This window comes from Watersipora subatra, unplaced genomic scaffold (genome assembly GCF_963576615.1).
Source record: "Watersipora subatra unplaced genomic scaffold, tzWatSuba1.1 SCAFFOLD_39, whole genome shotgun sequence".
NCBI lineage: Eukaryota > Metazoa > Bryozoa > Gymnolaemata > Cheilostomatida > Watersiporidae > Watersipora > Watersipora subatra.
The window spans coordinates 148,372-220,460 of record NW_027045297.1 but is presented as its reverse complement, the minus strand read 5'-3'; positions in this window follow the sequence as shown (position 1 = coordinate 220,460).

The window sequence follows — 72,089 nt, the reverse complement described above, 5'->3', positions numbered from 1 at the left end:
ACTATGTTTAGTTTGTGCACTTTTACTTAACTTGTAGGTGCTAATTCAAATATTATTGGTTCAGATATAGTGAAAGTGTTAAGCTCTTGTAAGTAATGCTGATATTTACCAGTACAAGTTACTTCTTTATTCTATAAGTCAAACAATCATCTATTGTACCTGATATATTGTTAGGTTCTATGGTATCTTATCTATTATGAAGCTTTATGGTACCTGATATATTGTAAGGCTCTGTAGTACCTGATGTATCGTAAGGTTTTTGGTACTTGATCAATTGTAAGGCTCTATGGTACCTGATCATTTGCAAAGTCCTATAGTAACTGAGCTATTGTCAGGTTCGCCCTTCACTCAGTTAGAGTACAGCAAATGGTGTATCGATAACTAACCATTATATTTAGAAGGTTGAAGTAGAGTAATAAAACTATGATGGTAAAATCTTATTGGTAAAGACAGTGACGGCTGTATTTGTACTTTAATACTTTTTTTGTGCTACGCTAGGTAACTCTATGTTTACACATAGAGTTTGCTAGCGTAGCACAAAAATACAGCTCAAGTTGATAGGCTATTACTTACTGCTGTGACAAAACATCTAATACTAGTAGTTAGTAACACAAGAGATCTGTTATATTTTTTTTCAGGTGGTAAACTGATGAGCTGCTATACACTGTTGCACTATGGAACTGTCACATTTCCCTGTTTTCTTTAGTGCTCGCCGTGGAGGAATGTCAGTTATACCTAAACTTTCATGCCAAGTTCTATACCTGCACCATCTACAGTTATCGCCACACGATAGGTTGTGACAATTTTGAAGGCAGTTCTGATCAGCAAGAGTGTAAATTCATGAATTGCGAAATAATGATTAGGCTTGAGGTACGTTTCTAAAGTTGTTCCATTTTTCCTGACTAGAGGTAATTTTTATTTTGCGTGTAAATTTTAAAAAGTCACTAGCATTGATAGAAAGCTATGTATTTTCTCTATTTTAAAGTTTTATGGTACCGGACCGATTGTAAAGTTTTATGATATCTGATATATTATCAGGTTCAATGGTATCTGATATATTGTAAGGTTCTCTGGTATCTATTCTATTTGGGTGTAGTGGATTGAAGGTTGCAAATTCGAATCCTACGCATTGTAATATTTTTCCCAACTTTTAATTGTGGCTTCAGACAGAAAAAAGGACACTACACTTATGATAGCATAGAATGCGCATGTTGCATATTATTCATTGAGTATGCTCACTTTATTATTCACTGAAAAAGAAACTGTTTAATTGCTTCACATCTGGTTGAAGTTGAGAATACTTTTGAAACTAGTTGACATATGATTGGTTTTTATGACATGGTTATTTTTTTTTTAATTCAGAGTAGCAGAGGACATCCGGAACCTTATGCTTCTGCATGCCTTTGACAGCGAGGACAAGCTGTTATCAACCTTAATGAGGTCACACGCTTACCATACCAGTTACCATACACCCGCTTACTGTCATACCAGTAACACCTACTGGTAAAAAGCTCAACTTCCCACAAGATCTGATAAATCCAACAAGTCAGCTCGCTGTTCTCTACTGCAAAGGTACCAGCCAACCTGACAATGTAGAATTGACACCACAAGACAGTTTTAAAACAGTTGTTTTCAAATACACAAGACTGTTAAATTTGCTTTCCATATTATTCTATTCTGACTATGTTTAGTTTGTGCACTTTTACTTAACTTGTAGGTGCTAATTCAAATATTATTGGTTCAGATATAGTGAAAGTGTTAAGCTCTTGTAAGTAATGCTGATATTTACCAGTACAAGTTACTTCTTTATTCTATAAGTTGAACAATCATCTATTGTACCTGATATATTGTTGGGTTCTATGGTATCTTATCTATTATGAAGCTTTATGGTATCTGATATATTGTAAGGCTCTGTGGTACTATTTTCTCGATTGTAAGGTTCTATGGTACCTGATCAATTGTAAAGTTTAATGATATCTGATATATTATAAGGTTCAATGGTATCTGATATATTGTAAGGTTCTATGGTAGCTAATCTGTTTCGGTGTAGCGGATTTAAGGTTGCAAATTCGAATCCTACGCAATGTAATGTTTTTCTAAACCTGTAATTGTGGTTTCAGACAGACAAAAGGACACGACTTTTATGATAGCATAGAATGCAGATGTTGCATATTATTCATTGAGTATGCTCACTAAGTTATTCACTGAAAAAGAAACTGTTCAATTGCTTCACATCTGGTTAAAGTTGAGAATTCTTTTGAAACTAGTTAACATATGATTGGTTTTTATGACATGGTTATTTTTTCTTTAATTCAGAGTAGCAGAGGACATTTGGAACCTTATGCTTTTGCATGCCTTTGACAGCGAGGACAAGCTGTTATCAACCTTAATGAGGTCACACGCTTACCATACCAGTTACCATACACCCGCTTACTGTCATACCAGTAACACCTACTGGTAAAAAGCTCAACTTCCCACAAGATCTGATAAATCCAAAAAGTCAGCTCGCTGTTCTCTACTGCAAAGGTACCAGTCAACCTGACAATGTAGAATTGACATCACAAGATAGTTTTAAAACAGTTGTTTTCAAATAAACATGAGTGTTGAATTTGCTTGTCATATTATTCTATTTTGACTATGTTTAGTTTGTGCACTTTTACTTAACTTGTAGGTGCTAATTCAAATATTATTGGTTCAGATATAGTGAAAGTGTTAAGCTCTTGTAAGTAATGCTGATATTTACCAGTACAAGTTACTTCTTTATTCTATAAGTCAAACAATCATCTATTGTACCTGATATATTGTTAGGTTCTATGGTATCTTATCTATTATGAAGCTTTATGGTACCTGATATATTGTAAGGCTCTGTAGTACCTGATGTATCGTAAGGTTTTTGGTACTTGATCAATTGTAAGGCTCTATGGTACCTGATCATTTGCAAAGTTCTATAGTAACTGAGCTATTGTCAGGTTCGCCCTTCACTCAGTTAGAGTACAGCAAATAGTGTATCGATAACTAACCATTATATTTAGAAGGTTTAAGTAGAGTAATAAAACTATGATGGTAAAATCTTATTGGTAAAGACAGTGACGGCTGTATTTGTACTTTAATACTTTTTTTGTGCTACGCTAGGTAACTCTATGTTTACACATAGAGTTTGCTAGCGTAGCACAAAAATACAGCTCAAGTTGATAGGCTATTACTTACTGCTGTGACAAAACATCTAATACTGGTAGTTAGTAACACAAGAGATCTGTTATATTTTTTTCAGGTGGTAAACTGATGAGCTGCTATACACTGTTGCACTATGGAACTGTCACACTTCCCTGTTTTCTTTAGTGCTCGCCGTGGAGGAATGTCAGTTATACCTAAACTTTCATGCCAAGTTCTATACCTGCACCATCTACAGTTATCGCCACACGATAGGTTGTGACAATTTTGAAGGCAGTTCTGATCAGCAAGAGTGTAAATTCATGAATTGCGAAATAATGATTAGGCTTGAGGTACGTTTCTAAAGTTTTTCCATTTTTCCTGACTAAAGGTGATTTTTATTTTGCGTGTAAACATATAAAAGTGACTAGCATTGATAGAAAGCTATGTATTTTCTCTATTGTAAGGTGCTATGGTACCTGATCAATTGCAAAGTTCTATGGTAATTGAGCTATTGTCAGGTTTGCCCTACATACAGTTAGAGTACAGCAAATGTTGTATCGATAACTAACCATCAGATTTGGAAGGTTGAAGTAGAGTAATAAAACTATGATGGTAAAATCTTATTGGTAAAGACAGTGACGGCGGTATTTATACTTTAATACATTTTTTGTCCTACGCTAGGTAACTCTATGTTTACACATAGAATTACCTAGCGTAGCACAAAAATACAGTTCAAGTTGATATTATTTACTGCTGTGACAAAACCTCTTTTACTAGTAGTTAGTAACACAAGAGATCTGTTATATTTTTTGAGGTGGTAAACTGATGAGCTGCTATACACTGTTGCACTATGGAACTGTCACATTTCCCTGTTTTCTTTAGTGCTCGCCGAGGAGGAATGTCAGTTATACCTAAACTTTCATGCCAAGTTCTATACCTGCACCATCTACAGTTATCGCCACCTGATAGATTGTGACAATTTTGCAGGCAGTTCCGATCAGCAAGAGTATAAATTCATGAATTGCGAAATAATGATTCAGCTTGAGGTACGTTCCTAGAGTTGTTCCATTTTTCCTGACTAAAAGTAATTTTTATTTTGCGTGTAAATTTTAATAAGTGGCTAGCATTGATAGAAAGATATGTATTTTCTCTATTTTAAAGTTTTATGGTACCTGATCAATTGCAAAGTTCTATGGTAAATGAGCTAATGTCAGGTTTGCCCTACATACAGTTAGAGTACAGCAAATGTTGTATCGATAACTAACCATTAGATTTGGAAGGTTGAAGTAGAGTAATAAAACTATGATGGTAAAATCTTGTTGGTAAAGACAGTGACGGCGGTATTTATACTTTAATACATTTTTTGTGCTACGCTAGGTAACTCTATGTTTACACATAGAATTACCTAGCGTAGCACAAAAATACAGTTCAAGTTGATATTATTTACTGCTGTGACAAAACCTATTTTACTAGTAGTTAGTAACACAAGAGATCTGTTATATTTTTTTGAGGTAGTAAACTGATGAGCCGCTATACACTGTTGCACTATGGAACTGTCACATTTCCCTGTTTTCTTTAGTGCTCGCCGAGGAGGAATGTCAGTTATACCTAAACTTTCATGCCAAGTTCTATACCTGCACCATCTGCAGTTGTAGCCACATCTATTGTGGCTCTTCTACAATCTTTATTTGAGGCTTTGGTAACACCATTAACCTGTTCGGGTTATCTTCGCGAAGTTTGTATATTGTATGCCTGCGAAAAGTAGTCATTCCATGCCCTCAATCATTCACGCTTTTTGTCAGTTGCTCCTGGTCGTGAGTATTTGGGTACGTAGGGTTTATATGATGGTGGTGCACTGCTTAAGTCTTCTAATGATAATTCGATTTCTAAGTCTTCCGGTGGTGCGGATGGGTCATCATCGAACTATTTTTCAGATTCGTCTTCTCGTTCGGGCATGTCGGTTAGTTCCAGTGCCGTCTCCACATGTAAAGCGTTTACCGTTGCACTCTTCCTTGCTCAGTACACAAAGCATCCTTTTGTGATTCCTCCGATGACTGTCGATAAAACCATTAATGTAAGAATGATGTTGCAAGCGAACGTCCAGAGCTCATAACCTGAGGTTACGTGTCCTCCAAATAAAAAGCTGAATAGTGAAGGGCCAAATAGTTTCTCTCTGCTCTCTACGGTGTTGTAATGTAGGGTGTTATGGCGGTTCGTGACGATTCCCATAGCCTTTAGTACTCTTTTCTGTCTGTCTAAGGTAGATAGGATTTCATTCAGTTCTCCGTATTCGTCTGTGTTTGACCGTCTTAACATATGTGCTCTGCTAAATATTGTTTCTTGTATTTGTAGGGGCTGGCTGCAGAGGTTGATGTACGGAATGCTCAAGTCGGTGGCTTCCTTAATTGGCGAAATCGTCCCGTTCGGAAAGTATTCAGAGATGTTACCTTCCAGCATCATCAATGTGCCTCTTTTGTCTTGCAATTGACTGTATAGGTGTCTGGGTGTATCACATTGTCTTTTGGATTGAAATATCCAATTTTTTCTGTACCGGCTGTTTTGATCATCATCGGAATAAATTCTGTGCAGTTATTCTTTTCCATTGGCAGTATTTCGTATTGACTGTAGTTAAGTATAGTACAATGGTAAACTTGGAGGAAACCCGGACCTGTTGTAGCAATAACATTTGGGTTTCCCAGTAAATATCTTGCGCTGAGTGTCGCGTGTTCTCCTATTAGCATGGTAACTATCTGTAAAATCTCAGCTAGATTGTAGGAGGCGTAGAAGTAAGCTGACCAAAATAGTTTTTGAGTCATCTTAGTTTGCTGGTAGGCAAGTGACTGTAGCATTGTATTGAAGAAGGCAGCGTTTTGACCCACTGCTGATACTCTTGCCTTTATCGTATCGTTAATTGTGACATTCGTCAATGGTGTGAGAAATTTCACTATAAGGCCTTGGTCCGAAAGCGAAACATTAGAGTTGTTACAGCCTTTATGTGAATTCAGTCTCGAGTTATAAAATGTCAGAGCTAAATCTTGTTTATTGGAGACAAAATGTGCGTCGAAAAATTATTCTTTTTCGTTGAACCATGGCGGGTATTCACATGTTTCAACTATGTCCAGGTCCCACATAAGCATTGATCTGTCGTTTAATTCACAAGAGCCGTTGTTGTAATTGCAGTAAATGACGTCTCCGGTTGTACTTTAAAATTTGTCAGATCCGTGTCTCTTGTATAGGTAAGTTGCCACATAACTGCATTGCTTAGCGCTGAAGGTTTTCTGTTGGCAGCACCATACATACATGGCGTTGGTTGGTTCATTCGTAATATACATTCCATCTCCTCTATGTAAAAATCCAGCTTAGCACTTCTTATGTATTACCATGTCAGTGCATTCTTCTAAGGTTACTTTCTGGGTTCTGCTTGAGGTTGTCCTGGTATTAATGTCTCTGAAAAATTAAATTTGTGTCGTGACATGTGCGGTGAACTTCGTGCACCGGTAGGCGATAGTCTTTTGCTTGATCATATTCTTCTTGTAGGTAGTAACGTTAAATTTCTGGGGTGCCATGTCTGATTGTTTGCTGGTGTCCGTTGAGCATTCGTATTCTTGTTCTACTCAAAATGTTTGTGGAGAATCATTTTCTCCTGTGCCGCAAATCATGGGGTTGTTTGGTTGTCCTTTTGATGCTGTCGCCCCGGTAATGCGTAAGGCTAAGCATAGAAGGCTAAATTGGAAGTAGCTGGCAAGGTTGAATAGGCCGAGCCGTCCTCCGGTGAATCTTATGCGTTTAGGTCGTCGGTCTACTATTTAGATCTAATGTGGCATTTATGTTTGCAACCACAACTTTGACCTTCACAAAAGACATGTGTAGATAAACCGTTCATAGTGGAATCACTGCAATGAAAACTCGGTGAATATTTATATTTTGCTGAGAAATCATTAGCTGTCAATATATTGAAAAAGGGAGGCAACTCTATTATTGAATGCAACCAGAGTATAGTCTAAGAAGAGACAACTCTATTACTTAGCGCATGCATTTGATTCACTTTCTGTGAACTCAATGTTCATCTGAGGTTGATAGAGAATCGGGTTTTAAGATGAAACGGTCCTAATGCTTAAACTATAAATGGGACCTCTTATTCAACTCACAGTGAAAATAAATCAAGGGAAGATAATTCTTTTGCTCAATACACCCAGGTCCTTGTGTTCATGTGAAATCACAATTTTTACTATTGAATACAGTATTGACTCTATAAGATTCTGATGCATATTAAGGCTACAAGCTAACTTCAAATCATTTTATTTTACGTTGTTAAAGTTTTTTGAATTATTTAGTTGAAGTGCCTCAGAACTGTCTGCTTCGATAGCATTCATTGGACTGCCTTATATATATACTTCACTTTATATATGTTCAGCTACACAGTTGTATAAGCATACGACATACTGACTTATATAAAATTTATTAGCTCAACATTTTGGCAAATTTGATCTGTTGGAAAACTAGGGTAAACTACATGTATGTTCACATGATGAATAGATGAGCTCTGGTTCACTTGAAAACTGTTTTGTCGAATGATATTAAAACTTCATTGGTTTTCCTAGCTAGTGGTTTATACATCTGTAGGTTTATTGTCTATACGGTTTGTATTATGTTTGAGGTACAATTCTTTATTAAAATCGGTCGGATCATGATATTCCACGATTATAGGCTGCAATGTCAAGTTTTATGGTAATCCGTCATGTTAAAAGTATCCATGAAGTTACGGGTAGTCATGATGTTTTATTAAAGTGTTTTAGGTTAGAATACCTTTTCATAAAACGTTTTTACCTGTCCACCAGAACAGACACACACACACACAGCTAAAGTTCTACTGACAGTGGTCTTTTATACCGTAAAACAACTCCATGTATACGGTCTACTAAAACTGTTTGCCCTGATTGTACTATTTTTATACGTGTCGAAAGCATTCCTGCATGTCAATGATAGGGTGAAAACAATGGAAATCTGCGGTGTGTTTTGCAGCTAGTCCCTATTGTATCAGACTCAAACCACTCCAATCGGAGATGTCCTGTTGTTATACAGAGAACTAACAATAAAATTGAAAATGTTAGGCAAACTGAAAATCTTCAAATTGGCTGTATTGAAAAAAAATATGGTAATCTGCTAGTTGAAAACATTTTGTGAAAAAATGGTACATCACAAATTCTAATTGATCGTTAATTAAGCAATATCAGTTGACTGCTATAATAATTACATAACTAGGACAATTCTAACTTTCGAACATGTATGCATTATATATACATCTTGCTACTTTTACTTTATTTCATCACCAAATTCAATGCTTTAAAAAAGTATATCATAATAATCATCACGCAAGTGATATTATTTATTAACAAGCAGTATTGCTATTGTCGGACAAAAAATTGATGAAAAACTTTGCAATTAGGCTATCTCAGCATTTGGATAGTTTCTTTACAGAAGTTTTCCTCCCTTTATTTTAATAAACAACCTATACATACAGGTTTTTGCTTTAACCTTATAAAAATATTTTGATATCATAATCTTATTAATAATCTGGCTGAGTTTTGTAATGGTTAGTTTAACATATATCTATGCAGTATCAGAAATTACAATTCTATTGAAAAGGCAACTCTAAATACAAACATGCAGTCAGACATATTTGTATGTCTGACGGAATTCTCTGTCTTGTCACAAGCATCTCATCTACAACTTGTTCCATATGTGCAAACACATTATCAATTGATGGGTCAAAAGACTGTATTTCCGCACTAGAAAATTACTGCATGGATGCCCAACATTAGTTCAAATCATGTGAACCTTGCTGGAGTTGCCTGCCCACAAAGAGTTTCCTAAAGATGGAAACTGGCGGTTTTGTATTGAATTCCACCAATCGAATTCCGTCACAGAATAAGACTGTCATCCATTGCCGCGAACAGATGAAAGTCTTGATGCATTGGCCGGGAGTAAGATATACAATTATCAAACCAAAGGGTTATATTCAGGGCATTTAGTTTGCAAAAGGACTAATCATAGTTTCTAAACGACGCAGCGATCTTCACGAACGCTGACGGAAAGACCGCTCAGGCATTGGATAAACAATTGGTCGAAGACAGCGTAACTGAAACGATGTTTCGATAAAAGCAAAAAGGCCTATGTAAAAAGGTCGGTGCTATCTATAAAAATAGACTTTCGGACAAATTGGCTAGTGGTCGTGCATTAACCCTTTGTGACGACACCAGTGTTCGTTCTAATCGCAGCACGTTAAAAGGGCAACAAATGCAAATGTCTTTAGATAGGTTTATCTTAAAACGGCCGGCTAGTCGTGAAAGTGAAACAAAGGAAAAACTAGCTAACTAGCGAGAAACCTCAAACTATAAACGCCGAAGAAATTTCAATTACGAAAAATGAAAGTTTGCTTTTAGGTTTGCTTTTAAGTTTGTCTTTGAAGGCTTTGATAAAACTCAAATTTATCAAAGTCAACTGTTGTAACAAAGAATAACACGTATATCGCCCTCTCTGGCAAATGCTAGCGTTAGCTGCTACTGTATGTATTTAATTTTACATTTTAATTAATCACATTTCCTCTTGCCTTGTTTTTTTATTTGTTACTTTTTGAAAGCATGTGGTAAGTTAGGACAATAACCAACATGTTTTTTCTGTTACAATATCTTGTTTTGAGTGTTTTATTAGCATTTTTAAAGTATAGAAACCAATTATTGCATATTTAATTGTTCTATATGTAAATAGATTGCACCAACATGCGAGTAAATTGACATACGAGCTTAGTCTCGGAACGCATTAAGCGCGTATGTCGAAGTATGACTGCACCTCAAATTGAAAACTAGCTGCTAGACAGATTTAGTAAACATAGCCAAGTTCCAAATTTTTTCAAATCGCCGCTGGGGCTTTGAAATACATGTAAGCCCATTGCTAATGCATCACACGTCTTTGCCAAATTTTTCAACCTTGTCGCAAGTTATTCGGAATTTGGCATGGCATCATCATTGAAAAAATCTCTTGCAGTTCTATACGTTGAAAAAACTCATAACTTACCACCACAAATTGTTGGTTCACTAAAGGCTTTCACATCGATGAACATTCATGAAAATCTCTGAATGCGGCAAAAAATAAATTTCATACAAACATAAATTTCTCAGCTAAATATAAACCTAAACAAGTGGTATACGCATGTGAAGGTCTTACTCTATTGCTAACTGCTTTCACGGATTAATTTATTTGCGAATGTGTTCATCCGCGAATAATTTAGTCCGCGAATATGCTTGAAAAGACCATTTTCGCGAAATTCAATTCCACGAATAATTTCATCCTGTAGGGTAAAATATAGTTTTATATTCCTAGTAGAGCGAGGCACTAACCAGTGCATCAACTATTGATATATTAACAATGAGTCACTGTTTGACTTCCAGCAGTTTAAGAATGGCTAGGAAAAGATGTGACGGCGTGATGGCATGCCACCTGTTCATTAACCAGTTCTAAGGCTACTGATACTCGAGAGATGCCATCGAGAATATAACATTTATTATGAGATGAATGGCTATTATTAATGCTCAAATCATTATAGATCGAGAGGGAGCTAATTTTGTCCAAGTATTATCTTTGTATGTTATATATCCATATGTTGACAAAATAGATAACATCACTAAATTATATAAATGCAATTATATTACTGCAATTTGAAAGCTCGATGCTTTCAACAAAAAATTATCTCGTACGGTATGCATTCATAAATTGACAAGCAAAAGGTCGATACAGTGGGTGATTGACCAAAATATAGATGACCTCGCTAGATCATGAAAATGCAATTAGATTGCCAGTTAGAAAGATCAACCCTATCAACAAATATTATCTTCATACTGTATAGATTCATGAGTTGATTGATAAAAAGTCAATATATTATATGATCAATAAAATATAGCCATGGGTTGACCTCAGTAGATTATGTGGACTGATTTTGATTGATGAAACTCGAGGAATGCTCATGGAAGAACTATCGATGAAAGATCGACCCACAAAAGACATGTGTAGATAACCTGTTCATAGTGGAATCACTGCAATGAAAACTCGGTGAATATTCATATTTTGCTGAGAAATCATTAGCTGTCAGTATATTGAATAAAGAGAGGCAACTCTATTATTGAATGCAACCAGAGTATAGTCTAAGAAGAGACAACTCTATTACTTAGCGCATGCATTTGATTCACTTTCTGGGAACTCAATGTTCATCTGAGGTTGATAGAGAATCGGGCTATAAGATAAAACGGTCCTAATGCTTAAACTATAAATGGGACCTCTTATTCAACTCACAGTGAAAATAAATCAAGGGGAGATAATTCTTTTGCTCAATACACCCAGGGCCTTGTGTTCATGTGGAATCACAATTTTTACTATTGAATACAGTATTGACTCTATAAGATTCTGATGCATATTAAGGCTACAAGCTAACTTCAAATAATTTTATTTTACCTTGTTAAAGTTTTTTGAATTATTTAGTTGAAGTGCCTCAGAACCATCTGCTTCGATAGCATTCATTGGACTGCTTTATATATATACTTCACTTTATACATGTTCACTTACACAGTTGTATAAGCATACGACATACTGACTTATATGAAATTTATTAGCTCAACATTTTGGCAAATTTGATCTGTTGGAAAACTAGGGTAAACTACATGTATGTTCACATGATGAATAGATTAGCTCTGGTTCACTTGAAAACTGTTTTGTCGAATGATATTAAAACTTCATTGGTTTTCCTAGCTAGTGGTTTATACATCTGTAGGTTTATTGTCTATACGGTTTGTATTATGTTTGAGGTACAATTCCTTATTAAAATCGGTCGGATCATGATATTCCACGATTATAGGCTGCAATGTGAAGTTTTATGGTAATCCGTCATGTTAAAAGTATCCATGAAGTTACGGGTAGTCATGATGTTTTATTAAAGTGTTTTAGGTTAGAATACCTTTTCATAAAACGTTTTTACCTGTCCACCAGAACAGACACACACACACACAGCTAAAGTTCTACTGACAGTGGTCTTTTATACCGTAAAACAACTCCATGTATACGGTCTACTAAAACTGTTTGCCCTGATTGTACTATTTTTATACGTGTCGAAAGCATTCCTGCATGTCAATGATAGGGTGAAAACAATGGAAATCTGCGGTGTGTTTTGCAGCTAGTCCCTATTGTATCAGACTCAAACCACTCCAATCGGAGATGTCCTGTTGTTATACAGAGAACTAACAATAAAATTGAAAATGTTAGGCAAACTGAAAATCTTCAAATTGGCTGTATTGAAAAAAAATTTCTTTGTTGTCAAATTTTATGGTAATCTGCTAGTTGAATACATTTTGTGAAAAAATGGTACATCACAAATTCTAATTGATCGTTAATTAAGCAATATCAGTTGACTGCTATAATAATTACATAACTAGGACAATTCTAACTTTCGAACATGTATGCATTATATATACATCTTGCTACTTTTACTTTATTTCATCACCAAATTCAATGCTTTAAAAAAGTATATCATAATAATCATCACGCAAGTGATATTATTTATTAACAAGCAGTATTGCTATTGTCGGACAAAAAATTGATGAAAAACTTTGCAATTAGGCTATCTCAGCATTTGGATAGTTTCTTTACAGAAGTTTTCCTCCCTTTATTTTAATAAACAACCTATACATACAGGTTTTTGCTTTAACCTTATAAAAATATTTTGATATCATAATCTTATTAATAATCTGGCTGAGTTTTGTAATGGTTAGTTTAACATATATCTATGCAGTATCAGAAATTACAATTCTATTGAAAAGGCAACTCTAAATACAAACATGCAGTCAGACATATTTGTATGTCTGACGGAATTCTCTGTCTTGTCACAAGCATCTCATCTACAACTTGTTCCATATGTGCAAACACATTATCAATTGATGGGTCAAAAGACTGTATTTCCGCACTAGAAAATTACTGCATGGATGCCTAACATTAGTTCAAATCATGTGAACCTTGCTGGAGTTGCCTGCCCACAAAGAGTTTCCTAAAGATGGAAACTGGCGGTTTTGTATTGAATTCCACCAATCGAATTCCGTCACAGAATAAGACTGTCATCCATTGCCGCGAATAGATGAAAGTCTTGATGCATTGGCCGGGAGTAAGATATACAATTATCAAACCGAAGGGTTATATTCAGGGCATTTAGTTTGCAAAAGGACTAATCATAGTTTCTAAACGACGCAGCGATCTTCACGAACGCTGACGGAAAGACCGCTCAGGCATTGGATAAACAATTGGTCGAAGACAGCGTAACTGAAACGATGTTTCGATAAAAGCAAAAAGGCCTATGTAAAAAGGTCGGTGCTATCTATAAAAATAGACTTTCGGACAAATTGGCTAGTGGTCGTGCATTAACCCTTTGTGACGACACCAGTGTTCGTTCTAATCGCAGCACGTTAAAAGGGCAACAAATGCAAATGTCTTTAGATAGGTTTATCTTAAAACGGCCGGCTAGTCGTGAAAGTGAAACAAAGGAAAAACTAGCTAACTAGCGAGAAACCTCAAACTATAAACGCCGAAGAAATTTCAATTACGAAAAATGAAAGTTTGCTTTTAGGTTTGCTTTTAAGTTTGTCTTTGAAGGCTTTGATAAAACCCAAATTTATCAAAGTCAACTGTTGTAACAAAGAATAACACGTATATCGCCCTCTCTGGCAAATGCTAGCGTTAGCTGCTACTGTATGTATTTAATTTTACATTTTAATTAATCACATTTCCTCTTGCCTTGTTTTTTTATTTGTTACTTTTTGAAAACATGTGGTAAGTTAGGACAATAACCAACATGTTTTTTCTGTTACAATATCTTGTTTTGAGTGTTTTATTAGCATTTTTAAAGTATAGAAACCAATTATTGCATATTTAATTGTTCTATATGTAAATAGATTGCACCAACATGCGAGTAAATTGACATACGAGCTCAGTCTCGGAACGCATTAAGCGCGTATGTCGAAGTATGACTGCACCTCAAATTGAAAACTAGCTGCTAGACAGAGTTAGTAAACATAGCCAAGTTCCAAATTTTTTCAAATCGCCGCTGGGGCTTTGAAATACATGTAAGCCCATTGCTAATGCATCACACGTCTTTGCCAAATTTTTCAACCTTGTCGCAAGTTATTCGGAATTTGGCATGGCATCATCATTGAAAAAATCTCTTGCAGTTCTATACGTTGAAAAAACTCATAACTTACCACCACAAATTGTTGGTTCACTAAAGGCTTTCACATCGATGAACATTCATGAAAATCTCTGAATGCGGCAAAAAATAAATTTCATACAAACATAAATTTCTCAGCTAAATATAAACCTAAACAAGTGGTATACGCATGTGAAGGTCTTACTCTATTGCTAACTGCTTTCACGGATTAATTTATTTGCGAATGTGTTCATCCGCGAATAATTTAGTCCGCGAATATGCTTGAAAAGACCATTTTCGCGAAATTCAATTCCACGAATAATTTCATCCTGTAGGGTAAAATATAGTTTTATATTCCTAGTAGAGCGAGGCACTAACCAGTGCATCAACTATTGATATATTAACAATGAGTCACTGTTTGACTTCCAGCAGTTTAAGAATGGCTAGGAAAAGATGTGACGGCGTGATGGCATGCCACCTGTTCATTAACCAGTTCTAAGGCTACTGATACTCGAGAGATGCCATCGAGAATGATAACATTTATTATGAGATGAATGGCTATTATTAATGCTCAAATCATTATAGATCAAGAGGGAGCTAATTTTGTCCAAGTATTATCTTTGTATGTTATATATCCATATGTTGACAAAATAGATAACATCACTAAATTATATAAATGCAATTATATTACTGCAATTTGAAAGCTCGATGCTTTCAACAAAAAATTATCTCGTACGGTATGCATTCATAAATTGACAAGCAAAAGGTCGATACAGTGGGTGATTGACCAAAATATAGATGACCTCGCTAGATCATGAAAATGCAATTAGATTGCCAGTTAGAAAGATCAACCCTATCAACAAATATTATCTTCATACTGTATAGATTCATGAGTTGATTGATAAAAAGTCAATATATTATATGATCAATAAAATATAGCCATGGGTTGACCTCAGTAGATTATGTGGACTGATTTTGATTGATGAAACTCGAGGAATGCTCATGGAAGAACTATCGATGAAAGATCGACCCACAAAAGACATGTGTAGATAACCTGTTCATAGTGGAATCACTGCAATGAAAACTCGGTGAATATTCATATTTTGCTGAGAAATCATTAGCTGTCAGTATATTGAATAAAGAGAGGCAACTCTATTATTGAATGCAACCAGAGTATAGTCTAAGAAGAGACAACTCTATTACTTAGCGCATGCATTTGATTCACTTTCTGGGAACTCAATGTTCATCTGAGGTTGATAGAGAATCGGGCTATAAGATAAAACGGTCCTAATGCTTAAACTATAAATGGGACCTCTTATTCAACTCACAGTGAAAATAAATCAAGGGGAGATAATTCTTTTGCTCAATACACCCAGGGCCTTGTGTTCATGTGGAATCACAATTTTTACTATTGAATACAGTATTGACTCTATAAGATTCTGATGCATATTAAGGCTACAAGCTAACTTCAAATCATTTTATTTTACCTTGTTAAAGTTTTTTGAATTATTTAGTTGAAGTGCCTCAGAACCATCTGCTTCGATAGCATTCATTGGACTGCTTTATATATATACTTCACTTTATACATGTTCACTTACACAGTTGTATAAGCATACGACATACTGACTTATATGAAATTTATTAGCTCAACATTTTGGCAAATTTGATCTGTTGGAAAACTAGGGTAAACTACATGTATGTTCACATGATGAATAGATGAGCTCTGGTTCACTTGAAAACTGTTTTGTCGAATGATATTAAAACTTCATTGGTTTTCCTAGCTAGTGGTTTATACATCTGTAGGTTTATTGTCTATACGGTTTGTATTATGTTTGAGGTACAATTCCTTATTAAAATCGGTCGGATCATGATATTCCACGATTATAGGCTGCAATGTGAAGTTTTATGGTAATCCGTCATGTTAAAAGTATCCATGAAGTTACGGGTAGTCATGATGTTTTATTAAAGTGTTTTAGGTTAGAATACCTTTTCATAAAACGTTTTTACCTGTCCACCAGAACAGACACACACACACACAGCTAAAGTTCTACTGACAGTGGTCTTTTATACCGTAAAACAACTCCATGTATACGGTCTACTAAAACTGTTTGCCCTGATTGTACTATTTTTATACGTGTCGAAAGCATTCCTGCATGTCAATGATAGGGTGAAAACAATGGAAATCTGCGGTGTGTTTTGCAGCTAATCCCTATTGTATCAGACTCAAACCACTCCAATCGGAGATGTCCTGTTGTTATACAGAGAACTAACAATAAAATTGAAAATGTTAGGCAAACTGAAAATCTTCAAATTGGCTGTATTGAAAAAAAATTTCTTTGTTGTCAAATTTTATGGTAATCTGCTAGTTGAATACATTTTGTGAAAAAATGGTACATCACAAATTCTAATTGATCGTTAATTAAGCAATATCAGTTGACTGCTATAATAATTACATAACTAGGACAATTCTAACTTTCGAACATGTATGCATTATACATACGTCTTGCTACTTTTACTTTTTTTATCACCAAATTCAATGCTTTAAAAAATATATTATAATAATCATCACGCAAGTGATATTATTTATTAACAAGCAGTATTGCTATTGTCGGAAAGAAAATTGATGACAAACTTTGCAATTAGGCTATCTTAGCAACTGGATAGTTTCTTTACAGAAGTTGTCCTCCCTTTATTTTAATAAACAACCTATACATACAGGTTTTTACTTTAACGTTATAAAAATATTTTGATATAAAATTCTTATTAATAATCTGGCGGAGTTTTGTAATGGTTAGTTTAACATATATCTATGCAATATCAGAATTTACAATTTTATTGAAAAGGCAACTCCAAATACAAACATGCAGTCAGACATATTTGTATGTCTGACGGCATTCTCTGCTTTGTCACAAGCATCTCATCTACAACTTGTTCCATATGTGCAAACACATTATCAATTGATGGGTAAAAAGACTGTATTTCCGCACTAAAAATTACTGCATGGATGTCTAACATTAGTTCAAGTCGTGTGAACAACCTTGCTGGAGTTGCCTGCCCGCGGACAAGCAACTCAAACAACAAGGTTCACAAAATTCCTTTCATGATTTGAACTTGTCTAATATGTATTATCCCCTTGGTTACCAATCAGTTTTATGGAGCTTTCCTACAGTGGCATTCGGACATATCCATAAAAAAATCAGATTTTAAACAAGGAATTAAATGCCAAGTGGGTACCAGCTTTATTTCTAGCGAAATAAAGAAATATGAATAAAAACATTAACTAATGGTTTAAGTAAAAAAATTTTATACATTTGGCTAACACCAAACCCTGAGATGAAATGCAAGATGAAAAATAAAATCTAGTAGAATAATAGCTTTTTAGATTGCCATTTAAAATACTAATAAATTCTAACTGCAAATCACCTTATTCAAAGTGCATTTTAGGAAAGATACATGTACCAGCTGCTTAATAATAAACTCAGAGTTAGTAAGTGCCTCTCGTAGTTGAAGTGAATGGATTATGTTACGGAAGGATAAGAATGTTTGTAAGCTAAGAAAGATTCTGTCTTGATGCTGATAGCTTATAGAAGATTTTAGCTTCACAAGTGTTGCGTTCCGTTGCTCTTCAACTTGAGTGTTGATAGTTTTTAGATGGTCGTATGCATTTATATTATATCCACCACAGCATCCTGAAATCAGAATTAGTCAAGCATGATCAGCAATACAGATGCGTCTCTCAATGACGCAAATATTGTAATATAGCAAAAAATGTAATATAACAATATTACTAAATACTGTTATACTATTTATGATGACTATATTTATACGCCACTTACCAGTATGGTTGTGCCAGTAAAATCTATCTACCAGAAACTTTGTCTCTCTGAAGAAGCCCGGATTTCGATTGAGAGCACACCTGGGTAATGCGCAAGCATTGTTGTAGATGACAATCTTAGGTGCTAAAAATAAAAGAAATGTTCAAAACATGGCATGGCTTCATTATGAAAAAGTTGAATATCAATATAAAAAGACAACATGCAGGTGTATACTAATGTTAGATGTTTTGAACCATATGCTTGGTATATATTACTGAATTTAAACTGTCGAAAGAGTTAGGGAAAGCAAATTAAAAAGATACTATAGAATATTCAGTTGAATTATCTGCAAAGAGGTGTTCTGAATATATTTCTCCATTCCAATCATCTACAAGTGCATTGCATACAAATATCATAAAGTGCAGAATAAAGTGTGAATGTGAATTCTACTTTGATAGCCTCAAATAAATAAGCACAAATGAATGCAAATGACAAAAAAATTGAAAAAAGATTTTTGCAAACTTCATAATAGCGAATGCTACTTAGTCATTATAATTTCTGCTAAAATAATTCACTTTGCACATGGAATTCATAAAAAGGAATTTTAATACTTTTTCAAAACATCATTTAGCATAATCATTACCACACTGCAGGTTTGTCCCAGGGGCTACACCCGATTAGCCAGGTAGGATGTTAAATGATCTCAACAGCATGAAGAATGTCTTCACCTATGTCTTCAACTGCTATTTGCCCGATCACTTCTTTTTAGATGGCGCAACTACATGTATGTTCAGGTTGGCAGAGATATCACTGTTTACTTGAAAATACCTTTTTCTGTTTTTACATAATGGTTATTATTTGCTCCTAGTTTTTATTAGACCTCATCCTATATTACAAACGTCTAACAAAGTTGAAAAATGTAAAATGCTAAAACATGCTTGAAATGCTCCAATTGAGCTAATTAGCTTATTGTGAGAATATTACAAACGTCTGACAAAAGTGAAAAATGTAAATTTCCAATTTCAACCAAACATGCTAGAAATGCTCAAATTGCGCAAATAAGCCTACTGCAAGAATTTTACAAACGTCTGACAAAACTGAAAAATGTAAATTTCCAATTTCAACCAAACATGCTAGAAATGCTCCAATTGAGCTAATTAGCTTATTGTGAGAATATTACAAACATCTGACAAAACTGAAAAATGTAAATTTCCAATTTCAACCAAACATGCTAGAAATGCTCCAATTGAGCTAATTAGCTTATTGTGAGAATATTGCAATTGTCTGACAAAAGTGAAAAATGTAAATTTCCAATTTCAACCAAACATGCTAGAAATGCTCCAATTGAGCTAATTAGCTTATTGTGAGAATATTGCAATTGTCTGACAAAAGTGAAAAATGTAAAATTCCAATTTCAACGAAACATGCTAGAAATGTTCCAATTGAGCTAATTAGCTTATTGTGAGAATATTACAAATGTCTGACAAAACAGAAAAATGTAAATTTCCAATTTCAACCAAACATGCTAGAAATGCTCCAATTGAGCTAATTAGCTTATTGTGAGAATATTACAAACGTCTGACAACACTGAAAATTGTAAATTTCCAATTTCAACCAAACATGCTAGAAATGCTCAAATTGCGCAAATAAGCCTACTGTAAGAATTTTACAAACGTCTGACAAAACTGAAAAATGTAAATTTCCAATTTCAACCAAACATGCTAGAAATGCTCCAATTGAGCTAATTAGCTTATTGTGAGAATATTGCAATTGTCTGACAAAACTGAAAAATGTAAATTTCCAATTTCAACCAAACATGCTAGAAATGCTCCAATTGAGCTAATTAGCTTATTGTGAGAATATTGCAATTGTCTGACAACACTGAAAAATGTAAATTTCTAATTTCAACCAAAAATGCTAGAAATGCTCCAAATGAGCTAATTAGCTTAATGAGAGAATATTGCAATTGTCTGACAAAAGTGAAAAATGTAAACTTCCAATTTCAACCAAACATGCTAGAAATGCTCCAATTGAGCTAATTAGCTTATTGTGAGAATATTGCAATTGTCTGACAAAACTGAAAAATGTAAATTTCCAATTTCAACCAAACATGCTAGAAATGCTCCAATTGAGCTAATTAGCTTATTGTGAGAATATTGCAATTGTCTGACAAAAGTGAAAAATGTAAATTTCCAATTTCAACCAAACATGCTAGAAATGCTCCAATTGAGCTAATTAGCTTATTGTGAGAATATTACAAACGTCCGACAAAACTGAAAAATGTAAATTTCCAATTTCAACCAAACATGCTAGAAATGCTCCAATTGAGCTAATTAGCTTATTGTGAGAATATTACAAACGTCTGACAGCACTGAAAAATGTAAATTTCCAATTTCAACCAAACATGCTAGAAATGCTCCAATTGAGCTAAATAGCTTATTGTGAGAATATTACAAACGTCTGACAAAACTGAAAAATGTAAATTTCCAATTTCAACCAAACATGCTAGAATTGCTCCAATTGAGCTAACTAGCTTATTGAGAGAATATTACAAACGTCTGACAAAACTGAAAAATGGGAAATTCCAATGTCAACCAAACGTGCTAGAAATGCTCCAATTGAGCTAATTAGCTTATTGTGAGAATATTGCAATTGTCTGACAAAAGTGAAAAATGTAAATTTCCAATTTCAACCAAACATGCTAGAAATGCTCCAATTGAGCTAATTAGCTTATTGTGAGAATATTAGAAACGTCTGACAACACTGAAAAATGTAAATTTCCAATTTCAACCAAACATGCTAGAAATGCTCCAATTGAGCTAATTAGCTTATTATGGGAATATTAAAAACGTCTGACAAAAGTGAAAAATGTAAATTTCCAATTTCAACCAAACATGCTAGAAATGCTCCAATTGAGCTAATTAGCTTATTGTGGGAATATTACAAACGTCTGACAAAGGTGAAAAATGTAAATTTCCAATTTCAACCAAACATGGTAGAAATGCTCCAATTGAGCTAATTAGCTTATTGAGAGAATATTGCAATTGTTTGACAAAAGTGAAAAATGTAAGTTTCCAATTTCAACCAAACGTGCGAGAAATGCTCCAATTGAGCTAATTAGCTTAATGTGAGAATATTACAAACGTCTGACAAAAGTGAAAAATGTAAATTTCCAATTTCAACCAAACATGGTAGAAATGCTCCAATTGAGCTAATTAGCTTATTGAGAGAATATTGCAATTGTTTGACAAAAGTGAAAAATGTAAGTTTCCAATTTCAACCAAACATGCTAGAAATGCTCCAATTGAGCTAATTAGCTTATTGTGAGAATATTGCAATTGTCTGACAAAAGTCAAAAATGTAATTTTCCAATTTAAACCAAACATGCTAGAAATGCTCCAATTGAGCTAATTAGCTTATTGTGAGAATATTGCAATTGTCTGACAAAACTGAAAAATGTAAATTTCCAATTTCAACCAAACATGCTAGAAATGCTCCAATTGAGCTAATTAGCTTATTGAGAGATTATTGCAATTGTCTTACAAAAGTGAAAAATGTAAATTTCCAATTTCAACCAAACATGCTAGAAATGCTCCAATTGAGCTAATTAGCTTATTGTGAGAATACTACAAACGTCTGACAAAACTGAAAAATGTAAATTTCCAATTTCAACCAAACATGCTAGAAATGCTCCAATTGAGCTAATTAGCTTATTGTGAGAATATTGCAATTGTCTGACAAAAGTGAAAAATGTAAATTTCCAATTTCAACCAAACATGCTAGAAATGCTCCAATTGAGCTAATTAGCTTATTGTGAGAATATTGCAATTGTCTGACAAAACTGAAAAATGTAAATTTCCAATTTCAACCAAACATGCTAGAAATGCTCCAATTGAGCTAATTAGCTTATTGTGAGAATATTACAAACGTCTAACAAAATTGAAAAATGTAAATTTCCAATTTCAACCAAACATGCTAGAAATGCTCCAATTGAGCTAATTAGCTTATTGTGAGAATATTGCAATTGTCTGACAAAAGTGAAAAATGTAAATTTCCAATTTCAACCAAACATGCTAGAAATGCTCCAATTGAGCTAATTAGCTCATTGTTAGAATACTACAAACGTCTGACAAAAGTGAAAAATGTAAATTTCCAATTTCAACCAAACATGCTAGAAATGCTGAAATTGCGCAAAAAGCCTACTGTAAGAATTTTACAAACGTCTGACAAAACTGAAAAATGTAAATTTCCAATTTCAACCAAACATGCTAGAAATGCTCCAATTGAGCTAATTAGCTTATTGTGAGAATATTGCAATTGTCTGACAAAAGTGAAAAATGTAAATTTCCAATTTCAACCAAACATGCTAGAAATGCTCCAATTGAGCTAATTAGCTTATTGTGAGAATATTACAAACGTCTAACAAAATTGAAAAATGTAAATTTCCAATTTCAACCAAACATGCTAGAAATGCTCCAATTGAGCTAATTAGCTTATTGTGAGAATATTGCAATTGTCTGACAAAAGTGAAAAATGTAAATTTCCAATTTCAACCAAACATGCTAGAAATGCTCCAATTGAGCTAATTAGCTTATTGTGAGAATATTACAAACGTCCGACAAAACTGAAAAATGTAAATTTCCAATTTCAACCAAACATGCTAGAAATGCTCCAATTGAGCTAATTAGCTTATTGTGAGAATATTACAAACGTCTGACAGCACTGAAAAATGTAAATTTCCAATTTCAACCAAACATGCTAGAAATGCTCCAATTGAGCTAAATAGCTTATTGTGAGAATATTACAAACGTCTGACAAAACTGAAAAATGTAAATTTCCAATTTCAACCAAACATGCTAGAATTGCTCCAATTGAGCTAACTAGCTTATTGAGAGAATATTACAAACGTCTGACAAAACTGAAAAATGTGAAATTCCAATGTCAACCAAACGTGCTAGAAATGCTCCAATTGAGCTAATTAGCTTATTGTGAGAATATTGCAATTGTCTGACAAAAGTGAAAAATGTAAATTTCCAATTTCAACCAAACATGCTAGAAATGCTCCAATTGAGCTAATTAGCTTATTGTGAGAATATTAGAAACGTCTGACAACACTGAAAAATGTAAATTTCCAATTTCAACCAAACATGCTAGAAATGCTCCAATTGAGCTAATTAGCTTATTATGGGAATATTACAAACGTCTGACAAAAGTGAAAAATGTAAATTTCCAATTTCAACCAAACATGCTAGAAATGCTCCAATTGAGCTAATTAGCTTATTGTGGGAATATTACAAACGTCTGACAAAGGTGAAAAATGTAAATTTCCAATTTCAACCAAACATGGTAGAAATGCTCCAATTGAGCTAATTAGCTTATTGAGAGAATATTGCAATTGTTTGACAAAAGTGAAAAATGTAAGTTTCCAATTTCAACCAAACGTGCGAGAAATGCTCCAATTGAGCTAATTAGCTTAATGTGAGAATATTACAAACGTCTGACAAAAGTGAAAAATGTAAATTTCCAATTTCAACCAAACATGGTAGAAATGCTCCAATTGAGCTAATTAGCTTATTGAGAGAATATTGCAACTGTTTGACAAAAGTGAAAAATGTAAGTTTCCAATTTCAACCAAACGTGCTAGAAATGCTCCAATTGAGCTAATTAGCTTATTGTGAGAATATTACAAACGTCTGACAAAAGTGAAAAATGTAAATTTCCAATTTCAACCAAACATGCTAGAAATGCTCCAATTGAGCTAATTAGCTTATTGTGAGAATATTGCAATTGTCTGACAAAAGTGAAAAATGTAATTTTCCAATTTCAACCAAACATGCTAGAAATGCTCCAATTGAGCTAATTAGCTTATTGTGAGAATATTGCAATTGTCTGACAAAAGTCAAAAATGTAATTTTCCAATTTCAACCAAACATGCTAGAAATGCTCCAATTGAGCTAATTAGCTTATTGTGAGAATACTACAAACGTCTGACAAAACTGAAAAATGTAAATTTCCAATTTCAACCAAACATGCTAGAAATGCTCCAATTGAGCTAATTAGCTTATTGTGAGAATATTGCAATTGTCTGACAAAAGTGAAAAATGTAAATTTCCAATTTCAACCAAACATGCTAGAAATGCTCCAATTGAGCTAATTAGCTTATTGTGAGAATATTGCAATTGTCTGACAAAACTGAAAAATGTAAATTTCCAATTTCAACCAAACATGCTAGAAATGCTCCAATTGAGCTAATTAGCTTATTGTGAGAATATTACAAACGTCTAACAAAATTGAAAAATGTAAATTTCCAATTTCAACCAAACATGCTAGAAATGCTCCAATTGAGCTAATTAGCTTATTGTGAGAATATTGCAATTGTCTGACAAAAGTGAAAAATGTAAATTTCCAATTTCAACCAAACATGCTAGAAATGCTCCAATTGAGCTAATTAGCTCATTGTTAGAATACTACAAACGTCTGACAAAAGTGAAAAATGTAAATTTCCAATTTCAACCAAACATGCTAGAAATGCTGAAATTGCGCAAAAAGCCTACTGTAAGAAATTTACAAACGTCTGACAAAACTGAAAAATGTAAATTTCCAATTTCAACCAAACATGCTAGAAATGCTCCAATTGAGCTAATTAGCTTATTGTGAGAATATTGCAATGGTCTGACAAAAGTGAAAAATGTAAATTTCCAATTTCAACCAAACATGCTAGAAATGCTCAAATTGAGCTAATTGGCTTATTGTGAGAATTTTACAAACGTCTGACAAAACTGAAAAATGTAAATTTCCAATTTCAACCAAACTTGCTAGAAATGCTCCAATTGAGCTAATTAGCTTATTGTGAAAATTTTACAAACGTCTGACAAAACTGAAAAATGTAAAATTCCAATTTCAACCAAACATGCTAGAAATGCTCCAATTGAGCTAATTAGCTTGTTGTGAGAATATTGCAATGGTCTGACAAAAGTGAAAAATGTAAATTTCCAATTTCAACCAAACATGCTAGAAATGCTCAAATTGAGCTAATTGGCTTATTGTGAGAATTTTACAAACGTCTGACAAAACTGAAAAATGTAAAATTCCAATTTCAACCAAACATGCTAGAAATGCTCCAATTGAGCTAATTAGCTTATTGTGAGAATATTACAAACGTCTGACAACACTGAAAAATGTAAATTTCCAATTTCAACCAAACATGCTAGAAATACTCCAATTGAGCTAATAAGCTTATTGAGAGAATATTGCAATTGTCTGACCAAAGTGAAAAATGTAAACTTCCAATTTCAACCAAACGTGCTAAAAATACTCCAATTGAGCTAATTAGCTTATTGTGAGAATATTGCAATTGTCTGACAAAAGTGAAAAATGTAAATTTCCAACTTCAACCAAACATGCTATAAATGCTCCAATTGAGCTAATTAGCTTATTGTGAGAATACTACAAACGTCTGACAAAACTGAAAAATGTAAATTTCCAATTTCAACCAAACATGCTAGAAATGCTCCAATTGAGCTAATTAGCTTAATGAGAGAATATTGCAATTGTCTGACAAAACTGAAAAATGTAAATTTCCAATTTCAACCAAACATGCTAGAAATGCTCCAATTGAGCTAATTAGCTTATTGTGAGAATATTACAAACGACTAACAAAATTGAAAAATGTAAATTTCCAATTTCAACCAAACATGCTAGAAATGCTCCAATTGAGCTAATTAGCTTATTGTGAGAATATTGCATTTGTCTGACAAAATTGAAAAATGTAAATTTCCAATTTCAACCAAACATGCTAGAAATGCTCCAATTGAGCTAATTAGCTTATTGTGAGAATATTGCAATGGTCTGACAAAAGTGAAAAATGTAAATTTCCAATTTCAACCAAACATGCTAGAAATGCTCAAATTGCGCAAATAAGCCTACTGTAAGAATTTTACAAACGTCTGACAAAACTGAAAAATGTAAATTTCCAATTTCAACCAAACATGCTAGAAATGCTCAAATTGAGCTAATTGGTTTATTGTGAGAATATTACAAACGTCTGACAACACTGAAAAATGTAAATTTCTAATTTCAACCAAACATGCTAGAAATGCTCCAATTGAGCTAATTAGCTTATTGTGAGAATATTACAAACGTCTGACAAAAGTGAAAAATGTAAATTTCCAATTTCAACCAAACATGCTAGAAATGCTCCAATTGAGCTAATTAGCTTATTGAGAGAATATTGAAATTGTTTGACAAAAGTGAAAAATGTAAATTTCCAATTTCAACCAAACGTGCTAGAAATGCTCCAATTGAGCTAATTAGCTTATTGTTGGAATATTACAAACGTCTGACAAAAGTGAAAAATGTAAATTTCCAATTTCAACCAAACATGCTAGAAATGCTCCAATTGAGCAAATTAGCCTATTGTGAGAATATTGCAATTGTCTGACAAAAGTGACAAATGTAAATTTCCAATTTCAACCAAACATGCTAGAAATGCTCCAATTGAGCTAATTAGCTTATTGTGAGAATATTACAAACGTCTGACAACACTGAAAAATGTAAATTTCCAATTTCAACCAAACATGCTAGAAATGCTCCAATTGAGCTAATTAGCTTATTGTGAGAATATTGCAATTGTCTGACAAAAGTGAAAAATGTAAATTTCCAATTTCAACCAAACATGCTAGAAATGCTCCAATTGAGCTAATTAGCTTATTGTGAGAATATTACAAACGTCTGACAACACTGAAAAATGTAAATTTCCAATTTCAACCAAACATGCTAGAAATGCTCCAATTGAGCTAATTAGCTTATTGTGAGAATATTACAAACGTCTGACAACACTGAAAAATGTAAATTTCCAATTTCAACCAAACATGCTAGAAATGCTCCAATTGAGCTAATTAGCTTATTGTGAGAACATTACAAACGTCTGACAAAACTAAAAAATGTAAATTTCCAATTTCAACCAAACATGCTAGAAATGCTCCAATTGAGCTAACTAGCTTATTGAGAGACTATTGCAATTGTCTGACAAAACTGAAAAATGTAAAATTCCAATTTCAACCAAACGTGCTAGAAATGCTCCAATTGAGCTAATTAGCTTATTGTGAGAATATTACAAACGTCTGACAAAAGTGAAAAATGTAAATTTCCAATTTCAACCAAACATGCTAGAAATGCTCAAATTGAGCTAATTAGCTTATTGTTGGAATATTACAAACGTCTGACAAAAGTGAAAAATGTAAATTTCCAATTTAAACCAAACATGCTAGAATTGCTCCAATTGAGCTAATTAGTCTATTGTGAGAATATTGCAATTGTCTGACAAAAGTGAAAAATGTAAATTTCCAATTTCAACCAAACATGCTAGAAATGCTCCAATTGAGCTAATTAGCTTATTGTGAGAATATTACAAACGTCTGACAACACTGAAAAATGTAAATTTCCAATTTCAACCAAACATGCTAGAAATGCTCCGAATGAGCTAATTAGCTTATTGTGAGAATATTGCAATTGTTTGACAAAAGTGAAAAATGTAAATTTCCAATTTCAACCAAACATGCTAGAAATGCTCCAATTGAGCTAATTAGCTTATTGTGAGAATATTACAAACGTCTGACAAAACTGAAAAATGTAAATTTCCAATTTCAACCAAACATGCTAGAAATGCTCCAATTGAGCTAATTAGCTTATTGTGAGAATATTGCAATTGTCTGACAAAAGTGAAAAATGTAAGTTTCCAATTTCAACCAAACATGCTAGAAATGCTCCAATTGAGCTAATTAGCTTATTGTGGGAATATTACAAACGTCTGACAAAAGTGAAAAATGTAAATTTCCAATTTCAACCAAACATGCTAGAAATGCTCCAATTGAGCTAATTAGCTTATTGAGAGAATATTGCAATTGTTTGACAAAAGTGAAAAATGTAAGTTTCCAATTTCAACCAAACGTGCTAGAAATGCTCCAATTGAGCTAATTAGCTTATTGTGAGAATATTACAAACGTCTGACAACACTGAAAAATGTAAATTTCCAATTTCAACCAAACATGCTAGAAATGCTCCAATTGAGCTAATTAGCTTATTGTGAGAATATTGCAATTGTCTGACAAAAGTGAAAAATGTAATTTTCCAATTTCAACCAAACATGCTAGAAATGCTCCAATTGAGCTAATTAGCTTATTGTGAGAATATTGCAATTGTTTGACAAAAGTGAAAAATGTAAATTTCCAATTTCAACAAAACATGCTAGAAATGCTCCAATTGAGCTAATTAGCTTATTGTGAGAATATTAGAAACGTCTGACAACACTGAAAAATGTAAATTTCCAATTTCAACCAAACATGCTAGAAATGCTCCAATTGAGCTAATTAGCTTATTATGGGAATATTACAAACGTCTGACAAAAGTGAAAAATGTAAATTTCCAATTTCAACCAAACATGCTAGAAATGCTCCAATTGAGCTAATTAGCTTATTGTGGGAATATTACAAACGTCTGACAAAGGTGAAAAATGTAAATTTCCAATTTCAACCAAACATGGTAGAAATGCTCCAATTGAGCTAATTAGCTTATTGAGAGAATATTGCAACTGTTTGACAAAAGTGAAAAATGTAAGTTTCCAATTTCAACCAAACGTGCTAGAAATGCTCCAATTGAGCTAATTAGCTTAATGTGAGAATATTACAAACGTCTGACAAAAGTGAAAAATGTAAATTTCCAATTTCAACCAAACATGGTAGAAATGCTCCAATTGAGCTAATTAGCTTATTGAGAGAATATTGCAACTGTTTGACAAAAGTGAAAAATGTAAGTTTCCAATTTCAACCAAACGTGCTAGAAATGCTCCAATTGAGCTAATTAGCTTATTGTGAGAATATTACAAACGTCTGACAAAAGTGAAAAATGTAAATTTCCAATTTCAACCAAACATGCTAGAAATGCTCCAATTGAGCTAATTAGCTTATTGTGAGAATATTGCAATTGTCTGACAAAAGTGAAAAATGTAATTTTCCAATTTCAACCAAACATGCTAGAAATGCTCCAATTGAGCTAATTAGCTTATTGTGAGAATATTGCAATTGTCTGACAAAAGTCAAAAATGTAATTTTCCAATTTCAACCAAACATGCTAGAAATGCTCCAATTGAGCTAATTAGCTTATTGTGAGAATACTACAAACGTCTGACAAAACTGAAAAATGTAAATTTCCAATTTCAACCAAACATGCTAGAAATGCTCCAATTGAGCTAATTAGCTTATTGTGAGAATATTGCAATTGTCTGACAAAAGTGAAAAATGTAAATTTCCAATTTCAACCAAACATGCTAGAAATGCTCCAATTGAGCTAATTAGCTTATTGTGAGAATATTGCAATTGTCTGACAAAACTGAAAAATGTAAATTTCCAATTTCAACCAAACATGCTAGAAATGCTCCAATTGAGCTAATTAGCTTATTGTGAGAATATTACAAACGTCTAACAAAATTGAAAAATGTAAATTTCCAATTTCAACCAAACATGCTAGAAATGCTCCAATTGAGCTAATTAGCTTATTATGGGAATATTACAAACGTCTGACAAAAGTGAAAAATTTAAATTTCCAATTTCAACCAAACATGCTAGAAATGCTCCAATTGAGCTAATTAGCTTATTGTGGGAATATTACAAACGTCTGACAAAGGTGAAAAATGTAAATTTCCAATTTCAACCAAACATGGTAGAAATGCTCCAATTGAGCTAATTAGCTTATTGAGAGAATATTGCAATTGTTTGACAAAAGTGAAAAATGTAAGTTTCCAATTTCAACCAAACGTGCGAGAAATGCTCCAATTGAGCTAATTAGCTTAATGTGAGAATATTACAAACGTCTGACAAAAGTGAAAAATGTAAATTTCCAATTTAAACCAAACATGCTAGAATTGCTCCAATTGAGCTAATTAGTCTATTGTGAGAATATTGCAATTGTCTGACAAAAGTGAAAAATGTAAATTTCCAATTTCAACCAAACATGCTAGAAATGCTCCAATTGAGCTAATTAGCTTATTGTGAGAATATTACAAACGTCTGACAACACTGAAAAATGTAAATTTCCAATTTCAACCAAACATGCTAGAAATGCTCCGAATGAGCTAATTAGCTTATTGTGAGAATATTGCAATTGTTTGACAAAAGTGAAAAATGTAAATTTCCAATTTCAACCAAACATGCTAGAAATGCTCCAATTGAGCTAATTAGCTTATTGTGAGAATATTACAAACGTCTGACAAAACTGAAAAATGTAAATTTCCAATTTCAACCAAACATGCTAGAAATGCTCCAATTGAGCTAATTAGCTTATTGTGAGAATATTGCAATTGTCTGACAAAAGTGAAAAATGTAAGTTTCCAATTTCAACCAAACATGCTAGAAATGCTCCAATTGAGCTAATTAGCTTATTGTGGGAATATTACAAACGTCTGACAAAAGTGAAAAATGTAAATTTCCAATTTCAACCAAACATGCTAGAAATGCTCCAATTGAGCTAATTAGCTTATTGAGAGAATATTGCAATTGTTTGACAAAAGTGAAAAATGTAAGTTTCCAATTTCAACCAAACATGCTAGAAATGATCCAATTGAGCTAATTAGCTTATTGTGAGAATATTACAAACGTCTGACAACACTGAAAAATGTAAATTTCCAATTTCAACCAAACATGCTAGAAATGCTCCAATTGAGCTAATTAGCTTATTGTGAGAATATTGCAATTGTCTGACAAAAGTGAAAAATGTAATTTTCCAATTTCAACCAAACATGCTAGAAATGCTCCAATTGAGCTAATTAGCTTATTGTGAGAATATTGCAATTGTCTGACAAAAGTGAAAAATGTAAATTTCCAATTTCAACCAAACATGCTAGAAATGCTCCAATTGAGCTAATTAGCTTATTGTGAGAATATTAGAAACGTCTGACAACACTGAAAAATGTAAATTTCCAATTTCAACCAAACATGCTAGAAATGCTCCAATTGAGCTAATTAGCTTATTATGGGAATATTACAAACGTCTGACAAAAGTGAAAAATGTAAATTTCCAATTTCAACCAAACATGCTAGAAATGCTCAAATTGAGCTAATTAGCTTATTGTGAGAATATTGCAATTGTCTGACAAAAGTGAAAAATGTAAATTTCCAATTTCAACCAAACATGCTAAAAATGCTCCAATTGAGCTAATTAGCTTATTGTGAGAATATTAAAAACGTCTAACAAAATTGAAAAATGTAAATTTCCAATTTCAACCAAACATGCTAGAAATGCTCCAATTGAGCTAATTAGCTTATTGTGAGAATATTGCATTTGTCTGACAAAATTGAAAAATGTAAATTTCCAATTTCAACCAAACATGCTAGAAATGCTCCAATTGAGCTAATTAGCTTATTGTGAGAATATTGCGATTGTCTGACAAAAGTGAAAAATGTAAATTTCCAATTTCAACCAAACATGCTAGAAATGCTCAAATTGAGCTAATTAGCTTATTGTTGGAATATTACAAACGTCTGACAAAAGTGAAAAATGTAAATTTCCAATTTAAACCAAACATGCTAGAATTGCTCCAATTGAGCTAATTAGTCTATTGTGAGAATATTGCAATTGTCTGACAAAAGTGAAAAATGTAAATTTCCAATTTCAACCAAACATGCTAGAAATGCTCCAATTGAGCTAATTAGCTTATTGTGAGAATACTACAAACGTCTGACAAAACTGAAAAATGTAAATTTCCAATTTCAACCAAACATGCTAGAAATGCTCCAATTGAGCTAATTAGCTTATTGTGAGAATATTGCAATTGTCTGACAAAAGTGAAAAATGTAAATTTCCAATTTCAATCAAACATGCTAGAAATGCTCCAATTGAGCTAATTAGCTTATTGTGAGAATATTGCAATTGTCTGACAAAACTGAAAAATGTAAATTTCCAATTTCAACCAAACATGCTAGAAATGCTCCAATTGAGCTAATTAGCTTATTGTGAGAATATTACAAACGTCTAACAAAATTGAAAAATGTAAATTTCCAATTTCAACCAAACATGCTAGAAATGCTCCAATTGAGCTAATTAGCTTATTATAGGAATATTACAAACGTCTGACAAAAGTGAAAAATGTAAATTTCCAATTTCAACCAAACATGCTAGAAATGCTCCAATTGAGCTAATTAGCTTATTGTGGGAATATTACAAACGTCTGACAAAGGTGAAAAATGTAAATTTCCAATTTCAACCAAACATGGTAGAAATGCTCCAATTGAGCTAATTAGCTTATTGAGAGAATATTGCAATTGTTTGACAAAAGTGAAAAATGTAAGTTTCCAATTTCAACCAAACGTGCGAGAAATGCTCCAATTGAGCTAATTAGCTTAATGTGAGAATATTACAAACGTCTGACAAAAGTGAAAAATGTAAATTTCCAATTTAAACCAAACATGCTAGAATTGCTCCAATTGAGCTAATTAGTCTATTGTGAGAATATTGCAATTGTCTGACAAAAGTGAAAAATGTAAATTTCCAATTTCAACCAAACATGCTAGAAATGCTCCAATTGAGCTAATTAGCTTATTGTGAGAATATTACAAACGTCTGACAACACTGAAAAATGTAAATTTCCAATTTCAACCAAACATGCTAGAAATGCTCCGAATGAGCTAATTAGCTTATTGTGAGAATATTGCAATTGTTTGACAAAAGTGAAAAATGTAAATTTCCAATTTCAACCAAACATGCTAGAAATGCTCCAATTGAGCTAATTAGCTTATTGTGAGAATATTACAAACGTCTGACAAAACTGAAAAATGTAAATTTCCAATTTCAACCAAACATGCTAGAAATGCTCCAATTGAGCTAATTAGCTTATTGTGAGAATATTGCAATTGTCTGACAAAAGTGAAAAATGTAAGTTTCCAATTTCAACCAAACATGCTAGAAATGCTCCAATTGAGCTAATTAGCTTATTGTGGGAATATTACAAACGTCTGACAAAAGTGAAAAATGTAAATTTCCAATTTCAACCAAACATGCTAGAAATGCTCCAATTGAGCTAATTAGCTTATTGAGAGAATATTGCAATTGTTTGACAAAAGTGAAAAATGTAAGTTTCCAATTTCAACCAAACGTGCTAGAAATGCTCCAATTGAGCTAATTAGCTTATTGTGAGAATATTACAAACGTCTGACAACACTGAAAAATGTAAATTTCCAATTTCAACCAAACATGCTAGAAATGCTCCAATTGAGCTAATTAGCTTATTGTGAGAATATTGCAATTGTCTGACAAAAGTGAAAAATGTAATTTTCCAATTTCAACCAAACATGCTAGAAATGCTCCAATTGAGCTAATTAGCTTATTGTGAGAATATTGCAATTGTCTGACAAAAGTGAAAAATGTAAATTTCCAATTTCAACCAAACATGCTAGAAATGCTCCAATTGAGCTAATTAGCTTATTGTGAGAATATTAGAAACGTCTGACAACACTGAAAAATGTAAATTTCCAATTTCAACCAAACATGCTAGAAATGCTCCAATTGAGCTAATTAGCTTATTATGGGAATATTACAAACGTCTGACAAAAGTGAAAAATGTAAATTTCCAATTTCAACCAAACATGCTAGAAATGCTCAAATTGAGCTAATTAGCTTATTGTGAGAATATTGCAATTGTCTGACAAAAGTGAAAAATGTAAATTTCCAATTTCAACCAAACATGCTAAAAATGCTCCAATTGAGCTAATTAGCTTATTGTGAGAATATTAAAAACGTCTAACAAAATTGAAAAATGTAAATTTCCAATTTCAACCAAACATGCTAGAAATGCTCCAATTGAGCTAATTAGCTTATTGTGAGAATATTGCATTTGTCTGACAAAATTGAAAAATGTAAATTTCCAATTTCAACCAAACATGCTAGAAATGCTCCAATTGAGCTAATTAGCTTATTGTGAGAATATTGCGATTGTCTGACAAAAGTGAAAAATGTAAATTTCCAATTTCAACCAAACATGCTAGAAATGCTCAAATTGAGCTAATTAGCTTATTGTTGGAATATTACAAACGTCTGACAAAAGTGAAAAATGTAAATTTCCAATTTAAACCAAACATGCTAGAATTGCTCCAATTGAGCTAATTAGTCTATTGTGAGAATATTGCAATTGTCTGACAAAAGTGAAAAATGTAAATTTCCAATTTCAACCAAACATGCTAGAAATGCTCCAATTGAGCTAATTAGCTTATTGTGAGAATATTACAAACGTCTGACAACACTGAAAAATGTAAATTTCCAATTTCAACCAAACATGCTAGAAATGCTCCAATTGAGCTAATTAGCTTATTGAGAGAATATTGCAATTGTTTGACAAAAGTGAAAAATGTAAGTTTCCAATTTCAACCAAACGTGCGAGAAATGCTCCAATTGAGCTAATTAGCTTAATGTGAGAATATTACAAACGTCTGACAAAAGTGAAAAAGGTAAATTTCCAATTTCAACCAAACGTGCTAGAAATGCTCCAATTGAGCTAATTAGCTTATTGAGAGAATATTGCAACTGTTTGACAAAAGTGAAAAATGTAAGTTTCCAATTTCAACCAAACGTGCTAGAAATGCTCCAATTGAGCTAATTAGCTTATTGTGAGAATATTACAAACGTCTGACAAAAGTGAAAAATGTAAATTTCCAATTTCAACCAAACATGCTAGAAATGCTCCAATTGAGCTAATTAGCTTATTGTGAGAATATTGCAATTGTCTGACAAAACTGAAAAATGTAATTTTCCAATTTCAACCAAACATGCTAGAAATGCTCCAATTGAGCTAATTAGCTTATTGTGAGAATATTGCAATTGTCTGACAAAAGTCAAAAATGTAATTTTCCAATTTCAACCAAACATGCTAGAAATGCTCCAATTGAGCTAATTAGCTTATTGTGAGAATACTACAAACGTCTGACAAAACTGAAAAATGTAAATTTCCAATTTCAACCAAACATGCTAGAAATGCTCCAATTGAGCTAATTAGCTTATTGTGAGAATATTGCAATTGTCTGACAAAAGTGAAAAATGTAAATTTCCAATTTCAACCAAACATGCTAGAAATGCTCCAATTGAGCTAATTAGCTTATTGTGAGAATATTGCAATTATCTGACAAAACTGAAAAATGTAAATTTCCAATTTCAACCAAACATGCTAGAAATGCTCCAATTGAGCTAATTAGCTTATTGTGAGAATATTACAAACGTCTAACAAAATTGAAAAATGTAAATTTCCAATTTCAACCAAACATGCTAGAAATGCTCCAATTGAGCTAATTAGCTTATTGTGAGAATATTGCAATTGTCTGACAAAAGTGAAAAATGTAAATTTCCAATTTCAACCAAACATGCTAGAAATGCTCCAATTGAGCTAATTAGCTCATTGTTAGAATACTACAAACGTCTGACAAAAGTGAAAAATGTAAATTTCCAATTTCAACCAAACATGCTAGAAATGCTGAAATTGCGCAAAAAGCCTACTGTAAGAATTTTACAAACGTCTGACAAAACTGAAAAATGTAAATTTCCAATTTCAACCAAACATGCTAGAAATGCTCCAATTGAGCTAATTAGCTGATTGTGAGAATATTGCAATGGTCTGACAAAAGTGAAAAATGTAAATTTCCAATTTCAACCAAACATGCTAGAAATGCTCAAATTGAGCTAATTGGCTTATTGTGAGAATTTTACAAACGTCTGACAAAACTGAAAAATGTAAATTTCCAATTTCAACCAAACATGCTAGAAATGCTCCAATTGAGCTAATTAGCTTATTGTGAAAATTTTACAAACGTCTGACAAAACTGAAAAATGTAAATTTCCAATTTCAACCAAACATGCTAGAAATGCTCCAATTGAGCTAATTAGCTTATTGTGAGAATATTGCAATGGTCTGACAAAAGTGAAAAATGTAAATTTCCAATTTCAACCAAACATGCTAGAAATGCTCAAATTGAGCTAATTGGCTTATTGTGAGAATTTTACAAACGTCTGACAAAACTGAAAAATGTAAAATTCCAATTTCAACCAAACATGCTAGAAATGCTCCAATTGAGCTAATTAGCTTATTGTGAGAATATTACAAACGTCTGACAACACTGAAAAATGTAAATTTCTAATTTCAACCAAACATGCTAGAAATGCTCCAATTGAGCTAATTAGCTTATTGTGAGAATACTACAAACGTCTGACAAAACTGAAAAATGTAAATTTCCAATTTCAACCAAACATGCTAGAAATACTCCAATTGAGCTAATTAGCTTATTGCGAGAATATTGCAATTGTCTGACCAAAGTGAAAAATGTAAACTTCCAATTTCAACCAAACGTGCTAAAAATACTCCAATTGAGCTAATTAGCTTATTGTGAGAATATTGCAATTGTCTGACAAAAGTGAAAAATGTAAATTTCCAACTTCAACCAAACATGCTAGAAATGCTCCAATTGAGCTAATTAGCTTATTGTGAGAATACTACAAACGTCTGACAAAACTGAAAAATGTAAATTTCCAATTTCAACCAAACATGCTAGAAATGCTCCAATTGAGCTAATTAGCTTAATGAGAGAATATTGCAATTGTCTGACAAAACTGAAAAATGTAAATTTCCAATTTCAACCAAAGATGCTAGAAATGCTCCAATTGAACTAATTAGCTTATTGTGAGAATATTACAAACGACTAACAAAATTGAAAAATGTAAATTTCCAATTTCAACCAAACATGCTAGAAATGCTCCAATTGAGCTAATTAGCTTATTGTGAGAATATTGCATTTGTCTGACAAAATTGAAAAATGTAAATTTCCAATTTCAACCAAACATGCTAGAAATGCTCCAATTGAGCTAATTAGCTTATTGTGAGAATATTGCAATGGTCTGACAAAAGTGAAAAATGTAAATTTCCAATTTCAACCAAACATGCTAGAAATGCTCAAATTGCGCAAATAAGCCTACCGTAAGAATTTTACAAACGTCTGACAAAACTGAAAAATGTAAATTTCCAATTTCAACCAAACATGCTAGAAATGCTCAAATTGAGCTAATTGGTTTATTGTGAGAATATTACAAACGTCTGACAACACTGAAAAATGTAAATTTCTAATTTCAACCAAACATGCTAGAAATGCTCCAATTGAGCTAATTAGCTTATTGTGAGAATATTACAAACGTCTGACAAAAGTGAAAAATGTAAATTTCCAATTTCAACCAAACATGCTAGAAATGCTCCAATTGAGCTAATTAGCTTATTGAGAGAATATTGAAATTGTTTGACAAAAGTGAAAAATGTAAATTTCCAATTTCAACCAAACGTGCTAGAAATGCTCCAATTGAGCTAATTAGCTTATTGTTGGAATATTACAAACGTCTGACAAAAGTGAAAAATGTAAATTTCCAATTTCAACCAAACATGCTAGAAATGCTCCAATTGAGCTAATTAGCCTATTGTGAGAATATTGCAATTGTCTGACAAAAGTGACAAATGTAAATTTCCAATTTCAACCAAACATGCTAGAAATGCTCCAATTGAGCTAATTAGCTTATTGTGAGAATATTACAAACGTCTGACAACACTGAAAAATGTAAATTTCCAATTTCAACCAAACATGCTAGAAATGCTCCAATTGAGCTAATTAGCTTATTGTGAGAATATTGCAATTGTCTGACAAAAGTGAAAAATGTAAATTTCCAATTTCAACCAAACATGCTAGAAATGCTCCAATTGAGCTAATTAGCTTATTGTGAGAATATTACAAACGTCTGACAACACTGAAAAATGTAAATTTCCAATTTCAACCAAACATGCTAGAAATGCTCCAATTGAGCTAATTAGCTTATTGTGAGAATATTACAAACGTCTGACAACACTGAAAAATGTAAATTTCCAATTTCAACCAAACATGCTAGAAATGCTCCAATTGAGCTAATTAGCTTATTGTGAGAACATTACAAACGTCTGACAAAACTGAAAAATGTAAATTTCCAATTTCAACCAAACATGCTAGAAATGCTCCAATTGAGCTAACTAGCTTATTGAGAGACTATTGCAATTGTCTGACAAAACTGAAAAATGTAAAATTCCAATTTCAACCAAACGTGCTAGAAATGCTCCAATTGAGCTAATTAGCTTATTGTGAGAATATTACAAACGTCTGACAAAAGTGAAAAATGTAAATTTCCAATTTCAACCAAACATGCTAGAAATGCTCAAATTGAGCTAATTACCGGTAGCTTATTGTTGGAATATTACAAACGTCTGACAAAAGTGAAAAATGTAAATTTCCAATTTAAACCAAACATGCTAGAATTGCTCTAATTGAGCTAATTAGTCTATTGTGAGAATATTGCAATTGTCTGACAAAAGTGGAAAATGTAAATTTCCAATTTCAACCAAACATGCTAGAAATGCTCCAATTGAGCTAATTAGCTTATTGTGAGAATATTACAAACGTCTGACAACACTGAAAAATGTAAATTTCCAATTTCAACCAAACATGCTAGAAATGCTCCGAATGAGCTAATTAGCTTATTGTGAGAATATTGCAATTGTTTGACAAAAGTGAAAAATGTAAATTTCCAATTTCAACCAAACATGCTAGAAATGCTCCAATTGAGCTAATTAGCTTATTGTGAGAATATTACAAACGTCTGACAAAACTGAAAAATGTAAATTTCCAATTTCAACCAAACATGCTAGAAATGCTCCAATTGAGCTAATTAGCTTATTGTGAGAATATTGCAATTGTCTGACAAAAGTGAAAAATGTAAATTTCCAATTTCAACCAAACATGCTAGAAATGCTCCAATTGAGCTAATTAGCTTATTGTGGGAATATTACAAACGTCTGACAAAAGTGAAAAATGTAAATTTCCAATTTCAACCAAACATGCTAGAAATGCTCCAATTGAGCTAATTAGCTTATTGAGAGAATATTGCAATTGTTTGACAAAAGTGAAAAATGTAAGTTTCCAATTTCAACCAAACGTGCTAGAAATGCTCCAATTGAGCTAATTAGCTTATTGTGAGAATATTACAAACGTCTGACAACACTGAAAAATGTAAATTTCCAATTTCAACCAAACATGCTAGAAATGCTCCAATTGAGCTAATTAGCTTATTGTGAGAATATTGCAATTGTCTGACAAAAGTGAAAAATGTAAATTTCCAATTTCAACCAAACATGCTAGAAATGCTCCAATTGAGCTAATTAGCTTATTGTGAGAATACTACAAACGTCTGACAAAACTGAAAAATGTAAATTTCCAATTTCAACCAAACATGCTAGAAATGCTCCAATTGAGCTAATTAGCTTATTGTGAGAATATTGCAATTGTCTGACAAAAGTGAAAAATGTAAATTTCCAATTTCAACCAAACATGCTAGAAATGCTCCAATTGAGCTAATTAGCTTATTGTGAGAATATTGCAATTGTCTGACAAAACTGAAAAATGTAAATTTCCAATTTCAACCAAACATGCTAGAAAATTAATGCTCCAATTGAGCTAATTAGCTTATTGTGAGAATTCTACAAACGTCTAACAAAATTGAAAAATGTAAATTTCCAATTTCAACCAAACATGCGAGAAATGCTGAAATTGCGCAAAAAGCCTACTGTAAGAATTTTACAAACGTCTGACAAAACTGAAAAATGTAAATTTCCAATTTCAACCAAACATGCTAGAAATGCTCCAATTGAGCTAATTAGCTTATTGTGAGAATATTGCAATGGTCTGACAAAAGTGAAAAATGTAAATTTCCAATTTCAACCAAACATGCTAGAAATGCTCCAATTGAGCTAATTAGCTTATTGTGAGAATATTACAAACGTCTAACAAAATTGAAAAATGTAAATTTCCAATTTCAACCAAACATGCTAGAAATGCTCCAATTGAGCTAATTAGCTTAATGAGAGAATATTGCAATTGTCTGACAAAACTGAAAAATGTAAATTTCCAATTTCAACCAAACATGCTAGAAATGCTCCAATTGAGCTAATTAGCTTATTGTGAGAATATTGCAATTGTCTGACAAAACTGAAAAATGTAAATTTCCAATTTCAACCAAACATGCTAAAAATGCTCCAATTGAGCTAATTAGCTTATTGTGAGAATATTACAAACGTCTAACAAAATTGAAAAATGTAAATTTCCAATTTCAACCAAACATGCTAGAAATGCTCCAATTGAGCTAATTAGCTTATTGTGAGAATATTGCATTTGTCTGACAAAATTGAAAAATGTAAATTTCCAATTTCAACCAAACATGCTAGAAATGCTCCAATTGAGCTAATTAGCATATTGTGAGAATATTGCAATGGTCTGACAAAAGTGAAAAATGTAAATTTCCAATTTCAACCAAACATGCTAGAAATGCTCAAATTGCGCAAATAAGCCTACTGTAAGAATTTTACAAACGTCTGACAACACTGAAAAATGTAAATTTCTAATTTCAACCAAACATGTTAGAAATGCTCCAATTGAGCTAATTAGCTTATTGTGAGAATATTACAAACGTCTAACAAAATTGAAAAATGTAAATTTCCAATTTCAACCAAACATGCTAGAAATGCTCCAATTGAGCTAATTAGCTTATTGTGAGAATATTGCAATTGTCTGACAAAAGTGAAAAATGTAAATTTCCAATTTCAACCAAACATGCTAGAAATGCTCCAATTGAGCTAATTAGCTTATTGTGAGAATATTGCAATTGTCTGACAAAAGTGAAAAATGTAAATTTCCAATTTCAACCAAACATGCTAGAAATGCTCCAATTGAGCTAATTAGCTCATTGTTAGAATACTACAAACGTCTGACAAAAGTGAAAAATGTAAATTTCCAATTTCAACCAAACATGCTAGAAATGCTCAAATTGAGCTAATTAGCTTATTGTGAGAATATTGCAATTGTCTGACAAAAGTGAAAAATGTAAATTTCCAATTTCAACCAAACATGCTAAAAATGCTCCAATTGAGCTAATTAGCTTATTGTGAGAATATTACAAACGTCTAACAAAATTGAAAAATGTAAATTTCCAATTTCAACCAAACATGCTAGAAATGCTCCAATTGAGCTAATTAGCTTATTGTGAGAATATTGCATTTGTCTGACAAAATTGAAAAATGTAAATTTCCAATTTCAACCAAACATGCTAGAAATGTTCCAATTGAGCTAATTAGCTTATTGTGAGAATATTGCGATTGTCTGACAAAAGTGAAAAATGTAAATTTCCAATTTCAACCAAACATGCTAGAAATGCTCCAATTGAGCTAATTAGCTTATTGTGAGAATATTGCGATTGTCTGACAAAAGTGAAAAATGTAAATTTCCAATTTCAACCAAACATGCTAGAAATGCTCCAATTGAGCTAATTAGCTTATTGTGAGAATATTGCAATTGTCTGACAAAAGTCAAAAATGTAATTTTCCAATTTCAACCAAACATGCTAGAAATGCTCCAATTGAGCTAATTAGCTTATTGTGAGAATACTACAAACGTCTGACAAAACTGAAAAATGTAAATTTCCAATTTCAACCAAACATGCTAGAAATGCTCCAATTGAGCTAATTAGCTTATTGTGAGAATATTGCAATTGTCTGACAAAAGTGAAAAATGTAAATTTCCAATTTCAACCAAACATGCTAGAAATGCTCCAATTGAGCTAATTAGCTTATTGTGAGAATATTGCAATTATCTGACAAAACTGAAAAATGTAAATTTCCAATTTCAACCAAACATGCTAGAAATGCTCCAATTGAGCTAATTAGCTTATTGTGAGAATATTACAAACGTCTAACAAAATTGAAAAATGTAAATTTCCAATTTCAACCAAACATGCTAGAAATGCTCCAATTGAGCTAATTAGCTTATTGTGAGAATATTGCAATTGTCTGACAAAAGTGAAAAATGTAAATTTCCAATTTCAACCAAACATGCTAGAAATGCTCCAATTGAGCTAATTAGCTCATTGTTAGAATACTACAAACGTCTGACAAAAGTGAAAAATGTAAATTTCCAATTTCAACCAAACATGCTAGAAATGCTGAAATTGCGCAAAAAGCCTACTGTAAGAATTTTACAAACGTCTGACAAAACTGAAAAATGTAAATTTCCAATTTCAACCAAACATGCTAGAAATGCTCCAATTGAGCTAATTAGCTGATTGTGAGAATATTGCAATGGTCTGACAAAAGTGAAAAATGTAAATTTCCAATTTCAACCAAACATGCTAGAAATGCTCAAATTGAGCTAATTGGCTTATTGTGAGAATTTTACAAACGTCTGACAAAACTGAAAAATGTAAATTTCCAATTTCAACCAAACATGCTAGAAATGCTCCAATTGAGCTAATTAGCTTATTGTGAAAATTTTACAAACGTCTGACAAAACTGAAAAATGTAAATTTCCAATTTCAACCAAACATGCTAGAAATGCTCCAATTGAGCTAATTAGCTTATTGTGAGAATATTGCAATGGTCTGACAAAAGTGAAAAATGTAAATTTCCAATTTCAACCAAACATGCTAGAAATGCTCAAATTGAGCTAATTGGCTTATTGTGAGAATTTTACAAACGTCTGACAAAACTGAAAAATGTAAAATTCCAATTTCAACCAAACATGCTAGAAATGCTCCAATTGAGCTAATTAGCTTATTGTGAGAATATTACAAACGTCTGACAACACTGAAAAATGTAAATTTCTAATTTCAACCAAACATGCTAGAAATGCTCCAATTGAGCTAATTAGCTTATTGTGAGAATACTACAAACGTCTGACAAAACTGAAAAATGTAAATTTCCAATTTCAACCAAACATGCTAGAAATACTCCAATTGAGCTAATTAGCTTATTGCGAGAATATTGCAATTGTCTGACCAAAGTGAAAAATGTAAACTTCCAATTTCAACCAAACGTGCTAAAAATACTCCAATTGAGCTAATTAGCTTATTGTGAGAATATTGCAATTGTCTGACAAAAGTGAAAAATGTAAATTTCCAACTTCAACCAAACATGCTAGAAATGCTCCAATTGAGCTAATTAGCTTATTGTGAGAATACTACAAACCTCTGACAAAACTGAAAAATGTAAATTTCCAATTTCAACCAAACATGCTAGAAATGCTCCAATTGAGCTAATTAGCTTAATGAGAGAATATTGCAATTGTCTGACAAAACTAAAAAATGTAAATTTCCAATTTCAACCAAAGATGCTAGAAATGCTCCAATTGAGCTAATTAGCTTATTGTGAGAATATTACAAACGACTAACAAAATTGAAAAATGTAAATTTCCAATTTCAACCAAACATGCTAGAAATGCTCCAATTGAGCTAATTAGCTTATTGTGAGAATATTGCATTTGTCTGACAAAATTGAAAAATGTAAATTTCCAATTTCAACCAAACATGCTAGAAATGCTCCAATTGAGCTAATTAGCTTATTGTGAGAATATTGCAATGGTCTGACAAAAGTGAAAAATGTAAATTTCCAATTTCAACCAAACGTGCTAGAAATGCTCCAATTGAGCTAATTAGCTTATTGTGAGAATATTACAAACGTCTGACAAAAGTGAAAAATGTAAATTTCCAATTTCAACCAAACATGCTAGAAATGCTCAAATTGAGCTAATTAGCTTATTGTTGGAATATTACAAACGTCTGACAAAAGTGAAAAATGTAAATTTCCAATTTAAACCAAACATGCTAGAATTGCTCTAATTGAGCTAATTAGTCTATTGTGAGAATATTGCAATTGTCTGACAAAAGTGGAAAATGTAAATTTCCAATTTCAACCAAACATGCTAGAAATGCTCCAATTGAGCTAATTAGCTTATTGTGAGAATATTACAAACGTCTGACAACACTGAAAAATGTAAATTTCCAATTTCAACCAAACATGCTAGAAATGCTCCGAATGAGCTAATTAGCTTATTGTGAGAATATTGCAATTGTTTGACAAAAGTGAAAAATGTAAATTTCCAATTTCAACCAAACATGCTAGAAATGCTCCAATTGAGCTAATTAGCTTATTGTGAGAATATTACAAACGTCTGACAAAACTGAAAAATGTAAATTTCCAATTTCAACCAAACATGCTAGAAATGCTCCAATTGAGCTAATTAGCTTATTGTGAGAATATTGCAATTGTCTGACAAAAGTGAAAAATGTAAATTTCCAATTTCAACCAAACATGCTAGAAATGCTCCAATTGAGCTAATTAGCTTATTGTGGGAATATTACAAACGTCTGACAAAAGTGAAAAATGTAAATTTCCAATTTCAACCAAACATGCTAGAAATGCTCCAATTGAGCTAATTAGCTTATTGAGAGAATATTGCAATTGTTTGACAAAAGTGAAAAATGTAAGTTTCCAATTTCAACCAAACGTGCTAGAAATGCTCCAATTGAGCTAATTAGCTTATTGTGAGAATATTACAAACGTCTGACAACACTGAAAAATGTAAATTTCCAATTTCAACCAAACATGCTAGAAATGCTCCAATTGAGCTAATTAGCTTATTGTGAGAATATTGCAATTGTCTGACAAAAGTGAAAAATGTAAATTTCCAATTTCAACCAAACATGCTAGAAATGCTCCAATTGAGCTAATTAGCTTATTGTGAGAATACTACAAACGTCTGACAAAACTGAAAAATGTAAATTTCCAATTTCAACCAAACATGCTAGAAATGCTCCAATTGAGCTAATTAGCTTATTGTGAGAATATTGCAATTGTCTGACAAAAGTGAAAAATGTAAATTTCCAATTTCAACCAAACATGCTAGAAATGCTCCAATTGAGCTAATTAGCTTATTGTGAGAATATTGCAATTGTCTGACAAAACTGAAAAATGTAAATTTCCAATTTCAACCAAACATGCTAGAAATGCTCCAATTGAGCTAATTAGCTTATTGTGAGAATATTACAAACGTCTAACAAAATTGAAAAATGTAAATTTCCAATTTCAACCAAACATGCGAGAAATGCTGAAATTGCGCAAAAAGCCTACTGTAAGAATTTTACAAACGTCTGACAAAACTGAAAAATGTAAATTTCCAATTTCAACCAAACATGCTAGAAATGCTCCAATTGAGCTAATTAGCTTATTGTGAGAATATTGCAATGGTCTGACAAAACTGAAAAATGTAAATTTCCAATTTCAACCAAACATGCTAGAAATGCTCCAATTGAGCTAATTAGCTTATTGTGAGAATATTAGAAACGTCTGACAACACTGAAAAATGTAAATTTCCAATTTCAACCAAACATGCTAGAAATGCTCCAATTGAGCTAATTAGCTTATTGTGAGAATTTTACAAACGTCTGACAAAACTGAAAAATGTAAATTTCCAATTTCAACCAAACATGCTAGAAATGCTCTAATTGAGCTAATTAGCTTATTGTGAGAATATTGCAATGGTCTGACAAAAGTGAAAAATGTAAATTTCCAATTTCAACCAAACATGCTAGAAATGCTCCAATTGAGCTAATTAGCTTAATGAGAGAATATTGCAATTGTCTGACAAAACTGAAAAATGTAAATTTCCAATTTCAACCAAACATGCTAGAAATGCTCCAATTGAGCTAATTAGCTTATTGTGAGAATATTGCAATTGTCTGACAAAACTGAAAAATGTAAATTTCCAATTTCAACCAAACATGCTAAAAATGCTCCAATTGAGCTAATTAGCTTATTGTGAGAATATTACAAACGTCTAACAAAATTGAAAAATGTAAATTTCCAATTTCAACCAAACATGCTAGAAATGCTCCAATTGAGCTAATTAGCTTATTGTGAGAATATTGCATTTGTCTGACAAAATTGAAAAATGTAAATTTCCAATTTCAACCAAACATGCTAGAAATGCTCCAATTGAGCTAATTAGCATATTGTGAGAATATTGCAATGGTCTGACAAAAGTGAAAAATGTAAATTTCCAATTTCAACCAAACATGCTAGAAATGCTCAAATTGCGCAAATAAGCCTACTGTAAGAATTTTACAAACGTCTGACAACACTGAAAAATGTAAATTTCTAATTTCAACCAAACATGTTAGAAATGCTCCAATTGAGCTAATTAGCTTATTGTGAGAATATTACAAACGTCTAACAAAATTGAAAAATGTAAATTTCCAATTTCAACCAAACATGCTAGAAATGCTCCAATTGAGCTAATTAGCTTATTGTGAGAATATTGCAATTGTCTGACAAAAGTGAAAAATGTAAATTTCCAATTTCAACCAAACATGCTAGAAATGCTCCAATTGAGCTAATTAGCTTATTGTGAGAATATTGCAATTGTCTGACAAAAGTGAAAAATGTAAATTTCCAATTTCAACCAAACATGCTAGAAATGCTCCAATTGAGCTAATTAGCTCATTGTTAGAATACTACAAACGTCTGACAAAAGTGAAAAATGTAAATTTCCAATTTCAACCAAACATGCTAGAAATGCTCAAATTGAGCTAATTAGCTTATTGTGAGAATATTGCAATTGTCTGACAAAAGTGAAAAATGTAAATTTCCAATTTCAACCAAACATGCTAAAAATGCTCCAATTGAGCTAATTAGCTTATTGTGAGAATATTACAAACGTCTAACAAAATTGAAAAATGTAAATTTCCAATTTCAACCAAACATGCTAGAAATGCTCCAATTGAGCTAATTAGCTTATTGTGAGAATATTGCATTTGTCTGACAAAATTGAAAAATGTAAATTTCCAATTTCAACCAAACATGCTAGAAATGTTCCAATTGAGCTAATTAGCTTATTGTGAGAATATTGCGATTGTCTGACAAAAGTGAAAAATGTAAATTTCCAATTTCAACCAAACATGCTAGAAATGCTCCAATTGAGCTAATTAGCTTATTGTGAGAATATTGCAATTGTCTGACAAAAGTCAAAAATGTAATTTTCCAATTTCAACCAAACATGCTAGAAATGCTCCAATTGAGCTAATTAGCTTATTGTGAGAATACTACAAACGTCTGACAAAACTGAAAAATGTAAATTTCCAATTTCAACCAAACATGCTAGAAATGCTCCAATTGAGCTAATTAGCTTATTGTGAGAATATTGCAATTGTCTGACAAAAGTGAAAAATGTAAATTTCCAATTTCAACCAAACATGCTAGAAATGCTCCAATTGAGCTAATTAGCTTATTGTGAGAATATTGCAATTATCTGACAAAACTGAAAAATGTAAATTTCCAATTTCAACCAAACATGCTAGAAATGCTCCAATTGAGCTAATTAGCTTATTGTGAGAATATTACAAACGTCTAACAAAATTGAAAAATGTAAATTTCCAATTTCAACCAAACATGCTAGAAATGCTCCAATTGAGCTAATTAGCTTATTGTGAGAATATTGCAATTGTCTGACAAAAGTGAAAAATGTAAATTTCCAATTTCAACCAAACATGCTAGAAATGCTCCAATTGAGCTAATTAGCTCATTGTTAGAATACTACAAACGTCTGACAAAAGTGAAAAATGTAAATTTCCAATTTCAACCAAACATGCTAGAAATGCTGAAATTGCGCAAAAAGCCTACTGTAAGAATTTTACAAACGTCTGACAAAACTGAAAAATGTAAATTTCCAATTTCAACCAAACATGCTAGAAATGCTCCAATTGAGCTAATTAGCTGATTGTGAGAATATTGCAATGGTCTGACAAAAGTGAAAAATGTAAATTTCCAATTTCAACCAAACATGCTAGAAATGCTCAAATTGAGCTAATTGGCTTATTGTGAGAATTTTACAAACGTCTGACAAAACTGAAAAATGTAAATTTCCAATTTCAACCAAACATGCTAGAAATGCTCCAATTGAGCTAATTAGCTTATTGTGAAAATTTTACAAACGTCTGACAAAACTGAAAAATGTAAATTTCCAATTTCAACCAAACATGCTAGAAATGCTCCAATTGAGCTAATTAGCTTATTGTGAGAATATTGCAATGGTCTGACAAAAGTGAAAAATGTAAATTTCCAATTTCAACCAAACATGCTAGAAATGCTCAAATTGAGCTAATTGGCTTATTGTGAGAATTTTACAAACGTCTGACAAAACTGAAAAATGTAAAATTCCAATTTCAACCAAACATGCTAGAAATGCTCCAATTGAGCTAATTAGCTTATTGTGAGAATATTACAAACGTCTGACAACACTGAAAAATGTAAATTTCTAATTTCAACCAAACATGCTAGAAATGCTCCAATTGAGCTAATTAGCTTATTGTGAGAATACTACAAACGTCTGACAAAACTGAAAAATGTAAATTTCCAATTTCAACCAAACATGCTAGAAATACTCCAATTGAGCTAATTAGCTTATTGCGAGAATATTGCAATTGTCTGACCAAAGTGAAAAATGTAAACTTCCAATTTCAACCAAACGTGCTAAAAATACTCCAATTGAGCTAATTAGCTTATTGTGAGAATATTGCAATTGTCTGACAAAAGTGAAAAATGTAAATTTCCAACTTCAACCAAACATGCTAGAAATGCTCCAATTGAGCTAATTAGCTTATTGTGAGAATACTACAAACCTCTGACAAAACTGAAAAATGTAAATTTCCAATTTCAACCAAACATGCTAGAAATGCTCCAATTGAGCTAATTAGCTTAATGAGAGAATATTGCAATTGTCTGACAAAACTGAAAAATGTAAATTTCCAATTTCAACCAAAGATGCTAGAAATGCTCCAATTGAGCTAATTAGCTTATTGTGAGAATATTACAAACGACTAACAAAATTGAAAAATGTAAATTTCCAATTTCAACCAAACATGCTAGAAATGCTCCAATTGAGCTAATTAGCTTATTGTGAGAATATTGCATTTGTCTGACAAAATTGAAAAATGTAAATTTCCAATTTCAACCAAACATGCTAGAAATGCTCCAATTGAGCTAATTAGCTTATTGTGAGAATATTGCAATGGTCTGACAAAAGTGAAAAATGTAAATTTCCAATTTCAACCAAACATGCTAGAAATGCTCAAATTGCGCAAATAAGCCTACTGTAAGAATTTTACAAACGTCTGACAAAACTGAAAAATGTAAATTTCCAATTTCAACCAAACATGCTAGAAATGCTCAAATTGAGCTAATTGGTTTATTGTGAGAATATTACAAACGTCTGACAACACTGAAAAATGTAAATTTCTAATTTCAACCAAACATGCTAGAAATGCTCCAATTGAGCTAATTAGCTTATTGTGAGAATATTACAAACGTCTGACAAAAGTGAAAAATGTAAATTTCCAATTTCAACCAAACATGCTAGAAATGCTCCAATTGAGCTAATTAGCTTATTGAGAGAATATTGAAATTGTTTGACAAAAGTGAAAAATGTAAATTTCCAATTTCAACCAAACGTGCTAGAAATGCTCCAATTGAGCTAATTAGCTTATTGTTGGAATATTACAAACGTCTGACAAAAGTGAAAAATGTAAATTTCCAATTTCAACCAAACATGCTAGAAATGCTCCAATTGAGCTAATTAGCCTATTGTGAGAATATTGCAATTGTCTGACAAAAGTGACAAATGTAAATTTCCAATTTCAACCAAACATGCTAGAAATGCTCCAATTGAGCTAATTAGCTTATTGTGAGAATATTACAAACGTCTGACAACACTGAAAAATGTAAATTTCCAATTTCAACCAAACATGCTAGAAATGCTCCAATTGAGCTAATTAGCTTATTGTGAGAATATTGCAATTGTCTGACAAAAGTGAAAAATGTAAATTTCCAATTTCAACCAAACATGCTAGAAATGCTCCAATTGAGCTAATTAGCTTATTGTGAGAATATTACAAACGTCTGACAACACTGAAAAATGAAAATTTCCAATTTCAACCAAACATGCTAGAAATGCTCCAATTGAGCTAATTAGCTTATTGTGAGAATATTACAAACGTCTGACAACACTGAAAAATGTAAATTTCCAATTTCAACCAAACATGCTAGAAATGCTCCAATTGAGCTAATTAGCTTATTGTGAGAACATTACAAAAGTCTGACAAAACTGAAAAAGGTAAATTTCCAATTTCAACCAAACATGCTAGAAATGCTCCAATTGAGCTAACTAGCTTATTGAGAGACTATTGCAATTGTCTGACAAAACTGAAAAATGTAAAATTCCAATTTCAACCAAACGTGCTAGAAATGCTCCAATTGAGCTAATTAGCTTATTGTGAGAATATTACAAACGTCTGACAAAAGTGAAAAATGTAAATTTCCAATTTCAACCAAACATGCTAGAAATGCTCAAATTGAGCTAATTAGCTTATTGTTGGAATATTACAAACGTCTGACAAAAGTGAAAAATGTAAATTTCCAATTTAAACCAAACATGCTAGAATTGCTCCAATTGAGCTAATTAGTCTATTGTGAGAATATTGCAATTGTCTGACAAAAGTGAAAAATGTAAATTTCCAATTTCAACCAAACATGCTAGAAATGCTCCAATTGAGCTAATTAGCTTATTGTGAGAATATTACAAACGTCTGACAACACTGAAAAATGTAAATTTCCAATTTCAACCAAACATGCTAGAAATGCTCCGAATGAGCTAATTAGCTTATTGTGAGAATATTGCAATTGTTTGACAAAAGTGAAAAATGTAAATTTCCAATTTCAACCAAACATGCTAGAAATGCTCCAATTGAGCTAATTAGCTTATTGTGAGAATATTACAAACGTCTGACAAAACTGAAAAATGTAAATTTCCAATTTCAACCAAACATGCTAGAAATGCTCCAATTGAGCTAATTAGCTTATTGTGAGAATATTGCAATTGTCTGACAAAAGTGAAAAATGTAAATTTCCAATTTCAACCAAACATGCTAGAAATGCTCCAATTGAGCTAATTAGTTATTGTGGGAATATTACAAACGTCTGACAAAAGTGAAAAATGTAAATTTCCAATTTCAACCAAACATGCTAGAAATGCTCCAATTGAGCTAATTAGCTTATTGAGAGAATATTGCAATTGTTTGACAAAAGTGAAAAATGTAAGTTTCCAATTTCAACCAAACGTGCTAGAAATGCTCCAATTGAGCTAATTAGCTTATTGTGAGAATATTACAAACGTCTGACAACACTGAAAAATGTAAATTTCCAATTTCAACCAAACATGCTAGAAATGCTCCAATTGAGCTAATTAGCTTATTGTGAGAATATTGCAATTGTCTGACAAAAGTGAAAAATGTAAATTTCCAATTTCAACCAAACATGCTAGAAATGCTCCAATTGAGCTAATTAGCTTATTGTGAGAATACTACAAACGTCTGACAAAACTGAAAAATGTAAATTTCCAATTTCAACCAAACATGCTAGAAATGCTCCAATTGAGCTAATTAGCTTATTGTGAGAATATTGCAATTGTCTGACAAAAGTGAAAAATGTAAATTTCCAATTTCAACCAAACATGCTAGAAATGCTCCAATTGAGCTAATTAGCTTATTGTGAGAATATTGCAATTGTCTGACAAAACTGAAAAATGTAAATTTCCAATTTCAACCAAACATGCTAGAAATGCTCCAATTGAGCTAATTAGCTTATTGTGAGAATATTACAAACGTCTAACAAAATTGAAAAATGTAAATTTCCAATTTCAACCAAACATGCGAGAAATGCTGAAATTGCGCAAAAAGCCTACTGTAAGAATTTTACAAACGTCTGACAAAACTGAAAAATGTAAATTTCCAATTTCAACCAAACATGCTAGAAATGCTCCAATTGAGCTAATTAGCTTATTGTGAGAATATTGCAATGGTCTGACAAAAGTGAAAAATGTAAATTTCCAATTTCAACCAAACATGCTAGAAATGCTCCAATTGAGCTAATTAGCTTATTGTGAGAATATTAGAAACGTCTGACAACACTGAAAAATGTAAATTTCCAATTTCAACCAAACATGCTAGAAATGCTCCAATTGAGCTAATTAGCTTATTGTGAGAATTTTACAAACGTCTGACAAAACTGAAAAATGTAAATTTCCAATTTCAACCAAACATGCTAGAAATGCTCCAATTGAGCTAATTAGCTTATTGTGAGAATATTGCAATGGTCTGACAAAAGTGAAAAATGTAAATTTCCAATTTCAACCAAACATGCTAGAAATGCTCCAATTGAGCTAATTAGCTTAATGAGAGAATATTGCAATTGTCTGACAAAACTGAAAAATGTAAATTTCCAATTTCAACCAAACATGCTAGAAATGCTCCAATTGAGCTAATTAGCTTATTGTGAGAATATTGCAATTGTCTGACAAAACTGAAAAATGTAAATTTCCAATTTCAACCAAACATGCTAAAAATGCTCCAATTGAGCTAATTAGCTTATTGTGAGAATATTACAAACGTCTAACAAAATTGAAAAATGTAAATTTCCAATTTCAACCAAACATGCTAGAAATGCTCCAATTGAGCTAATTAGCTTATTGTGAGAATATTGCATTTGTCTGACAAAATTGAAAAATGTAAATTTCCAATTTCAACCAAACATGCTAGAAATGCTCCAATTGAGCTAATTAGCTTATTGTGAGAATTTTACAAACGTCTGACAAAACTGAAAAATGTAAATTTCCAATTTCAACCAAACATGCTAGAAATGCTCCAATTGAGCTAATTAGCTTATTGTGAGAATATTGCAATGGTCTGACAAAAGTGAAAAATGTAAATTTCCAATTTCAACCAAACATGCTAGAAATGCTCAAATTGAGCTAATTAGCTTAATGAGAGAATATTGCAATTGTCTGACAAAACTGAAAAATGTAAATTTCCAATTTCAACCAAACATGCTAGAAATGCTCCAATTGAGCTAATTAGCTTATTGTGAGAATTTTACAAACGTCTGACAAAACTGAAAAATGTAAATTTCCAATTTCAACCAAACATGCTAGAAATGCTCCAATTGAGCTAATTAGCTTATTGTGAGAATTTTACAAACGTCTGACAAAACTGAAAAATGTAAATTTCCAATTTCAACCAAACATGCTAGAAATGCTCCAATTGAGCTAATTAGCTTATTGTGAGAATATTGCAATGGTCTGACAAAAGTGAAAAAGGTAAATTTCCAATTTCAACCAAACATGCTAGAAATGCTCCAATTGAGCTAACTAGCTTATTGAGAGACTATTGCAATTGTCTGACAAAACTGAAAAATGTAAAATTCCAATTTCAACCAAACGTGCTAGAAATGCTCCAATTGAGCTAATTAGCTTATTGTGAGAATATTACAAACGTCTGACAAAAGTGAAAAATGTAAATTTCCAATTTCAACCAAACATGCTAGAAATGCTCAAATTGAGCTAATTAGCTTATTGTTGGAATATTACAAACGTCTGACAAAAGTGAAAAATGTAAATTTCCAATTTAAACCAAACATGCTAGAATTGCTCCAATTGAGCTAATTAGTCTATTGTGAGAATATTGCAATTGTCTGACAAAAGTGAAAAATGTAAATTTCCAATTTCAACCAAACATGCTAGAAATGCTCCAATTGAGCTAAGTAGCTTATTGTGAGAATATTACAAACGTCTGACAACACTGAAAAATGTAAATTTCCAATTTCAACCAAACATGCTAGAAATGCTCCGAATGAGCTAATTAGCTTATTGTGAGAATATTGCAATTGTTTGACAAAAGTGAAAAATGTAAATTTCCAATTTCAACCAAACATGCTAGAAATGCTCCAATTGAGCTAATTAGCTTATTGTGAGAATATTACAAACGTCTGACAAAACTGAAAAATGTAAATTTCCAATTTCAACCAAACATGCTAGAAATGCTCCAATTGAGCTAATTAGCTTATTGTGAGAATATTGCAATTGTCTGACAAAAGTGAAAAATGTAAATTTCCAATTTCAACCAAACATGCTAGAAATGCTCCAATTGAGCTAATTAGTTATTGTGGGAATATTACAAACGTCTGACAAAAGTGAAAAATGTAAATTTCCAATTTCAACCAAACATGCTAGAAATGCTCCAATTGAGCTAATTAGCTTATTGAGAGAATATTGCAATTGTTTGACAAAAGTGAAAAATGTAAGTTTCCAATTTCAACCAAACGTGCTAGAAATGCTCCAATTGAGCTAATTAGCTTATTGTGAGAATATTACAAACGTCTGACAACACTGAAAAATGTAAATTTCCAATTTCAACCAAACATGCTAGAAATGCTCCAATTGAGCTAATTAGCTTATTGTGAGAATATTGCAATTGTCTGACAAAAGTGAAAAATGTAAATTTCCAATTTCAACCAAACATGCTAGAAATGCTCCAATTGAGCTAATTAGCTTATTGTGAGAATACTACAAACGTCTGACAAAACTGAAAAATGTAAATTTCCAATTTCAACCAAACATGCTAGAAATGCTCCAATTGAGCTAATTAGCTTATTGTGAGAATATTGCAATTGTCTGACAAAAGTGAAAAATGTAAATTTCCAATTTCAACCAAACATGCTAGAAATGCTCCAATTGAGCTAATTAGCTTATTGTGAGAATATTGCAATTGTCTGACAAAACTGAAAAATGTAAATTTCCAATTTCAACCAAACATGCTAGAAATGCTCCAATTGAGCTAATTAGCTTATTGTGAGAATATTACAAACGTCTAACAAAATTGAAAAATGTAAATTTCCAATTTCAACCAAACATGCGAGAAATGCTGAAATTGCGCAAAAAGCCTACTGTAAGAATTTTACAAACGTCTGACAAAACTGAAAAATGTAAATTTCCAATTTCAACCAAACATGCTAGAAATGCTCCAATTGAGCTAATTAGCTTATTGTGAGAATATTGCAATGGTCTGACAAAAGTGAAAAATGTAAATTTCCAATTTCAACCAAACATGCTAGAAATGCTCCAATTGAGCTAATTAGCTTATTGTGAGAATATTAGAAACGTCTGACAACACTGAAAAATGTAAATTTCCAATTTCAACCAAACATGCTAGAAATGCTCCAATTGAGCTAATTAGCTTATTGTGAGAATTTTACAAACGTCTGACAAAACTGAAAAATGTAAATTTCCAATTTCAACCAAACATGCTAGAAATGCTCCAATTGAGCTAATTAGCTTATTGTGAGAATATTGCAATGGTCTGACAAAAGTGAAAAATGTAAATTTCCAATTTCAACCAAACATGCTAGAAATGCTCCAATTGAGCTAATTAGCTTAATGAGAGAATATTGCAATTGTCTGACAAAACTGAAAAATGTAAATTTCCAATTTCAACCAAACATGCTAGAAATGCTCCAATTGAGCTAATTAGCTTATTGTGAGAATATTGCAATTGTCTGACAAAACTGAAAAATGTAAATTTCCAATTTCAACCAAACATGCTAAAAATGCTCCAATTGAGCTAATTAGCTTATTGTGAGAATATTACAAACGTCTAACAAAATTGAAAAATGTAAATTTCCAATTTCAACCAAACATGCTAGAAATGCTCCAATTGAGCTAATTAGCTTATTGTGAGAATATTGCATTTGTCTGACAAAATTGAAAAATGTAAATTTCCAATTTCAACCAAACATGCTAGAAATGCTCCAATTGAGCTAATTAGCTTATTGTGAGAATTTTACAAACGTCTGACAAAACTGAAAAATGTAAATTTCCAATTTCAACCAAACATGCTAGAAATGCTCCAATTGAGCTAATTAGCTTATTGTGAGAATATTGCAATGGTCTGACAAAAGTGAAAAATGTAAATTTCCAATTTCAACCAAACATGCTAGAAATGCTCAAATTGAGCTAATTGGCTTATTGTGAGAATTTTACAAACGTCTGACAAAACTGAAAAATGTAAATTTCCAATTTCAACCAAACATGCTAGAAATGCTCCAATTGAGCTAATTGGCTTATTGTGAGAATTTTACAAACGTCTGACAAAACTGAAAAATGTAAATTTCCAATTTCAACCAAACATGCTAGAAATGCTCCAATTGAGCTAATTAGCTTATTGTGAGAATATTGCAATGGTCTGACAAAAGTGAAAAATGTAAATTTCCAATTTCAACCAAACATGCTAGAAATGCTCAAATTGAGCTAATTGGCTTATTGTGAGAATTTTACAAACGTCTGACAAAACTGAAAAATGTAAATTTCCAATTTCAACCAAACATGCTAGAAATGCTCCAATTGAGCTAATTAGCTTATTGTGAGAATATTACAAACGTCTGACAACACTGAAAAATGTAAATTTCCAATTTCAACCAAACATGCTAGAAATGCTCCAATTGAGCTAATTAGCTTATTGAGAGAATATTGCAATTGTCTGACCAAAGTGAAAAATGTAAACTTCCAATTTCAACCAAACGTGCTAGAAATACTCCAATTGAGCTAATTAGCTTATTGTGAGAATATTGCAATTGTCTGACAAAAGTGAAAAATGTAAATTTCCAACTTCAACCAAACATGCTAGAAATGCTCCAATTGAGCTAATTAGCTTATTGTGAGAATACTAAAAACGTCTGACAAAACTGAAAAATGTAAATTTCCAATTTCAACCAAACATGCTAGAAATGCTCCAATTGAGCTAATTAGCTTTTGAGAGAATATTGCAATTGTCTGACAAAACTGAAAAATGTAAACTTCCAATTTCAACCAAACATGCTAGAAATGCTCCAATTGAGCTAATTAGCTTATTGTGAGAATATTACAAACGTCTAACAAAATTGAAAAATGTAAATTTCCAATTTCAACCAAACATGCTAGAAATGCTCCAATTGAGCTAATTAGCTTATTGTGAGAATATTGCATTTGTCTGACAAAATTGAAAAATGTAAATTTCCAATTTCAACCAAACATGCTAGAAATGCTCCAATTGAGCTAATTAGCTTATTGTGAGAATATTGCAATGGTCTGACAAAAGTGAAAAATGTAAATTTCCAATTTCAACCAAACATGCTAGAAATGCTCAAATTGCGCAGATAAGCCTACTGTAAGAATTTTACAAACGTCTGACAAAACTGAAAAATGTAAATTTCCAATTTCAACCAAACATGCTAGAAATGCTCAAATTGAGCTAATTGGCTTATTGTGAGAATATTACAAACGTCTGACAACACTGAAAAATGTAAATTTCTAATTTCAACCAAACATGCTAGAAATGCTCCAATTGAGCTAATTAGCTCATTGTGAGAATATTACAAACGTCTGACAAAAGTGAAAAATGTAAATTTCCAATTTCAACCAAACATGCTAGAAATGCTCCAATTGAGCTAATTAGCTTATTGAGAGAATATTGAAATTGTTTGACAAAAGTGAAAAATGTAAATTTCCAATTTCAACCAAACATGCTAGAAATGCTCCAATTGAGCTAATTAGCTTATTGTTGGAATATTACAAACGTCTGACAAAAGTGAAAAATGTAAATTTCCAATTTCAACCAAACATGCTAGAAATGCTGAAATTGCGCAAAAAGCCTACTGTAAGAATTTTACAAACGTCTGACAAAACTGAAAAATGTAAATTTCCAATTTCAACCAAACATGCTAGAAATGCTCCAATTGAGCTAATTAGCTTATTGTGAGAATATTGCAATGGTCTGACAAAAGTGAAAAATGTAAATTTCCAATTTCAACCAAACATGCTAGAAATGCTCCAATTGAGCTAATTAGCTTATTGTGAGAATATTAGAAACGTCTGACAACACTGAAAAATGTAAAATTCCAATTTCAACCAAACATGCTAGAAATGCTCCAATTGAGCTAATTAGCTTATTGTGAGAATTTTACAAACGTCTGACAAAACTGAAAAATGTAAATTTCCAATTTCAACCAAACATGCTAGAAATGCTCCAATTGAGCTAATTAGCTTATTGTGAGAATATTGCAATGGTCTGACAAAAGTGAAAAATGTAAATTTCCAATTTCAACCAAACATGCTAGAAATGCTCAAATTGAGCTAATTGGCTTATTGTGAGAATTTTACAAACGTCTGACAAAACTGAAAAATGTAAATTTCCAATTTCAACCAAACATGCTAGAAATGCTCCAATTGAGCTAATTGGCTTATTGTGAGAATTTTACAAACGTCTGACAAAACTGAAAAATGTAAATTTCCAATTTCAACCAAACATGCTAGAAATGCTCCAATTGAGCTAATTAGCTTATTGTGAGAATATTGCAATGGTCTGACAAAAGTGAAAAATGTAAATTTCCAATTTCAACCAAACATGCTAGAAATGCTCAAATTGAGCTAATTGGCTTATTGTGAGAATTTTACAAACGTCTGACAAAACTGAAAAATGTAAATTTCCAATTTCAACCAAACATGCTAGAAATGCTCCAATTGAGCTAATTAGCTTATTGTGAGAATATTACAAACGTCTGACAACACTGAAAAATGTAAATTTCTAATTTCAACCAAACATGCTAGAAATGCTCCAATTGAGCTAATTAGCTTATTGTGAGAATACTACAAACGTCTGACAAAACTGAAAAATGTAAATTTCCAATTTCAACCAAACATGCTACAAATGCTCCAATTGAGCTAATTAGCTTATTGAGAGAATATTGCAATTGTCTGACCAAAGTGAAAAATGTAAACTTCCAATTTCAACCAAACGTGCTAGAAATACTCCAATTGAGCTAATTAGCTTATTGTGAGAATATTGCAATTGTCTGACAAAAGTGAAAAATGTAAATTTCCAACTTCAACCAAACATGCTAGAAATGCTCCAATTGAGCTAATTAGCTTATTGTGAGAATACTAAAAACGTCTGACAAAACTGAAAAATGTAAATTTCCAATTTCAACCAAACATGCTAGAAATGCTCCAATTGAGCTAATTAGCTTTTGAGAGAATATTGCAATTGTCTGACAAAACTGAAAAATGTAAACTTCCAATTTCAACCAAACATGCTAGAAATGCTCCAATTGAGCTAATTAGCTTATTGTGAGAATATTACAAACGTCTAACAAAATTGAAAAATGTAAATTTCCAATTTCAACCAAACATGCTAGAAATGCTCCAATTGAGCTAATTAGCTTATTGTGAGAATATTGCATTTGTCTGACAAAATTGAAAAATGTAAATTTCCAATTTCAACCAAACATGCTAGAAATGCTCCAATTGAGCTAATTAGCTTATTGTGAGAATATTGCAATGGTCTGACAAAAGTGAAAAATGTAAATTTCCAATTTCAACCAAACATGCTAGAAATGCTCAAATTGCGCAGATAAGCCTACTGTAAGAATTTTACAAACGTCTGACAAAACTGAAAAATGTAAATTTCCAATTTCAACCAAACATGCTAGAAATGCTCAAATTGAGCTAATTGGCTTATTGTGAGAATATTACAAACGTCTGACAACACTGAAAAATGTAAATTTCTAATTTCAACCAAACATGCTAGAAATGCTCCAATTGAGCTAATTAGCTCATTGTGAGAATATTGCAAACGTCTGACAAAAGTGAAAAATGTAAATTTCCAATTTCAACCAAACATGCTAGAAATGCTCCAATTGAGCTAATTAGCTTATTGAGAGAATATTGAAATTGTTTGACAAAAGTGAAAAATGTAAATTTCCAATTTCAACCAAACATGCTAGAAATGCTCCAATTGAGCTAATTAGCTTATTGTTGGAATATTACAAACGTCTGACAAAAGTGAAAAATGTAAATTTCCAATTTCAACCAAACATGCTAGAAATGCTCCAATTGAGCTAATTAGCCTATTGTGAGAATATTGCAATTGTCTGACAAAAGTGAAAAATGTAAATTTCCAATTTCAACCAAACATGCTAGAAATGCTCCAATTGAGCTAATTAGCTTATTGTGAGAATATTACAAACGTCTGACAACACTGAAAAATGTAAATTTCCAATTTCAACCAAACATGCTAGAAATGCTCCAATTGAGCTAATTAGCTTATTGTGAGAATATTGCAATTGTCTGACAAAAGTGAAAAATGTAAATTTCCAATTTCAACCAAACATGCTAGAAATGCTCCAATTGAGCTAATTAGCTTATTGTGAGAATATTACAAACGTCTGACAACACTGAAAAATGTAAAGTTCCAATTTCAACCAAACATGCTAGAAATGCTCCAATTGAGCTAATTAGCTTATTGTGAGAATATTACAAACGTCTGACAACACTGAAAAATGTAAATTTCCAATTTCAACCAAACATGCTAGAAATGCTCCAATTGAGCTAATTAGCTTATTGTGAGAACATTACAAACGTCTGACAAAACTGAAAAATGTAAATTTCCAATTTCAACCAAACATGCTAGAAATGCTCCAATTGAGCTAATTAGCTTATTGTGGGAATATTACAAACGTCTGACAAAAGTGAAAAATGTAAATTTCCAATTTCAACCAAACATGCTAGAAATGCTCCAATTGAGCTAATTAGCTTATTGTGGGAATATTAAAAACGTCTGACAAAAGTGAAAAATGTAAATTTTCAATTTCAACCAAACATGGTAGAAATGCTCCAATTGAGCTAATTAGCTTATTGAGAGAATATTGCAATTGTTTGACAAAAGTGGAAAAGGTAAATTTCCAATTTCAACCAAACGTGCTAGAAATGCTCCAATTGAGCTAATTAGCTTATTGTGAGAATATTACAAACGTCTGACAAAAGTGAAAAATGTAAACTTCCAATTTCAACCAAACATGGTAGAAATGCTCCAATTGAGCTAATTAGCTTATTGAGAGAATATTGCAATTGTTTGGCAAAAGTGAAAAATGTAAATTTCCAATTTCAAGCAAACGTGCTAGAAATGCTCCAATTGAGCTAATTAGCTCATTGTGAGAATATTACAAACGTCTGACAAAAGTGAAAAAAGTAAATTTCCAATTTCAACCAAACATGCTAGAAATGCTCCAATTGAGCTAATTAGCTTATTGTGAGAATATTGCAATTGTCTGACAAAAGTGAAAAATGTAAATTTCCAATTTCAACCAAACATGCTAGAAATGCTCCAATTGAGCTAATTAGCTTATTGTGAGAATATTGCAATTGTCTGACAAAAGTCAAAAATGTAATTTTCCAATTTCAACCAAACATGCTAGAAATGCTCCAATTGAGCTAATTAGCTTATTGTGAGAATACTACAAACGTCTGACAAAACTGAAAAATGTAAATTTCCAATTTCAACCAAACATGCTAGAAATGCTCCAATTGAGCTAATTAGCTTATTGTGAGAATATTGCAATTGTCTGACAAAAGTGAAAAATGTAAATTTCCAATTTCAACCAAACATGCTAGAAATGCTCCAATTGAGCTAATTAGCCTATTGTGAGAATATTGCAATTGTCTGACAAAAGTGAAAAATTTAAATTTCCGATTTCAACCAAACATGCTAGAAATGCTCCAATTGAGCTAATTATCTTATTGTGAGAATACTACAAACGCCTGACAAAACTGAAAATTGTAAATTTCCAATTTCAACCAAACATGCTAGAAATGCTCCAATTGAGCTAATTAGCTTAATGTGAGAATATTACAAACGTCTAACAAAATTGAAAAATGTAAATTTCCAATTTCAACCAAACATGCTAGAAATGCTTCAATTGAGCTAATTAGCTTATTGTGAGAATATTGCAATTGTCTGACAAAAGTGAAAAATGTAAATTTCCAATTTCAACCAAACATGCTAGAAATGCTCAAATTGCGCAAAAAGCCTACTGTAAGAATTTTACAAACGTCTGACAAAACTGAAAAATGTAAATTTCCAATTTCAACCAAACATGCTAGAAATGCTCCAATTGAGCTAATTAGCTTATTGTGAGAATATTGCAATGGTCTGACAAAAGTGAAAAATGTAAATTTCCAATTTCAACCAAACATGATAGAAATGCTCAAATTGCGCAAATAAGCCTACTGTAAGAATTTTACAAACGTCTGACAAAACTGAAAAATGTAAATTTCCAATTTCAACCAAACATGCTAGAAATGCTCCAATTGAGCTAATTAGCTTATTGTGAGAATATTGCAATGGTCTGACAAAAGTGAAAAATGTAAATTTCCAATTTCAACCAAACATGCTAGAAATGCTCAAATTGAGCTAATTGGCTTATTGTGAGATTTTTACAAACGTCTGAAAACACTGAAAAATGTAAATTTCCAATTTCAACCAAACATGCTAGAAATGCTCCAATTGAGCTAATTAGCTTATTGTGAGAATATTACAAACGTCTGACAACACTGAAAAATGTTAATTTCTAATTTCAACCAAACATGCTAGAAGTGCTCCAATTGAGCTAATTAGCTTATTGTGAGAATACTACAAACGTCTGACAAAACTGAAAAATGTAAATTTCCAATTTCAACCAAACATGCTAGAAATGCTCCAATTGAGCTAATTAGCTTATTGAGATAATATTGCAATTGTCTGACAAAAGTGAAAAATGTAAACTTCCAATTTCAACCAAACATGCTAGAAATACTCCAATTGAGCTAATTAGCTTATTGTGAGAATATTGCAATTGTCTGACAAAAGTGAAAAATGTAAATTTCCAATTTCAACCAAACATGCTAGAAATGCTCCAATTGAGCTAATTAGCTTATTGTGAGAATATTACAAACTTCTAACAAAATTGAAAAATGTAAATTTCCAATTTCAACCAAACATGCTAGAAATGCTGAAATTGCGCAAAAAGCCTATTGTAAGAATTTTACAAACGTCTGACAAAACTGAAAAATGTAAATTTCCAATTTCAACCAAACATGCTAGAAATGCTCCAATTGAGCTAATTAGCTTATTGTGAGAATATTGCAATGGTCTGACAAAAGTGAAAAATGTAAATTTCCAATTTCAACCAAACATGATAGAAATGCTCAAATTGCGCAAATAAGCCTTCTGTAAGAATTTTACAAACGTCTGACAAAACTGAAAAATGTAAATTTCCAATTTCAACCAAACATGCTAGAAATGCTCCAATTGAGCTAATTAGCTTATTGTGAGAATATTGCAATGGTCTGACAAAAGTGAAAAATGTAAATTTCCAATTTCAACCAAACATGCTAGAAATGCTCAAATTGAGCTAATTGGCTTATTGTGAGAATTTTACAAACGTCTGACAACACTGAAAAATGTAAATTTCCAATTTCAACCAAACATGCTAGAAATGCTCCAATTGAGCTAATTAGCTTATTGTGAGAATATTACAAACGTCTGACAACACTGAAAAATGTAAATTTCTAATTTCAACCAAACATGCTAGAAATGCTCCAATTGAGCTAATTAGCTTATTGTGAGAATACTACAAACGTCTGACAAAACTGAAAAATGTAAATTTCCAATTTCAACCAAACATGCTAGAAATGCTCCAATTGAGCTAATTAGCTTATTGAGATAATATTGCAATTGTCTGACAAAAGTGAAAAATGTAAATTTCCAATTTCAACCAAACATGCTAGAAATGCTCCAATTGAGCTAATTAGCTTATTGAGAGAATATTGCAATTATCTGACAAAACTGAAAAATGTAAATTTCCAATTTCAACCAAACATGCTAGAAATGCTCAAATTGAGCTAATTAGCTTATTGTGAGAATATTACAAACGTATAACAAAATTGAAAAATGTAAATTTCCAATTTCAACCAAACATGCTAGAAATGCTCCAATTGAGCTAATTAGCGTATTGTGAGAATATTGCAATGGTCTGACAAAAGTGAAAAATGTAAATTTCCAATTTCAACCAAACATGCTAGAAATGCTCAAGTTGCGCAAATAAGCCTACTGCAAGAATTTTACAAACGTCTGACAAAACTGAAAAATGTAAATTTCCAATTTCAACCAAACATGCTAGAAATGCTCAAATTGAGCTAATTGGCTTATTGTGAGAATATTACAAACGTCTGACAACACTGAAAAATGTAAATTTCCAATTTCAACCAAACATGCTAGAAATGCTCAAATTGAGCTAATTAGCTTATTGTGAGAATATTGCAATGGTCTGACAAAAGTGAAAAATGTAAATTTCCAATTTCAACCAAACATGCTAGAAATGCTCAAATTGCGCAAATAAGCCTACTGCAAGAATTTTACAAACGTCTGACAAAACTGAAAAATGTAAATTTCCAATTTCAACCAAACATGCTAGAAATGCTCCAATTGAGCTAATTAGCTTATTGTGAGAATATTGCAATTGTCTGACAAAAGTGAAAAATGTAAATTTCCAATTTCAACCAAACATGCTAGAAATGCTCCAATTGAGCTAATTAGCCTATTGTGAGAATATTGCAATTGTCTGACAAAAGTGAAAAATTTAAATTTCCGATTTCAACCAAACATGCTAGAAATGCTCCAATTGAGCTAATTATCTTATTGTGAGAATACTACAAACGCCTGACAAAACTGAAAAATGTAAATTTCCAATTTCAACCAAACATGCTAGAAATGCTCCAATTGAGCTAATTAGCTTAATGTGAGAATATTACAAACGTCTAACAAAATTGAAAAATGTAAATTTCCAATTTCAACCAAACATGCTAGAAATGCTTCAATTGAGCTAATTAGCTTATTGTGAGAATATTGCAATTGTCTGACAAAAGTGAAAAATGTAAATTTCCAATTTCAACCAAACATGCTAGAAATGCTGAAATTGCGCAAAAAGCCTACTGTAAGAATTTTACAAACGTCTGACAAAACTGAAAAATGTAAATTTCCAATTTCAACCAAACATGCTAGAAATGCTCCAATTGAGCTAATTAGCTTATTGTGAGAATATTGCAATGGTCTGACAAAAGTGAAAAATGTAAATTTCCAATTTCAACCAAACATGATAGAAATGCTCAAATTGCGCAAATAAGCCTACTGTAAGAATTTTACAAACGTCTGACAAAACTGAAAAATGTAAATTTCCAATTTCAACCAAACATGCTAGAAATGCTCCAATTGAGCTAATTAGCTTATTGTGAGAATATTGCAATGGTCTGACAAAAGTGAAAAATGTAAATTTCCAATTTCAACCAAACATGCTAGAAATGCTCAAATTGAGCTAATTGGCTTATTGTGAGATTTTTACAAACGTCTGAAAACACTGAAAAATGTAAATTTCCAATTTCAACCAAACATGCTAGAAATGCTCCAATTGAGCTAATTAGCTTATTGTGAGAATATTACAAACGTCTGACAACACTGAAAAATGTAAATTTCTAATTTCAACCAAACATGCTAGAAATGCTCCAATTGAGCTAATTAGCTTATTGTGAGAATACTACAAACGTCTGACAAAACTGAAAAATGTAAATTTCCAATTTCAACCAAACATGCTAGAAATGCTCCAATTGAGCTAATTAGCTTATTGAGATAATATTGCAATTGTCTGACAAAAGTGAAAAATGTAAACTTCCAATTTCAACCAAACATGCTAGAAATACTCCAATTGAGCTAATTAGCTTATTGTGAGAATATTGCAATTGTCTGACAAAAGTGAAAAATGTAAATTTCCAATTTCAACCAAACATGCTAGAAATGCTCCAATTGAGCTAATTAGCTTATTGTGAGAATATTACAAACTTCTAACAAAATTGAAAAATGTAAATTTCCAATTTCAACCAAACATGCTAGAAATGCTGAAATTGCGCAAAAAGCCTATTGTAAGAATTTTACAAACGTCTGACAAAACTGAAAAATGTAAATTTCCAATTTCAACCAAACATGCTAGAAATGCTCCAATTGAGCTAATTAGCTTATTGTGAGAATATTGCAATGGTCTGACAAAAGTGAAAAATGTAAATTTCCAATTTCAACCAAACATGATAGAAATGCTCAAATTGCGCAAATAAGCCTTCTGTAAGAATTTTACAAACGTCTGACAAAACTGAAAAATGTAAATTTCCAATTTCAACCAAACATGCTAGAAATGCTCCAATTGAGCTAATTAGCTTATTGTGAGAATATTGCAATGGTCTGACAAAAGTGAAAAATGTAAATTTCCAATTTCAACCAAACATGCTAGAAATGCTCAAATTGAGCTAATTGGCTTATTGTGAGAATTTTACAAACGTCTGACAACACTGAAAAATGTAAATTTCCAATTTCAACCAAACATGCTAGAAATGCTCCAATTGAGCTAATTAGCTTATTGTGAGAATATTACAAACGTCTGACAACACTGAAAAATGTAAAATTCTAATTTCAACCAAACATGCTAGAAATGCTCCAATTGAGCTAATTAGCTTATTGTGAGAATACTACAAACGTCTGACAAAACTGAAAAATGTAAATTTCCAATTTCAACCAAACACGCTAGAAATGCTCCAATTGAGCTAATTAGCTTATTGAGATAATATTGCAATTGTCTGACAAAAGTGAAAAATGTAAACTTCCAATTTCAACCAAACATGCTAGAAATGCTCCAATTGAGCTAATTAGCTTATTGAGAGAATATTGCAATTATCTGACAAAACTGAAAAATGTAAATTTCCAATTTCAACCAAACATGCTAGAAATGCTCAAATTGAGCTAATTAGCTTATTGTGAGAATATTACAAACGTATAACAAAATTGAAAAATGTAAATTTCCAATTTCAACCAAACATGCTAGAAATGCTCCAATTGAGCTAATTAGCGTATTGTGAGAATATTGCAATGGTCTGACAAAAGTGAAAAATGTAAATTTCCAATTTCAACCAAACATGCTAGAAATGCTCAAGTTGCGCAAATAAGCCTACTGCAAGAATTTTACAAACGTCTGACAAAACTGAAAAATGTAAATTTCCAATTTCAACCAAACATGCTAGAAATGCTCAAATTGAGCTAATTGGATAATTGTGAGAATATTACAAACGTCTGACAACACTGAAAAATGTAAATTTCCAATTTCAACCAAACATGCTAGAAATGCTCAAATTGAGCTAATTAGCTTATTGTGAGAATATTGCAATGGTCTGACAAAAGTGAAAAATGTAAATTTCCAATTTCAACCAAACATGCTAGAAATGCTCAAATTGCGCAAATAAGCCTACTGCAAGAATTTTACAAACGTCTGACAAAACTGAAAAATGTAAATTTCCAATTTCAACCAAACATGCTAGAAATGCTCCAATTGAGCTAATTAGCTTATTGTGAGAATATTACAAACGTCTGACAAAAGTGAAAAATGTAAATTTCCAATTTCAACCAAACATGCTAGAAATGCTCCAATTGAGCTAATTAGCTTATTGTGAGAATATTGCAATTGTCTGACAAAAGTGAAAAATGTAAATTTCCAATTTCAACCAAACATGCTAGAAATGCTCAAAATGCGCAAATAAGCCTACTGTAAGAATTTTACAAACGTCTGACAAAACTGAAAAATGTAACTTTCCAATTTCAACCAAACATGCTAGAAATGCTCCAATTGAGCTAATTAGCTTATTGTGAGAATATTACAAACGTCTGACAACACTGAAAAATGTAAATTTCTAATTTCAACCAAAAATGCTAGAAATGCTCCAAATGAGCTAATTAGCTTATTGAGAGAATATTGCAATTGTCTGACAAAAGTGAAAAATGTAAACTTCCAATTTCAACCAAACATGCTAGAAATGCTCCAATTGAGCTAATTAGCTTATTGTGAGAATATTGCAATTGTCTGACAAAAGTGAAAAATGTAAATTTCCAATTTCAACCAAACATGCTAGAAATGCTCCAATTGAGCTAATTAGCTTATTGAGAAAATATTGCACTTGTCTGACAAAACTGAAAAATGTAAATTTCAAATTTCAACCAAACATGCTAGAAATGCTCCAATTGAGCTAATTAGCTTATTGTTAGAATATTACAAACGTCTAACAAAATTGAAAAATGTAAATTTCCAATTTCAACCAAACATGCTAGAAATGCTCCAATCGAGCTAATTGGCTTATTGTGAGAATATTGCAATTGTCTGACAAAAGTGAAAAATGTAAATTTCCAATTTCAACCAAACATGCTAGAAATGCTCCAATTGAGCTAATTAGCATATTGTGAGAATATTACAAACGTCTGACAAAACTGAAAAATGTAAATTTCCAATTTCAACCAAACATGCTAGAAATGCTACAATTGAGCTAATTAGCTTATTGTGAGAATATTACAAAAGTCTGACAACACTGAAAAATGTAAATTTCCAATTTCAACCAAACATGCTAGAAATGCTCTAATTGAGCTAATTAGCTTATTGTGAGAATATTACAAACGTCTGACAAAACTGAAAAATGTAAATTTCCAATTTCAACCAAACATGCTAGAAATGCTCCAATTGAGCTAATTAGCTTATTGTGAGAATATTACAAACGTCTGACAAAACTGAAAAATGTAAATTTCCAATTTCAACCAAACATGCTAGAAATGCTCCAATTGAGCTAATTAGATTATTGTGAGAATATTGCAATTGTCTGACAAAAGTGAAAAGTGTAAATTTCCAATTTCAACCAAACATGCTAGAAATGCTCCAATTGAGCTAATTAGCTTATTGTGGGAATATTACAAACGTCTGACAAAAGTGAAAAATGTAAACTTCCAATTTCAACCAAACATGCTAGAAATGCTCCAATTGAGCTAATTAGCTTATTGTGAGAATATTGCAATTGTCTGACAAAAGTGAAAAATGTAAATTTCCAATTTCAACCAAACATGCTAGAAATGCTCAAAATGCGCAAATAAGCCTACTGTAAGAATTTTACAAACGTCTGACAAAACTGAAAAATGTAACTTTCCAATTTCAACCAAACATGCTAGAAATGCTCCAATTGAGCTAATTAGCTTATTGTGAGAATATTGCAATTGTCTGACAAAAGTGAAAAATGTAAATTTCCAATTTCAACCAAACATGCTAGAAATGCTCAAAATGCGCAAATAAGCCTACTGTAAGAATTTTACAAACGTCTGACAAAACTGAAAAATGTAACTTTCCAATTTCAACCAAACATGCTAGAAATGCTCCAATTGAGCTAATTAGCTTATTGTGAGAATATTACAAACGTCTGACAACACTGAAAAATGTAAATTTCTAATTTCAACCAAAAATGCTAGAAATGCTCCAAATGAGCTAATTAGCTTATTGAGAGAATATTGCAATTGTCTGACAAAAGTGAAAAATGTAAACTTCCAATTTCAACCAAACATGCTAGAAATGCTCCAATTGAGCTAATTAGCTTATTGTGAGAATATTGCAATTGTCTGACAAAAGTGAAAAATGTAAATTTCCAATTTCAACCAAACATGCTAGAAATGCTCCAATTGAGCTAATTAGCTTATTGAGAAAATATTGCACTTGTCTGACAAAACTGAAAAATGTAAATTTCAAATTTCAACCAAACATGCTAGAAATGCTCCAATTGAGCTAATTAGCTTATTGTTAGAATATTACAAACGTCTAACAAAATTGAAAAATGTAAATTTCCAATTTCAACCAAACATGCTAGAAATGCTCCAATCGAGCTAATTGGCTTATTGTGAGAATATTGCAATTGTCTGACAAAAGTGAAAAATGTAAATTTCCAATTTCAACCAAACATGCTAGAAATGCTCCAATTGAGCTAATTAGCATATTGTGAGAATATTACAAACGTCTGACAAAACTGAAAAATGTAAATTTCCAATTTCAACCAAACATGCTAGAAATGCTACAATTGAGCTAATTAGCTTATTGTGAGAATATTACAAAAGTCTGACAACACTGAAAAATGTAAATTTCCAATTTCAACCAAACATGCTAGAAATGCTCTAATTGAGCTAATTAGCTTATTGTGAGAATATTACAAACGTCTGACAAAACTGAAAAATGTAAATTTCCAATTTCAACCAAACATGCTAGAAATGCTCCAATTGAGCTAATTAGCTTATTGTGAGAATATTGCAATGGTCTGACAAAAGTGAAAAATGTAAATTTCCAATTTCAACCAAACATGCTAGAAATGCTCCAATTGAGCTAATTAGCTTATTGAGAAAATATTGCACTTGTCTGACAAAACTGAAAAATGTAAATTTCAAATTTCAACCAAACATGCTAGAAATGCTACAATTGAGCTAATTAGCTTATTGTGAGAATATTACAAAAGTCTGACAACACTGAAAAATGTAAATTTCCAATTTCAACCAAACATGCTAGAAATGCTCTAATTGAGCTAATTAGCTTATTGTGAGAATATTACAAACGTCTGACAAAACTGAAAAATGTAAATTTCCAATTTCAACCAAACATGCTAGAAATGCTCCAATTGAGCTAATTAGCTTATTGTGAGAATATTACAAACGTCTGACAAAACTGAAAAATGTAAATTTCCAATTTCAACCAAACATGCTAGAAATGCTCCAATTGAGCTAATTAGATTATTGTGAGAATATTGCAATTGTCTGACAAAAGTGAAAAGTGTAAATTTCCAATTTCAACCAAACATGCTAGAAATGCTCCAATTGAGCTAATTAGCTTATTGTGGGAATATTACAAACGTCTGACAAAAGTGAAAAATGTAAACTTCCAATTTCAACCAAACATGCTAGAAATACTCCAATTGAGCTAATTAGCTTATTGTGAGAATATTGCAATTGTCTGACAAAAGTGAAAAATGTAAATTTCCAATTTCAACCAAACATGCTAGAAATGCTCCAATTGAGCTAATTAGCTTATTGTGAGAATATTACAAACGTCTGACAAAATTGAAAAATGTAAATTTCCAATTTCAACCAAACATGCTAGAAATGCTTCAATTGAGCTAATTAGCTTATTGTGAGAATGTTGCAATTGTCTGACAAAAGTGAAAAATGTAAATTTCCAATTTCAACCAAACATGCTAGAAATGCTGAAATTGCGCAAAAAGCCTGCTGTAAGAATTTTACAAACGTCTGACAAAACTGAAAAATGTAAATTTCAAATTTCAACCAAACATGCTAGAAATGCTCCAATTGAGCTAATTAGCTTATTGTGAGAATATTGCAATGGTCTGACAAAAGTGAAAAATGTAAATTTCCAATTTCAACCAAACATGATAGAAATGCTCAAATTGCGCAAATAAGCCTACTGTAAGAATTTTACAAACGTCTGACAAAACTGAAAAATGTAAATTTCCAATTTCAAACAAACATGCTAGAAATGCTCCAATTGAGCTAATTAGCTTATTGTGAGAATATTGCAATGGTCTGACAAAAGTGAAAAATGTAAATTTCCAATTTCAACCAAACATGCTAGAAATGCTCAAATTGAGCTAATTGGCTTATTGTGAGAATTTTACAAACGTCTGACAACACTGAAAAATGTAAATTTCCAATTTCAACCAAACATGCTAGAAATGCTCCAATTGAGCTAATTAGCTTATTGTGAGAATATTACAAACGTCTGACAAAACTGAAAAATGTAAATTTCTAATTTCAACCAAACATGCTAGAAATGCTCCAATTGAGCTAATTAGCTTATTGAGATAATATTGCAATTGTCTGACAAAACTGAAAAATGTAAACTTCCAATTTCAACCAAACATGCTAGAAATACTCCAATTGAGCTAATTAGCTTATTGTGAGAATATTGCAATTGTCTGACAAAAGTGAAAAATGTAAATTTCCAATTTCAACCAAACATGCTAGAAATGCTCCAATTGAGCTAATTAGCTTATTGTGAGAATACTACAAACGTCTGACAAAACTGAAAAATGTAAATTTCCAATTTCAACCAAACATGCTAGAAATGCTCCAATTGAGCTAATTAGCTTATTGAGAGAATATTGCAATTATCTGACAAAACTGAAAAATGTAAATTTCCAATTTCAACCAAACATGCTAGAAATGCTCAAATTGAGCTAATTAGCTTATTGTGAGAATATTACAAACGTCTAACAAAATTGAAAAATGTAAATTTCCAATTTCAACCAAACATGCTAGAAATGCTCCAATTGAGCTAATTAGCTTATTGT